Source organism: Sciurus carolinensis, chromosome 4, assembly GCF_902686445.1.
Source record: "Sciurus carolinensis chromosome 4, mSciCar1.2, whole genome shotgun sequence".
Taxonomy (NCBI): domain Eukaryota; kingdom Metazoa; phylum Chordata; class Mammalia; order Rodentia; family Sciuridae; genus Sciurus; species Sciurus carolinensis.
Window position 1 is genome coordinate 153,952,702 of NC_062216.1, and position 72,089 is coordinate 154,024,790.

General features: G+C 40.7%; 1 long non-coding RNA gene across 2 annotated transcripts; it reads right to left on the minus strand.

Moving 5' to 3' along the window:
* Nucleotides 1-14,803: 14,803 nt before the first annotated feature.
* Nucleotides 14,804-32,456, minus strand: LOC124984051 (uncharacterized). Of its 2 annotated transcripts, XR_007108528.1 has the most exons (5): nucleotides 32,187-32,456; nucleotides 29,149-29,221; nucleotides 19,227-19,320; nucleotides 18,765-18,852; nucleotides 14,804-15,331 (listed from the first exon to the last, which is right to left on the minus strand). It is a non-coding gene; the product is annotated as an uncharacterized LOC124984051 (long non-coding RNA). The 2 variants fall into 2 exon arrangements; XR_007108529.1 differs by lacking the exons at nucleotides 18,765-18,852; nucleotides 19,227-19,320.
* Between the last annotated feature and the right edge of the window lie 39,633 nt (nucleotides 32,457-72,089).

A 72,089-nucleotide genomic window follows, 5' to 3' on the forward strand; every position in this document is an offset into this window, starting at 1 on the left:
CCTGGATGCTAGACCTTCTGGATTGATACTTTTGTATCTATTATCTCTTCTCTTATAATTTTCTATTTTTTAAAGCTATGTGTACTGAGGCATATCCCCAAGTTATTTTCTGACATTTCACTATTTGGCCATTTTGTTTTTAAATTTCTTTAAACTTTTTTATTCTCTGTTTTTTTAAAATATAATCTATGATATTGATATAAATCTGGGTTGCTGTCACAACAGGCTCTGTAATGGTTTGGATATGTGGTGTACCCCAAAAGCACATGCAAAAATGTTCAGAGGTGAAATAATTCGATTATAAGAGTTGTAAACTGATCATTGGATTATTCCACTGATCAGTTTAACTGGAAGATAACTGTAGGTAGGTAGAATGTGGCTGGAGGTGTTACTAGGTGTGACTTTGGGGTATGAATTTTGTCCCTTGTAAGAAGAACTCTCTGCTTCTTGTTGCCATGTCCTGAGCTGCTCTCCTCTGAGCTGGCTCTTCTACCACGATGTTCTGCCTCACTTTGGGCCCAGAGCAATTAAAGTCTGCCAACCAAGAGCTGAACCTCTGAAACCATGAGCCAAAACAAAGTTTCCTCCTCTACATTGTTCTTGTCAGTTCTTTTTGTCACAGCAATGAAAAAGATGACTAAAATATACCACCAAATATAGTTACTTAAATAATATCGAACATTATTTCACAGTTATGTAATGGATGGGAAATAGATAGGGTGACTGTTCTACCTGAAGCCACTCAGGAACCCTAGTTCCCGCCATCTTGCCAGCGTGTCAGCTCTTAGGAGGTTGTCCTCCTCTGCATGGTCAACGCTGGGTTATGGCCACAGCCACACAGACTGCTTCCTCTCACATTAATAGTCACATGCCACACTACTTTAAAGGAACCTGGAAAACACATTTGTGTGCTATCAGAACAAGAGTGAAATGGATTTAGGGAGGAAAACTAGAGATCTGTCACACCATCCAGAACGTGTATTATTGATAAGACATCTTCTCAACTTTCTTGAAAAATAAGTAGAATCTTTTTTCTTTCTTTTTTTCTCTCTTCTCTTTTTTCCCCACCTACTCTCATTACTACTACTACTTCTCCTCCTCTTTCTTTCTCTCCTTCCCTCCTTCCTTCATTCCTTTCTGTTTCTTGCCTATTTTCTGAATTACCTCTTTCCCCTGAGATCATGGTTTTTAGAGTGTACTGATCCCTCACTTCATACTGGGACTTTCTCTAAACATGTAGAGAACCTCACTTTTCTGTTCACAGGATTAAGAATGAAGAAAGAGGGCTGTTGAGTGGGTGAAGTGGGTGTGGCTAGAGGACTTACCGGAAGCCTCTTCCTCAGTGTGAGTATGCAAGGCAGTGGCTGTTAGGCCTCCCAAGTGCAAGCATGCTGAGAATGCTAAAGGTTTTTACTCCGAAACAACAACAGCATAGTAGCTATTTTTTCCTCTCTCTGCAGGACCAAACTGCACCCAGAATCCCCATGGCTTACAACAACAAAATTATCACAGTCTACCATGTACCAGCTGATGTCATTTATGTTCTTTTTTTATTGTGGCTGTGGTTTTCACTGAACCACACCCCCAACTCTTTTTATTTTTTAGTTTGGAGAAAAGGTCTTGCTAAGTTGCTTAGAATCTAAGTTGTGGAGGCTGGTTTTGAACTTGTGATCCTCCTGCCTCATCTTCCCGAGCCACTGGGCTGACCGGTGTGCCCCACTGCACCCTGTTTATGTTCTAAGTTCTGAGGAACAGTGGCAGTATTGTGGCAGAGGGAACAGAGACACGGTGAACCGTGTGCTGGCCTGCAAAGCTCTCCTCGGAAATGAAACACTTCCCTGCTTCAAAGTTATTGCCAAAGAAACCACATGACCTTGAGCTAAGTACTAGACTAAGTCATGGGTACCTCAGAGAGAGACACCTCAAGCAGGGTCAGAAATATTTCAATCAGTAATTTATTATCCCAAAGAGTCAAAGATTAGCCCTGTTTCCTTGAATGTAGTGAGGGGAAGGCGACCCTGTCCTGTGCATCACGTCTGCTGGCCCTGCTCAGTCCACTTCTCAGGCCTGCCATCCACTTGCCCTGAGGTTTCTGAGTCAGAAGCTTCCATGAATTGGACCAGAATTCTCTAGAACTTTCCACCCCGTCCCCTTCTCCCCTGCTTCAGGTCAGTATATTTAGGTTACAGCTTTTATTAAACTTTTCTTCATCAGTCTACACCTTTTTATAGTCTCTCTTACAGAAATTGTTGAATCTGTGAACTACTCAGGATTCCCCTTTCTGCTTTCCTTAGAGTCATAGTCTTCAACATTCTTTTACTATGCTATGAGTAGATTTCCAGAAAAGAAAGAAAACTTTTTTGTTTAGTCCATCATCTTAAATGGAAGAAAATACTGAAAGAATTGCTCAAAGAATTGCTAAATTTTGCCTAAGTGTGCTCCCCCCCACACACCTACAAATCATTTTTTTTTTTTTAATTTACAAATTAAGGGGGGGAAAAGATAGGAAATAATTGCAAAAAGTTGGAGTCTTGTTGTTGTTGTTGTTGTTGTTGTTTTCCAGCAATAGTTTTCAATTTTAAACATCATCTATTGACTTTATTTTACAGGGAAAGACAGAGAGAGAGAGAGAGAGAGAGAGAGAGAGAGAGAGAGAGAGAGAGAGAGAGAGAGAAACCTGTCTTTCCTCTTTCTTACAACTCTTAAATTTTACTTGATTTATTATTATATTAGGTTGCTAAGGTTGATCTAAAGTAGGTTTATAGAAAGTACATATCAAGTCCTCTTTTTTTTTTAATGGCAACAGAAGACAAACTGAGACATTATGGAAAGATGTGGACTTCATATTAAGGTTGGTTGAATCCAATGGAGGGATTTCACTGGGGGAGTTACTGATCAGATTAGTGTTACCCTACTTCCAACGACTAACAAAGACAATACCTATGATATTTGAGCAACAAGAAACCAGATGACCAAAGGAAAGAGGCCAACCTGAAAAGGAATTCTGGAGGGATAGCTTAAGTTGTATGTTCCCCCATAACCAGATCTTGGAAAGGATGTGGAATTTCTCTAGAGGAAATGAGCTTAATTTATATTAGGAAAAATTTGAATGTAGAACATTCTTTTCTATGTAAGAATGATCTGCCTAATGTGTTGCTGGCCTCTATCTCTAGAAACTTACAAGAAAGTCTATCATCTCCAGCGTCTTCCATATCTACCTGCCCCAAAGGGTGAGAACAAAATAGAGAACCTTAGGATTTAGTGAGGTCACTCTGAGTTTCAAGTGCTTTGGGTAGCAGGGCTGCATCTCCACTAGTTTAAATAAGACGAGGGACATACTGATTCACATAACTGAAAAGTCAAGAAATAGATCAAACTTTAGGTAGGTTTGGATCCAGAGACTCAAACTGTGTCATCTGAAATTGATTCTTTTCATTCCCTCCCTCTGCTTTCATTTTTGTTGATTAAATTGCTCCAAGAAGCAGTTCCAAACTTACATTCTACCTCTCTAGCAAACTCAGTGAAATGATAATGGCCTCACTCCTAAGAGTACCTACACACTCCTACAATTGATTCCGTATTGGTTTGAGTCAATGGCTCACTCACGAAACAGTCACTCAGACTAGGTAGTCTGAATAGTCCAGCTGGTGATTCCAGAGTCCTATACCCAGCTTCAAAGCTGGAGGGATTGGGTCAATCTCACCTAAATTAAGACTCTGGGCATGATGAAGTGATAGTGGTAGATAATCTCTGAAAGTGTCTTGAGATGTTTTCAGAAAAGAAGGAAGAAATTCTAGCCAGGTCACACAAACAACAAGAATAACCACACACATTCGCACCCGCACAAACACATAAACCCTAACACGTGGATGTCCACTCTACCTTTCGGAGTCTCTTTCAAGTATATATTTAACAATGTTATATTTCAGAATGATGAACCCATTGAAAAGTATTCCTAGGTTCACTAAATTTTACTCCATGACCATTCATGCCTCTTTGTCAATCTTCAAAAATTAGTTTTAAGTTTTCATCTTGCATGTTTTACAGAAAACACTAAGGTATAAAGAAACTAACTTCTTGACTATGGGTCACTCAAATAAAGTATACTTCTGTTTCTGCTCTGGACTGGAAATATCTCTTGGCAGGACAATAATGGGGCTAGCTGACTTGCTCATAAGGGAGAAGAGCCATGCCGTAGCTTATGTCTGAAATAAAAACCTAGTGTACAACTTTCAAACAACAGATTGTCCCCAGCATTGGTGAGCTATGGGCAGTGACAAATGAAGCCTTCTCAGGCTGGCCTCGGGATCTTACTTGTGTTCTGAACTGAACAGAGCTGCAGCTGAGAGTGGCTGAGGCAAAGTGCCCAGTTAATCCTTAATGCTTGTGCCAAGACTGTCAACAAAGGGTGCCATTGTCTTGGCACAGTAGGGCTTTGGGTAGCAGTACGCTAAGAACTGGATGGAGACTACCAACTCATTGACTGAAATGCTTTCTCCCGCCCCCTCTCAGAATGGAAATCAGTGTCTGGCACTTAGCATTCATGAGCCATCCAGCAATACCGATCTCAATGTGCACATGCACGTGAGGAAGAAGAAATGGATAAGCTAGGCTCACTTCGTTTCCAAACCTCAGAGAGGTTGCAGACATCACTGAGAAAAATCGATTCAGCAAAAGCATGGCTCGTCCTGACTGCCCTTTTAATTGTATGCTGAGTTAGTGATGGTGTGTCTGACTTTCCTCATGCATACAAAAAGAAGAAGAGGAAGTAGAAAGAAAAAGAATGGGAATCAAGAACTCCTGAAATTTCCTTGAAAAAAATTTTCAGTCTTGGCACTACTGTGCTGACTCTCTCTTTATTCCTTGCTAAATGATCTCGCTTTCAGAGGTTATTCTCTTGCACAGTTTCAGACAGTTTTCTGTTATTACTTTAATTTTCGGTAAGCTCTTGGCAATTGCCATCAAATTGCTTCGTGGATCAATTCTTCCCTCATAGTCCATTAAATTTTGCTTTTTTTGTCCCAAGTAAAAAGTCACAAACACATTTGGTTATATTTGGTCAGCAGGCCGTAAGTCCTTTTCTCCTCTTCAGAACCTACTGCGACAGAATCACATTAGGATTTCCAAATGCCCTTTCTGTGGCTTTTTGATCGCTGTGTCTTGCTATTATGGAAAGATGTGTTGGAATTCACTGTTGTTATTTGCTTGAATATGTAATCAGGAAGAGGTGTGAGAATATAAGATATAGTTAGACTTGTTTATGTTTAACTGACTTTTTGCACATTTAAGATTTTTAAAATGCCATTGTTAGTTAGTACTCTTTCCTGGGTAAGGTAGTCTTTCTTTGTCTCAGGTGGCTCCGCAGTGTGACTTAGCAGCTCCTCCTGCAAGAAGCTGGATTCTTTTTCTACCCCTAACCTGGGTCTGACCCTGTGACTTGTTTTGACCACGAGCATGAGCCTGTTGCACACATGAACTTCAAGAAGCCACTTGTACACCACCGTTCCGCTTCTTAGAACACACTTCCTCCAGGTGAGCAAGCCCAGCCCCACTGCTGGGAGATGAGAGGCCACCTGGAGGAGAGCCATGGTCCCCTGCCCACAATAAACCCAGCTTGCCTGGTTACTAACTCCAGACACAGATAAGCCAAGTCCAAATTCCTAAGCCTATAGCTAAATAAATGGCTTTTGAAGTGTTTTTATTTATTTATTTTATTTTTACAGACTGCATTTTGATTCATTGTACACAAATGGGGTACATCTTTTAGTTTCTATGGTTGTGCACGATGTAGATTCACACCTTTGTGTAATCATACATGGACTAGGGTAATGATGTCTGTCTCATTCCACCATCTCTCATACTCCCATTCCCTCCTCCCATTTCCCTCTACATAATCTAAAGTTCCTCCATTCTTCTCTCACCTCCTTCCCCTACATCCCAATTAGATATCATCATCCACTTATCAGGGAAAACATTCAACCTATGGTTTTTTTGAGATTGCCTTATTTCACTTAGCATGATATTCTTTAATTCCATCCATTTATCTGCAAGTGCCATAATATTATTATTCTTTATGGCTGAATAATATTTCATTGTATATATATACCACAGTTAAAAAAAAGAAAAGAAGGCAGTAATCAATGGTGATAGCATTGTTACTAAGAGACAGAAAGTAACATATTTGATTATTTTAAAAGGAGGTTTATATTTAGTGGATTAATATCTAATGAGTTCTTACCCAATTTTTTAAAATTGAAATAACAAATCAGTTTACACTATTGATCAGAAATTGGGATATTCTGTGTATGTAAGTGACTTAATGAGAACTAGATGAGGTAACATTTTTGAAAAGCATTGTAAAGTGACTAGAAAGTTGTTTTATTAAATGAGTAAATACACAAATGCATATATACTTCTGTCATAACCTGTGGTGTAAAAGACATGACTGCAACAGACATGAAATCATTTCCATTAGAATTATTCATGTTTTTTCTTATTGCTTGAAAGGTGCTATTGTTAGTTAAATATTTCTTTTGTTAAATATATGATGCAAACTTTAAAAAAAATGGCTATTGTTTCAAGCCAATGAACATGGGGATGGCTTAGTCTCCTCCAAATATTAATTGATATACTTTTTATTAGTTTTGGTGATCCTTGACAGTCTTACCCTATAAATGTCACTTTTTACTTTCTATTCTAAATAGAGAAATCCCTACTTTATGCCTAGTTAGAAATTGAATGAAGATATGTATCTATTGCTGCCGGGGTTCATGACCGGACGGGTACTACTTCTCTGTTAAAAGACTATGAAGGGGATTGGGGGGATAGCTCAGTTGGTAGAGTGCATGCCTTGCAAGCACATAGGCCTTGGGTTTGATCCCCAGCACCAAAAAAAAAAAAAAAAAAAAAAAAAAAAAGACTATGAACAGCTCCCTATTGCCTTCTGAGTAATGCTCAAACTAACTAATTCAACAGTTAAGGCCTCTGGCAATTGAGTTAGATGATCCTTTCAGCCTTATATCTATTTCCTTCCATTTAAAAAATATTTTCCTGGATGACCTGGACTACTCTGTTTTCCCAAACCACGATTCTTTCCCACCTCTTTGTCTCTTTCTTTATACTGTTTCCACTCATGTCTGCATGGTAAAATGTACATGCTGTCGAGGCCGTTTCAAGGATTCCCTCTTTCTTGCTGTTTCTCTAAAATATCCTAAACAAAAGGCATGATTTCTTCTTCCTGTGGAAGGTTAAAAGGCCTTGGCAGCTAACCTAAGGAGTCCCCAAAGACTTGCATCCTGGATTCTCATTGCTTTGTCCTCTGTGATGTTCTGGTGTAGGACACATCACTTATTGGACTTCTTCATCCTCTCCACAGGCCAGAGATTTTGCTGGCCATTTAGTCCTTTTAATTTGCCTGTCTGATCAGTGTTATAAGTTCCAGTTTATATATGAGAAAAATGAAGTTCAAAAACCTGAGTAATTGGCCCAAGGTCCCAGAGTCCTGGATAGCTGACATAATATCGAATGTGTTCTCCCACCTCGTCCTTTGGATCTGCCTCTCAGCCTCCTGTGCAGGACACACAGCAGCTGGCAACTCAGTGACTTGGAGAAAATTTTGTCTGAGTTTTGACCTTACACCTCAGCCAAAGGGGGCATCCTGCCTGAGGGGAGTCAACCAAAGGGGAAGTAACTGCTTAGGAGTGTAACTGGGGGAGAGGTTGCCCTGGGAGTGGGGCTGGTTCCGAACCCTAGAGCTAGGTGGGGACTTGTTTCTTCAACTTCCTTTGCATCATCAAGAATGTTCTGAAATATTCTGTGAGTTATTATTGCCAGACAGTAGCTTACCACCATTAGCAGTTAATAAGCTTCCTGCTGGTTTTTGCTAATTGTCTGAGAACTAATAACTTCCCCCCCTTCTAATCATAATGAATTTTTGTGAGCTTAGTCTAGGTTGTCCATAAGATTGACTATGTGACATCCAAGAGGCTGGTGCTAATTGATCAGATTTCAATATGGCTTCCGCCGTTGGGCCCAGGTACTGCTGGGTGGGTCGACAGCACTGGAGATCTCAACGTGAGAGGAAGAAGCTCGGCTTTGTATGCAGGCGATGCAGGCGAGCCTCTCTCCTTTGCCAGAATATTACCAGGGCTTAATTCATTTGTTCTGAAAGCCATGGATTATTCTCTCACACGTATCAGGCAAATAAGAAAATTTCCCTACATTTGAGTGATTTCCTTCTTAACATGCTAATAAAAGAAGGACTCCAACGGCATCATGTTTTGGTATCCTGGGGAGGTGTAGATAAAGAATCTTTGGATCCTGGTTTTGAATGGTGGGAATGGTGGGGCCTCCTTCAGTCCCCTTGCCTGCAGGGGCCCAGTCTCTGGCAGGCACGGTAACCCTGTTGCTAATCATCTTTCTCTTGGTCCTGCAGTGATCTCTGCATGACAGACAGAACTCATACCCTGGTCTCATGTTAGAAGAGAGAGGAGGCTTGTCCTTGAGCCCAGGCAAGCTTCCTGACTGGACCTGGGTTCCACTGAAGTGTGTCCTGGGATTCTCTCTCAGGCAGAGGTTCAGCCTTGCCATGTTTTGCTGTGACAGAAACAGCTCATGTACCTTTCAGGATGACAGCAGGACTCCATTTCCCCCAAAGAAATGCTGTGCACTGAAGAGGGCTCTGGGCCTTTCCTCCACCAAAGGGCAGTACTTAATTTGGGAAATGGTGATCTGTACCAAGTTCCTTCCCTGTTCTCTTGAAAGTCGACCCTGGGGGAGTCCCCATTCAATCCCGAACAGCAAATACCTGCAGGCTTGGGGAAGACCAGGCAGTATGCTAGGCCCAGAGGAGAAATAGACCTGATTTCTATTTTCCAAAATTGCTTCAAGGGGATGACATAAATACACAACATCAGAGAGTAAAAATCAGACCGGGAGCTAAGGATCATAGAAAACTGCTTCTCATCATGGTTTCCATGCTCTTACTCCATTGGGTTTCATTTACTTCCTCTGTCTGGGCTGCACTTTGTAATTTTCATTCTGAAAATAACAGAGACAACAGCTAACTCATGTTTCTTCAGCACCTGCTTGCTGAACACTGGGTTTCACACTCAACTAATGAATTGCCATTTGTAAAAAAAAAAGCTAGTCCAGGAAGTTCCCGGCGAGACTTCTGCAGTGTCTTACACATAATAGGTGCACAGTAAATATTTAACGGAGTGGAAGAACTAGTTAATACATTGAGGAAGTGTAGCAAAGCCGTTAAGTATGTCAACCTCAAGAACGACAGAGTGGCTCTCTAAAAACACCATGAATTTATTCAGAAATGAGAAGAAGATTGCAATCTGCAGTTTTATGTCTGAGGCATCATGGACATATTATTCAGAGAGGCAAAGGAAGATAAGTGTTTCTTTTTTAAGTAAAATGAGTAAGGTTACATAAGTTGTTTTCAAACAATTATCCTTGGCCATAAGGAACAATAACTAGGGTGATGTCAGTCCAAGTTGGAATAGGTATTTGCTAGACAGATGTCCTCTTGGAAGTTCTCTGTGCAAGACTGTGCTTTTACAGAGAGTCCTCGGGATAGTTCTTTATCTGGCATGTGTGTGAGAATCCCTTTTCTTTGGTCTCCAGACTCTGTTTTAGTAGGGGTTGGCATAAGTGACTCCATGTTTATTCTGACAACTTTCACAAGTGTGTTTTTTTTTAACATGGGCTGCTTGAGTTTGAAGCTCCGCCCTGCCACCTTTTTCTTGTGGTACTTTGGGCAATGTCTTTATTTCTCAAAGTCTCACTGTCCTCATCTGTCAAATTAGGATAATACTACCAACAATAATAAAAACAATGTTCTCTAATCTGAGAATTGCTCTGAGATTAAGCAGTAATCCCAGTTTGGAGGACAGATTGAGCCCTTTACTGAATAATGTTATTAACATTGCTAGGATTGTGAAGATTATTATCGCCAAGCATGCAAAGTGCTTTATCTGCATTTTTCATTTAATGTTAACAATCTACAGTTTGAAACAGGTATGTTCTCCAATGAAAAATCAAGATGTAGAGACACAAAGGAACTTTCCAAAGTCAATAAAAGTCACTGATGTTGGAAGTCTCAGTCCATCGCAAGGTGGAGGGGTGAAGAGGGAAAGTCACTTTACCAATTAAAAAAACACTCTGGAAGTTTATGGAGGGGCTTTTTATTTCAGAACTGACAAAGATAGCATATTCCCACGTAGCTCAGGTGATCAGCAAGTTTGACTGTCCCCACAGCAGGATAATTCAGTTCAGATCTAAGTTCACTGAAATCTGTGGACTGCTAATGTCATTTCCCATCAAATAAAATACAAGTATTCTCATTTTGCTTGTTAATGGAACCCTCCCTTTCTCAGGTCATTCATCTCACCAGGAACCTGCAGCCAGGTTATCATTTAGAATCTCTTCAAGTTCCTCAGAGCCCCATAAATTTGGATTTTCAGTCTCATCAGGTCTCCAAGGGGGAGGGGGACATTGAAACACTAAAATACTAACTCTTTCTGGTTAACTTCCTACCAATCCACGCCAGGCACCTACTCACCCAGCCAGGGTGGGTTTTTTTAGTCTGGAGACAAAAAAATAAAAGGGTTTCTCACACACATGCCTGAGTGGACTGGAGCTGACAAGTAAAATTTTTTCCCACAGGACTTGAATCTGGAATTCCTACAGAAAGTAATAATATTTCCTACAGAACTTGAGTGTGGAATTCAGCCCCTCCTGGGCTCAATGACCTTGACCTTTTCTGCAATTGCTTCGGGTAAAAGAGAATCCAAGGAGGCCCAGCTCCAAGTAGGTCCCCTCCCAAGAGCTATGACATGGCAGCACCCAACAGCAGGTCTCCCAAGAGTTACTCTTTGTTCTTGGACCTACTGTGTGCAGTATGTCTTAGGCACTGATACCATGCCTCCCCTTGGGAAGCCCCCTTTTAGTGTGGGTCTCCTCTTGGCAGCACCCTTCAGTGACAATGACTAGTGATTTCCTACCCTACAGGCCAGGGACTATTCTCCCCTCAAGTGCAGAAGACTCCAAACCTCTCTGGGCTTCTGGAGTCTTAGAGCCCACCCTGATCCTCATCCCAGAAAGCTGCTTTTGCAGAAGAGAGAAGCAGCGCACATTCCAGTCCGCAGAGCTGCCAAAACAGTGACGGCTCCTACTAATAACGATAAAGTAATATTACCAAAAGGTACCATATGTACTCACTTCCCACACACAGGCACTGTCATCATGTGTTTTAACTGTATCGTGCTTGCATGAGGTAGATGCATCAGGACCCATTCAAGACACGAGGAAATTGAAGACAGAGAAGCTCACAGTTAATGTTTGGTGAGCACTGGAACTCAAAGTTGTTCCTTTGAGTTAGAAACCTTTGCCTTTCTCCTCAAACCAGCATTTCCTAAGGTGACAGCCTTTTACACATCCCTTCCATAAAGGAAAGGCAGATAGCGGGGCTGTACCCACTGAGGCACAGTCCCTGAGGTAGCACAGCTGGCTCAGCACGGGTTCTGGCTTCTGGAATGTCATCCTACTTCCCCAAAGTACCTGTCGGGACACTGATAAGAGCTCAGGTTCTGCATCACATCTTTATCCTCTTCTCTGTCAACATGGCTCTCCACCACCTGTGCAAAGCAAATCCCTGGAAATGTCTTTTTCCCTAAGACATGCAAACCAAATTCCCAATTTTGGCTGACCTAAATTCCCTGAAAACCGGTGATGATGAATATGTCTCACACTAAATAAATTGATTTGTGGGTCTCCCAGAAAGCAAGCTGAAGTCAAATCTAATAACCAGCATAAAATTCCAGCTTTGATTATCCATGAGTGGTGTATCCATGGCAAATGCTTGATCCCACATGGGGAAATATATGCAAGAGGGCTTTGAAGTGTATGTAATATTCTACAAATGCCAAGTACGATTATGCTTGTCAATGCTACACTCGCTCTCCCAGCAGGTATAGGCTGAGAAAATACAAATGACTTCAGGACTAGCCTGAGTCAGGTGTATTGGGGATGTAAACTATATGATGTCGGGGCACAGTGTGTCAGGGGAAGAGGTCTCATGCAATGGCCAGGAAACCTGGGTCTGAGCACTGACCCTGCCATTAACAGGCTGGGGAAATGGGCAAACCACTGAGTTTCTCTGATCTTCAATGCACCAATAATATAATCATCATAATAATGATAATCATCATAATAGCAACATATATAAAATATAATTATAACTACTATAGATTGTTTCATACTTACTCCAAGCCATGTGCTTTTCTAAGAGTTTTATATGTAATATCTCATTTATGTCTCACAACAGTCCTCTGTAACATTACTATCCCCATTTTACAGATGCATATATAGAGGCCAAGAGATGTTAACTGACTTACCACAGCAAATATTTGGATCTAGGTGAAATTCTGTTTTGCTACTCATTGCAAAATCAAGTTGAAATTATTTGGGGGTTGTTTGTGCCCTGCTTCTCTTTCACTTTCAACAGAGTTAGCTATGGTTAGATTTAGAATTCCTAAAGGAGGAAGAATCTCATTAAAATCCCAGAGAGAACACACAGACCCCTAATGAGTGACGCAGGCACATGATTGATTATGACATTGTTCTAATATGAGAGCTTTGCTTGACTTTGCTTTAGAAAATGTTTTCAGACTGAGGGCATTGCTACCAAAAACACATCAGGAGAAAAATGGGATATTGTACTTCTCTGTGTTATAGCTATTAATTGAAATTCTTTGTTTTAAACTATAAATTGAAACTTTCTCTTCTAGGTTATAATTTCTTTAAGGAAAGTATTGGATCTCATCCCCAGCACCTGTCACAGGGCTTGGCACACAGTAGAACAGAGTCCAGTGGCAGGATTAGAGGTCACGTGTTTGTAGAATGAATGAATGTTTATATGAATGAATGCCTGGCTCCTTGCTCTTCCAATTTTCTGTTCTTGCCTAGTAGAATTAAATACATCCTTGGTAGAACTAAATGACTGATCTCATTCTTTGCTGCTCACAGTCCAGGAAAACTAGTTCAGTCGTTTGTGTATTGAGTCAACCTTGGTCCTTGTGTTCTCAGTGGTCCTGGGTCTCTGCCTTTCAACTGATAAAATAGTAGTGGACACTTTTTTTCCCTGTGGATACTCAGAATCCATCTTATCTTCTCTCAGAAACATTCGTACTCAGTTCATGTACTTCTGATGAGCTGACACCCCTTTCTTCCCTCTAGCCCTAGGAGTGAACCCAGGTGAACAATCTATGTCTCTCTCCTCCCCTGGTCAGAGTAGCTGCTGACTCCATAGAAGTCGCTCACACTGTACCAGTGAATTGTGGATCTTATGTTGAGCCAATGAGGAAAAAGAAGCTCTTTTTCCAGTGGGAACACAAGCTAGCTCAAAGTAAGCTTGTAGCTATGAGTGGCCATCTTGCTAATATAAGAGAATAACTTGTCTGAGAATGAAGTCCAATTAGAAAGAGTTGTGCCAAGAGATGAAGAGAGAGAGAGAGAGAGAGAGAGAGAGAGAGAGAGAGAGAGAGAGAGAGAGAGAGATTCTTGATGACACATTTTGCATGCTACTGATTGAAGTAAGTCTGCTATTGAACTTTTACCTGTATAGTCCTCCTCCTGGGTGAGGGTATGTGTGTATGTGTGACCTGACCACTAGCTGAAGAGCCCTGAAGCCCCTCCCCATATTTTGAGGGTAGCATGCTTTAAGGTTCTACTCAATTTGCCCGGACTACAGGTACAGACAGCTCTTTTGATCAGTGTCTGACTCAGGCTGATGGTTACATAAAGTTTGTAAGTCTTTGTTCTCCAAATGCGGGGCTGTGTCAGCACTAGCTGGGTCTCACCTGAAGTTGCTGTTTTGACACATCTTAGTGGAAATAAGTAGTTTTCAGGTAAAGATTTAGAGGTATGTCCTTACAGTTAAGAAGCCTTAAGATGGGGTAAAACTGGATTTGATCCCACTGTGACTACTCAGAAGCCACATAATCATAGGCAAATTGATTTTAGCTCCCTGAAACTCAGCTCTTTTGATTGTAAAATGGGGATAAACACGTCCACATTGTAAGGTTGTTTCAGGAATTAGTTGAGATGGACATGTAAAATGGATAGAGCTTGAGAAGACATTGGTAAATGTTCTGCAAATGGTAACTGTATTACATTGTTTTCTTTTTTTGTAAGGCTTACAGACTTCTATTAAAATAGAGAAAGGGATGCTCCTTGTTGTACAATGGGCTTACATCTGGGTGAATCCATTATAAGTTGGAAACAATGTAAGTAAAAATGCATTTAGGACACCTGAACCCACAGAGCAGCAGAGCTTAGAGACTCAATGCCCTATAATCAGGTGTTTCCCCTCGTGATCACGTGACAGACTGGAAGCCACTGGACAGCATTGTAAAGAGTATCACACTGTATTTCCGGTCCAGGAGAAGATCCAAGTTCAAAATTCAAAGTATGCTTTTTACTGAATGCATATAGTTTTCACACCATCAAAAAGTCAAACCTTCATAAGTCAGGGGTAAATGCACACACACACACACACACACACACACACACACATACACATACATGCTCTCTACTTCCCCTCAAAACTGTGTACTGACTGCTGGATGAAAAGCAGACACTAAGCGCATTTGGAAAGAAAACACTCCCTTAAAAAATGCCCCCTATCATCATTACTAAGAACTTCAGAAACTGGAGATCAGGCATATATTGTTGTATTATGTTGACTTCAGAAAGAAAACAAAACACCCCGAGGTTTTTGTTTTTGTGTTTTAATTGAGAGCAGTTGGGCAGAACAATAAAAATCTTACAATTTATAAAGCACCAAATAATTTACATGAATACAAAGAAATATGGAAAACCATTTTAGATTTCATTAAAAAGGATTAGAGAAATATGGTAGGACTTCTTGATATGAAACCAACTAAATCAAATATCACAAGTAAACAAATATGTGGAAGGTTTTATTACAATAATTTATTTACACATATGCAATATTGTACTGTGAATTTTTTAAAAGGCAGACATAATGTACAAGGAGATAAAAGCTGTCTCTGGTGTACTTTTTTTGGAATGGATAAAACAAAGATATAAATGGGATGGAAAAAAAAAAATATGTGGTATAAAAGAACACAAAGGAGAAAATAATACAATGCTATCTAAAGAAGCAATGTTTCTAAAGACATGAAGATCCTTAGAGGAAAAACGAATGATTGACAGAGATGGTAAACTTCAGATTAAGGAACTGAAGTCCAAGTTGCTTGCTGAGATCCTGGAACTTGCTTGGGAGGAAACTCTCTCGGACCTGCAGAAGAGGAAAGTAGAATGAAAAAAAAAAAAAAAATGAAATCCAGGTTTGAAAAATGGCAAAGGAGTAATGAAAGAGAAGCCCACCTAAGGGAGACCATTAGGCACACCAGGTGACGTATGGAGAAGCCACTGGAATGACAATGGAGAAAATCCAAAAACAGGCACGAGAAAAATAGGGTAGAGAGAATACGATGGAAAAGGAGCCAGGGAAGAACAGAGGGTTTAACAAGCAGGCAGTGGTGTAAGGACAGGAGAGAGAATCTTTGAGTTAGTCTAGCATTTCCCGAAGATTCTTTTCAGCAGGACACAAAATCAATAGGGTGGTTGTAGGCACTCTGCAGAAAGAAAGAAGGGTCTATGGGCTTCTTCCTGCAAGTTTTGGAGTCTTTTTATGTGATGTTAGGTAAATATCTAAAAGAGGAGTAGAAGAATAAGCAATGTAGCTCTGTGTGTGTGTGGCGGGGGGGGTGTGTGCATGCGTATGTGTGTATGTGTGTGTGTGAGATTGAGAAAGAGAGAGAGAGAGAGAGAGGACTCTTATCAGAGTTTTCATCTATCATTCAAGGAGAACTCAGGAATCAAACATACTGAAGAGATGAAATTTCACCCTGCCTACATTGTGGTCCCTGAGAAAATGTTTCCCATTGACTATAATGTGATCAAGGGACGACAGAATAGATCCTTTATCTTTCTGGTGCTCTAAGAACCAAAATGTTCAGTACAGCTCCTGATTCCCACTTTGGCATATGAGGCCTAGCTGTTCTCTTCTCTCTCTCTTCCTTCCTTCCTCCCTCCCTTCCTTCCTTCCTTCCATCCTTCCTTCCTTCCTTCCTTCCTTCCTTCCTTCCTTCCTTCCTTCCTTCTTTCCTTTCTCTCTCTCTCTCTCTCTCTCCCCCTTTTTTCTTTCTTTCATCTCATGGGTACTGGGGATTGAACCCCGAGTTCTTTACCACTGAGCTACATTCCCAGCACTTTTTATTTTTGAAACAAGGTCTCACTAAATTTCCCAGGCTGTCCTCAAATGTGTCATCCTCCACCCTCGGCCTCCTGGGTAGCTGGGCTAAGCCTTCTCAGTGCTCTACCCCATCCACACTGAGTCCTTCCCTTGTCGATATGTATCTCTTTGTATTTGAACTCCTCTATATGACAGCATTTGCTCTAGTAAACACTTATTTATTAATAAATTTCAACAAATATATCTAAATGAAGGTCTCCTGATTTGCCACCACCACCAACAGACATCTTCCTTCTTGCATCCCAGAGTTAGATTTTTTCCCAAGTAATTAATTGCACTGAGGGAGAAAATAAAAGAAGGAAAAGTGGCCAACCTCCTCAGATCCCCACTGATTAAGAGATGAAGGCCTTACAATTGGGTTTCCCATTTTAAATAGAGGTTTAATGCCATCTCCTTTGTCTTTGGCCCTCTCCCCCGTCCCTTTAAATGTCACATCTGTTTGCCACTCTTGATATGTTTTTCATAGGTCAAGCTGTTTCCCCAGCTCAGCTGAGGAGGATGAAGTCTTGGGCACTAAGGATTCAGCATCTTTATAGATGTTGAATATGCTCAATATTGGAAAGAACTCTTATCCAAAAAATGTCTTTATAGAAGGGTATGTGAAATACTTTAATCCCAGAAATTCAGTTCCAAGAAATATTTTGAATACCATCCACAGAGCTTCCTTTAAGTGATTTCGCTAAGAAGGAAGACTACTAACTGGTTAGTAAAAAAAAAAACTCTTCTCAATAGTTGTGTGACCGTTATGTGATCATTATTGCTATACTTTCCTCTTGGGCTTAAATGTCCATCAGGCATGCACATCTTGGGCTGCAGATGCTGGTGGGAGATCAATCTAGATTATGGGATGGAAGACTGAGAGGCAATCCTGCTTAGCCGCCAGATGTGTATTGCTAGATTCATGCAATGCCTGATGTCAAGTGTGCATTTCAGTAGCAAAGTTATACTTGAATCCTTTCCTACTCCCCCTTAAAACTTGTAATTGGTGTGTTGTGTTTAAATCATAGTCTAAGTTTTGTTTGCTCAGTTAACTCTCCCAGGATATCTATTTCGAACAGAAATAGCAAGAATAGGGGGCGAGTGTTTTGCCTAGAGAATTAATCTAAGAACCCAAACAGAATCCTTTCCAGAGGCAAGAAAATTGACAGAAAATGATGGGTGAGACACAGCCTGCTGTCAGAGTAATCATCTTTAGTTGTGGGAAGGAGGGGTTGGAGGGTGAGAATGAGCACCATTAAATAAAACAGGTATCATGGAGGACGCGTTTCTGGGAGCACATTTTGATGGAGATGCCTCATCAACCGCCAAATCTCTCGGCAGCTTTGCAAGGATCATTCCGCAAATGGCCATTGCGGTCTGGATTTCATCGTTTCACATTTGCACCTTGCAGCTTTTAAGGGCCATTAGAACCTAAATACTGCCCCATCAAAGCTCAACCTGAAAGGGGTTATTGCCAGCAGCCAGAGAGCTCGTGGAATCTCAGCCTTCGACAGTTCTTAATAGGTAAATACTTTTGCTTATGGGAGAAATGATGATCTGGAAATGTCGATGCTCTAAGACTCCGAGTCCCTGGGCAGTTGGCAATTTGACATTGACTCCCCTAACAGTGTTATGATAGCATCGCTGTCCCGAGGGGTGGGCTTGAATATCAGAGAGCCCGTCTTTTGAAAATTTTGCATAATGTGAGACATTAAAATTAAGGCTGGTGTTTACTGTTCAGTTCTTACAGAGATATTCCCAGATTCACAGCAAGATATTATTTCCCTTGGAAATGCTTTCTGTCCCTGCCAGTTACTGAATGCAATCAGATGGCTTTGCGTGGGCTAGCATACCAATTAGAGGCCTTGCCCGGGTTACGTGTGATGTATTCTCTTCTAAACTCAATGGTTTGTAGGCAAATAAACACGTACAGAGAGGAGAAAGCCCAATTCCCATAAAAACCTTGAAACTCTTTCTGTTCTTAAAATTACGTGTATACATATACTCAAGGTGGGAAGTAAAATAGCCATAAAGCATGGCAAATAAAAGAAGATTAATGAGGGAAAGAATCTGACAAAAATATTTAATTAGAATGCAATGGCCTGGCCCTATTATCTTGTATTATTATACATCTTGTCATTAACCAAATCTGCAGCTAAACTGTGGGCATTTGTCTTCATTATGTAGTAAAACGGTATAATGAGCAGGTTCCAAACAACGAATAAATGCCCCGAATGAATACCAGGTTGGAGAACGAGAGGCATTTCCATTTCAATTCAGTGGGGTAGCTCGAGCTCAGCCTTGCTTTGAAAGGTGAAGCAAGGGGAATATTTCTGTATTGCAAACGTGGGTGGATACCTAAAGTGAAGGTGACTTATTGTGTGACATCCTACAAACTTGAAATCCATGAGCCTGGTCTCTGCTATAAACTCACCACAAGACCTTTTTGGGATTATAGTTTCCTCGTCTGTCAGACATGATGAATCTCTATCTTGTTGCAGGTCCCTTCCGGTGCTAATATTCTGTGTTCAAGAAAATGATATGAATTGTTAATTCCTGTTTGGGGTCTAGTTTAACTAATACGCAGAAGTCATTTTTCATTTATTCATTTGTTCATTCACTGAGAATTTACTGAATGTCAACAGAATGTCAGACGTAAGTATTAATGGTCCAGAGATAAAAATTCTGCCCTTAAGCTAGTTCTGTAGTTCCGAATTCTAGCTATACATTAAATCAACTGAGGAAACATTTTAAAACCCTAATGCCTGGCCCCTGGCCCCAGAGATTGTAATTAAATCAGTTTGCGATAGGGATTTGCATTAGTCCATGTTCTGTTGCTGTAGTGGAATATCCGTGGCTGGGTACTTTATAAAGAGAACAGGCTCATTTAGCTCACAGTTTCAGAGGTCCAAAGGTGCCAGCATCAGTTGACTCAGTGAAGGGTTCTTGGCAGATGGCATCGTGGCATAAGTGCACGCAAGAGGCAGAAACTGCATGATGAGACAGGAAGCCAGAGAGACCAGAGAGGGGTCAGGACTGTTTTCTTATAATAACCCTCCCTTGAGAACTAACCAGGGTCCCACGAGAATAACATCAATTCCTTCGGACCTCAGTGACCTAAGTGATTCCCAATAGGCCCCACCTGTTAAAGGTCCCACTACCTCTTGTCACACTAGAGAACAAGCTTCCAAACATAAACCCTTGGGACACAGCCCACATCAAAACCACAGCAGCCTCCATTCTGAGGCAGAGCCTGACTTGAGAAACTCCAAGTCGAGCAAAAGATGCCACGATACCATGACTTTAAATGTGGTTTCCCTAGGGAAACGCCTTCCACCCGATAAGAGAACAGACAGTGCACACACGAAGCTCTTCTGTGGGAGGTAGTCCCTGCGATCAGCTTCAGAGTCCAGCTGGCTGAGAGGGAGAAGAAAGTTTTCCAGGACCAGAGAGCAGCTCGCACAGGTGCAGAGACATGAGCCAGCATGGAAAAGTCCAGACTCTCAAGACGCTCTTTGGCTAGAGCAAACAGAAAAGCCTTTGGAGATGAAGTTTAGGAATAAAACACTTTGGCAGAGACAGCCCCCAATATCCCTGAGCTTTGCAAGAGCCGGGACAATGGCCGCCCAACTGGCAATCACATCCCCCCGTTCCCTGTTGTGGGACTAGGTTCTGGTCAGTAGGAACCCACTCTGGTGAATAGGAACAATGAGCAACTTCTAAGTCTTAACCTCAGCAGAACACTGCCTGCCTCCTCTCCTCTTTTTCCTGCTCCCATGAGCTGAAGCATAAAATGGTGCTGGTGGGTCAATTTCAACCACGCTGATGAGCAGTATCAGAGGAAATGAGATCAATGGAACCGAAGAAACTCCTCCCAGAATGATACCTGGACCACCCAGCGGCTTCACTTAAACCCCAAGAAAAAAGCAGCTTTTACCTTGTTCAAGCAACGCAGTACAAGCTGTGCTCTCATTAATATACCGCTCGGTTATTTTCTTGAGAAGAAAAAAGTCACTACTTTTAGAGGGCTGGCTTTTATGAATATCTGCTTTTGTGAAGTTCTGTCATGGAAAGTACAACATGGATTTTTTACCAACTCCTGATTGAGGAAGAAATTCTCTGAATGATAATTCTTCAGGACCTACCTACCCCTTGCTCTCAATATCCCTGGCTCTCATTTTGTCTTCCATGTTCCTGTATCCCTAAATGTCCCGAGATTATAGATGAGCATTCTTAATTCAGTAACAAAGTCAACCTCCTGATGATGAAGGCTCAGCTGTAATTCCAAACACTCTGTATTGTTGGAAGAAAGTTGGAATTAGCCTTTTGTTTTATATGTGGGGATATGGTTCTAGTGTGCAATTCCCAGCCTCTAGGGTAGTACAAGCGCTCAGACATTTTATTGGGTTTTGATTGAGAATATTTGCAGGAGCAATTTCCAAGGGGAACATTTAGGTGATATGCCTCAGGAGGCTACAGAGCTAGCTGCAGTCTCAGGTCCCCAGGGGAAGGAAACCACCAGTGGAAACATGGCTATTACTGGGGAAATAGATCTTTCTGACAGGACATAAATCAGGAGCTCTGACCAGTCACAGCCAAGAAAACGCCTTGGTTGCCCTATGAGATCAGAAGTGTTAATCCTAATAGCATCAGCACAGCATAGCAAAGAAAACTGGTTTACATGCTGAAGACCACCCTCCTGCTTCACTCTGTGTCTTTCAGAGACCCCCTGCAAACACTGGCCAACGGTGAAGTCACTCTTGTCTGTGGTGGGACCTGTCTTCTTGGTTGATGATGACTCCTCCCTCGTTTCTCCTGGGCTGAGCGTCCTCTTTTGATCTTGCTCCTGAGGCTCTGTCTAGGTAGGGAGCTCTGTCCCTACCAGCCGGAGGCCCCTGTTCTCCCAAGTCTCCCTGGCTGTTGCCTGGGTTCCTGTTCCCCATCGTCTCTCATCTGGAGGACTACATCAGTCATCTCCTACTGGTCTTCTTTTGGTTCTCTTCACTCTGACCTCACATCTGATAACACTTCTCCCCTGCTCAAGCCCAAAATGTCTTTCCTTTGCTGATGAGCTCCTTATTAGACCAGGGCTTCCAACTTCTTTCTAGCTTCCTTTGTTTCACTCCTGGTTCTTCTTCCCTTAGCTTGGCAGCAGCATGGCTTCCCATTGCCTGGGCAGCTCCATTTTCCCTGGAGGTAGTGAGGGGGAGACACTGTTGCCCGTTAAGTTGTGTCTGAATCAACTTTCACACATTATAAGATTCTAGGAAGCATTAGTAAGTCTTCTCCCATTACACATTACACACACACACACACACACACACACACACACACCCTTCCTTCCTAAGAACCACAAAACATCATTTTAAACATCCAGGTCACCAATAATAAGGAAGTATTCACTGGGGCAAGGGAGTATCAAAAACCAAGATGGAAAAGGAAGAGAAGAGTAGGAGGAAAGGGGGAGGAGGAAAAGAAAGAGGAAGAGAAGAAAGACAATGGTCTAAAGGACAATTGAAGAGCTCCAAATCAACCTTTTGAAACTTCAAATACTTCATGTTTTTTTCAAGAGCTGGTCCTGGCCGTGGACACCTGAGTCCTGTAGCCAGTGGTTTGGGTGGTTGTGACCTGTTGATCAAGGATTAGCAAGAGCTCTAACATTGGTAATAACTCATGTGCAAAACCCTCCAAGAAGGTGGGATGCTTGGTCACCAGTTCTCTTTCTCTGAATCTCCTGAGCAATGAGAAAGCAAGATATTAAAATGCAAAAGCACTGCATTGACAATAAGAAAAATTCAATCACAGCTTCCTTATTTACTACCTGGTGCCCCTGGATAAGTCATTGTGGAAAAGGTGGGGACACAAGCACCTACTTAACCAGGCTGCCAAGCACCAATATGAAACAAACCAGATGTGACCACCTGATACTTTCCTTCATCTCCTCTGAGTATTAATCCTGTCCACATCAACGAAGGGTAGAAGGACTATTTTTCTCTCTCACAGGGCTGTGAGAATCCGTCATTAGATAATATACATTAAAAGACCATTCCGCATGGTAAGCGCTGTATAATGGCATCAAGACATTTTTTGTTGCTGCTACTGCTTTGTTAATTACTGTTATGATTCTTGCAATGATTATTTATGGGGGCCTGAAACGTAACACTCTGCTTTTAAAATGTTAATGATCCTTAGTATAAGAAATGCAGATACCAGGCTGTGCACCTCACTCCTGGGGACTGATAAACCCACATTGGAGAGAAGGAAGAAAACCAGTGTCAGAGGAAAGCTCGGCCACCCCCTAGGAAGGGGAGTGAAGAGAGACTGAGCGTGTGCCCGTAGTCACTGGCTCTCAGGGTGATAGGTGGATGCTCGGAACTGCTTTGCTAAAGCAGAGTGTTGGGAAATTGCAATGTGGAGGCAAGCTTATAGGGCGATGGTCACTAGCTGAAGAATTCCTACCCTTACCTCAAAACTCAGCTCCAACATCACATGTTCAGAAGGGTTTGACTTCCACTCCTCTCTGCCCCACAACGCCCATGCTCATTTCTTTTAGTGAAGCTATAAAATTGTATTGTACTCCATCCATTCACCCATTTATCCATCCCTCTGTCTATCCATTCACCCATCCAGCCATTGTTGAGAGGTATCTATTCCCTCTGTCTCTTGGGCCAAGCACTAAACTGGGTGCTAAAGGCATAGCAACTGATTCATTCATCAGTTTCCTCTACTAGACACAGTTCTGTGACCTTTTAAAAAATTCATGTCTGTGTCCTTGGGGCTTAGCCCTGGGCCTAGTACATAATAGTCACTCAGGAGACTGTACCGTGAGGTGTTTGATGAGGTGGCATGTCCCGCACAAGTTCCTTAAACCCTAAATTTCATTTTCTTCATCTGTCATGATACCCCTAACAACTACTGCAGGGACAAAAACGAGGTAGTCACAGAAGCAGGTGGTGAGTGCTGCAGAATGATATCTGTGATCACAAGGAACAAATTACGTAGGCTTCCAGGGCCAGGCATAGGTGACTCTTGTGTCACGATGGGGGAGGGGTTGTCCCTTTCCTCTTTTCTGTCACCTCCCCCTATTTCTTCCCCCCGACCATGTTCACATACAGCGGCAGCTTCTGGAAGCCTCTTGCCCATGGGCTTCACAGTACCAGGTGTCATCTGTCCAATTCTGAGCAACTTTGTCCCCCATTTTGTTCTGACATCAAGGAGTTGCAGATTCCCAAGGGGCAAAACTCATATCCGAGCACAAAACGGTTCACTTCAGAAGCAATACCGAAACTGTCTGGCCACGAACAATGTCCTTTTCTCCAGGATTAATGCTTCCTTTTCATAACTGCTGATCAAATTAAGACTACGATGTGAGAAAGCCGGGTGGCAGAAAGGAGTCTGCAGAGTACAGAGAATTCCTTTTCCCCTCCCTCCACTGCCAACCACATAAGGCTGGAAGCTAAAATAAAATTAAAGGGAAAGAGAAAAGAGAGAGACCAAACAGATTAGGTGCTGGTATGCAGTCGAGAAAATCTGTTTAACTGAAGTTTTTTTTTTTTTTTTTTTTTTTTTTTAAGCTCTGTGGTTGTTCCTATTATTGAATTTAAAAATTCATCTCCTCAGATAAAATCCACTTTGTCACTCTGGTGCCCTCCATCCTGCCTCTAAGCCATCATAATGCTGGGTCAATGATCTCTGAAGTGTGTCTCCTACTTCCACATCAGAATCAGCAGGATGCTCAGCTAGTGACTGTCACAAGTTCAGGGTCACCAGGAAGAAACTTAGGAGCATGGGCTTTGGGTCAATGAAAAATGGGCTCCAATCCTTTTTATTTATGGGAATTTGGGCAAGGTTTTAAAATTCTCTGAGCTTGTTTTCCCATCTTTCAAATGGGTACAAGAACTTCTACCTCACGATGTAATTATGAGAATTGTGCAAAATACATGTCTTAATCCATTCTGTGTCACTATAACAAAATGCCTGAGACTGGGTAATCTATAAAGAAAACAAATTTATCTTTGCTCACAAGTGAAGTGGTTGGGAAGTCCAAGATCAACTGAATTCGTCCTTTTGGTTTCTGATGAGGGCTTCATGCTCTGTTATACCATGGAGTAGAAGTGAAAAAGGGACCACAGGTAGGTGGAAAGAAAGGAGCACGTGAGTGTGACAGGGCTTACTTTGTACCCACCCACTCTCTACAGTGGTATCTACAACATTCACATGAGGACTAATCCAGTTTCAAGAGAACCAACCCAATCCCCTGAAAAAGACATTAATCCATTAGTCTCAGACCCAATTACCTCTTCAAGGTCTCACATTCCGATACCTTGACATTGGCAATCAAATTTCAACATGAGTTTTAGCAGGAAAAGTCACATTCAAACCATTATAAAACTTTGCAAAGTGCATATTTCCCAGCACACACTAGGTGCCTCACACACTGATAGATCTTTTGTTCTGGAAACCTAAAGTATGGTGCTTTTTTTTTTTTTTTGGATTCCCTTTAAAATGAAAATACTCATGAAAAGAGTAAATGAACTATTATCAGTTATTGAGCCTTGAATGGGTTTCAGTCTGTGTGTGTGTTTCTGAATAAACACAGTCTTTTATAAGGAAGATGGAGAAGCAAATGGGATGTGCTGGTTCAGGAGTAGCCATGGGATCCTTGAGAGAAGGTATCCCAGGAGTGTGGAACAATCCAGACAAGAAGGTAAGGAGTTCCGTGCCATTTTACCTCTTTAAAAGCTTGCTAAAGCGGATATTTCTCTCCCTCCTCCCTCTTTCTCTCTCTCTCCCCTACTCCTACTCTCTCCTTCCTCTTACCTCTTTTCCTTCTTTCCTTTTGTCCTTTTTTAAAATTTTGATGGCGCAAATGATGTCAGTACTCATGTGCAAAGAAATAAATGAGAGGAAAAAAAAAGTGACCAGTTTCTTAAGCAAGGCTGAAACCTGCTGTGGGGTTCCTGGGTACAGTAGCTGTGAGCAGCACCAAGGCTCTGCTCTTTTCTCCTTCTTGACCCATTAAGCAGCTTTCAAGTGCTATAGACAGAAACACACACACACACACACACACACACACACACACACACACACGATTCCATTTATGGATGGTCCCCAGTGGCTCAATTTACAGGTTTTCAACTTTGCCATGGTGCAAAAACAATACGCATTCAATAGAAACCGTACTTCGAATTTCCTGGGCTGGCAAGGCAGACACTGCTCAATGCTCTTTTGGGATGCGGAGCAGCAGCCCTGAGCTGAGACTCCCAGTGCACCCCACAGTCTTGAGAAAACAACCTGTACCCTCCAGTGGGTTTTGTTGCTAATCAAGGATGGTCAGTAGGGAGCTGTGTCAACTTATGGTATTTTCACCTTACAAGGGTCAATCAGAATGCAACCCCAACATAGATCCAGGAGCATCTCTTACTGAGTTCTCGCCATATTCCAGGTACCAAGTACCTCATGCACCTTGTAGTTAAAAGTTTCAAAATACATGTATAAATTAAGTTCATTGCAATTAAAAATTTTTAGAAATCTAATTGGAACAACAATACAAGAAGAAGAATGTATTTAGTTATGGAACCAGAAAGTCCAGAGCTGCCACAAGATCTGGGGACTCATGTTCTTCTCTCCATCTCCCCTCTCTGTTTTTCTTGGTTAGGTCTGTGCACTAGTTTGGTTGCACTCTGTTTGGTTGCATGCCCAAGGGATGTGGCACTCTCATGGTCCAGGTGCAGACCACATATTCTTTGCAAGGGACAGAGGTGGGGTTATTCCCCAATCCTCACTCCCTGAGAGTGGAAAGTGTGATCCTCCAAAGACAAAGTTCTGTAACCGAAAGAGTCAAGGGGGTGCCCCGACTTGCAACAATTAGAGAGGCTCACTAGGAATGATATATTGTTATTTTTGCTTCACAAATTGAGGGTCAAAGAGATTAAGTGACATGCTCAAGGTCACAGAGCTGGTAAACGTCAGAGCCAGGACTTGAACCAGTTATTCAGTGCTGTGTTCTGCAAACTGAACCTCAACATCAATGAAGCAGGCATTCTGGGCAAGTACTAGAAGGTCTCTGGATTGAGAAAACTCATCATTCTAAAACAGCCATATTAAATGAATATTTCTCACCCTGCAATAGCTTAAACCTATCTCTCACTTAAACCTACCCTCTGAACAGGTAATGTCCTATCGGTACTTTGTGACAGGTGGCGATCGTATATAAACAAATCCTATTAGTAAATTTGGGGCAATAATATTTATCTGCTTCCAGCATTAAAAAGAAAAAAAAAAAAAGAAGAAGCCAAAAAAAAAAAAAATTCTTTCTCAGCCATGTCAGCCTTGTCAAACTGAAAAGTGTGGAAATCTAAGTGTGGCAGTCAGGGGTTCACGGAGGAGATGGATTTTTTTTTTAATTTATTTCTACATTTGTGTTAAGGTCAGTGTATTCATTTCACAGTAGGGAAGGATGAATTTTGACATTTTTATAAGGGTGATTGATTGGTTTGTGTCCATTTGTGAGACTGTACATGGCAAGAGGCCATGGCTAATGGAAGAGGGGAGGGAAGGAAAAACAACAAAAAATGACTATTTTTCTTGGAAACCTGCCTATCACCATTTTGGAAGCTACCCAGAAATGATGAGCATGGACACAGATCTGAGCAGAAGATAGAAACGTGTTTGACACACATTAATTAAAGTACAAAGGGGGAGGCTATTGACAGAAATTGCATTTGAATTACATATCCTAGCTGTCCTGGGAGAGAGTTCCCGTCTCCCGGGAGGTCCCTGTCCCTTGTGATACTGGGGAGAAAGCATTACCAAAGAACAAAATCCCACGAAAGGTCAAGGTGCTGGACCCTCTGCCTGGAACCCTCTTGGCCATTCTTCACAGGCTCCACTTAAAGCTCAGCTTAAACATACCTTCCTATTTGGTGGGAGAAGTTTTGTGAGCTCCCAGACTAACTCCAAATCCCCGGACCCTTTGGCCTCCATATGGTGATAATCCGAGCTTGTAATTGTATGTTTTGGAACTTCCAGGCTAGATGTTAAGCTTGATGAGGCTAAGGGGCAAAGCATATCTGCTTATCACTTTATTTCATTTGCGAAGTATAGGGCGTAATATTTATAGTAGACACTATTAAATATTTGTTAAATGATTAATGAGTGAATGACTTTTTACCTTTTGAGTTGCGACATAAACACTGATTCCTTCCTTTCTTTCCAAGGATGTGAGCAGGCAATTTAAATTGCTGTACTTAAAGATTATTGATAGGGAACCAAAAATATTTAACTGGAAAGCAATTTCCCTTAAAAACAGACTACTGCTCTTTGGTCAGTCCCTCACCCTCTTTTCTGATATCACTGAATTTTTAACCACAGGGCAGCTTCCTATGGACTCCAGGCAGGACTGCTTCTTCTTATGAGTCCACGTGCATTAGCTTTTGTTTTAGAATCTCTGGACATCAGCTCTGGTCACCCCAACTTCTCAAAGCTGACCACTCTAATGGTGGAAATCCCAGGCTTGAGTATTCCCTGGCTGCTCAGATATTTCCTTGAGAAAAATTCCATAATTCCTTGGGTTCCACAGGCAGTTCCCCAATACTTAATGAGTTGCATTACCCACGGATTCAATGTGGTTGAATATTTTACTTTCTGTTTGGGATTTAGCTTGCACAATCTTGTGCAGGGACAAAAAATATTAATTTATAGATGCTGTCAACGTGACCTCACACCACTCTCCCCTACTGGTGAATCTGGCCTTATGGATCTGTTTTTCCCCTTCCTCTGTTCTAATCATTCTCTGGAGTGGTTCCTTGGGTTCCCAAGTGGCAGAATCTGAAGGGTAAGGTGAAATACAAAACTCAAAATTCAAAAGGTGGTTTATGGCAGCAAAATAGGCCTAAATCAAAGTGTATTTGTCAGAGGCAATGAGCGGGGAGGAGGGATAGAGTCTGATGCCTAGGGAATGTATTATTACTTTCATCTCTGCCTTACAGTGTGGGATGCGGATGCCACGAGAGATGAAATAGTGGAAAATTCCTGGAAATTGCAAGATATCGGGAAAGCCGATCACAACTAAGCGCGCCAACAACCCTTTCTGTGAATGATGTATGGCAGTCTACCTCGTAGTTTTCAAGAGATAATGAGATCTTTTGAAATTCGGTTGGATTAGTCTTCTCTGCTTGGAGGTCTACAAGCAGTTCAGGAACCTAACAAATAGACCAGGGCCCAAAGCTTTCTTGCAACTTTCCATGTGCATCACCAATTAAGTGCTGTTTCTCCGTGGCTTAATTCAGGACCCTTCTTAGGGATCTTCTTCCATACCTTATCACCCCTTACCCACGTCCTTCCTTCTGACTTCTCACATGTCAACCAATTCGACATTCTCTTCTGTACTCCCCTGACCAAGGAGGAATCTACATTCAAAGAACCTAGTCAGTGTACCTTCTCCTTCTCCTTGTGAAAACAATTAATAATTTGCGAGTCAAGTCCTACTCAAAAGGATAGCCAAGGGGGCTGCATCTGACATGGACCCTAGGAAATAGATTGGAAAGTGTATGGTCTTGTTCTTAATGTCTGCTTTGAAGGAAACTTGTGGGTTTGCCTCAATAACCCTTTACAGTGCATTGAATCCAGAATTAAAGACAGGCAGGTAGGATAGATAGGTGAACTAGGTGAAATCAAGAAAATGGAGGCCAGTTTGGATCCTGGAAGTGGGAGGCAGCCCCTGGGAGTTTGGAATGTCAGTTTCTCCAGAGTGCTTTGATTACCAAGATTACCTATCTTACCCCTCCCAAAAGACTGAAGACAGGGCTGCTACCTACCTGGATCACTCCATTTGCACCTTCCACCCTTCTGCTTTCCATCTTTTGGCCATCCCACCAGCATCTCCTGGGCCTAGTCAGGTAGGTAAGAAGGAGAAAGATAAGGGGGATGGCGTGTAGAGAGCAGGAGAACAAAGGGTACTTTAGTCTATAAAAGGGGCAGGACACTCCCACATCTGGGGATACCAGAATACCAGCCATGGCTTCCTTCTCTTTCTGGGGAAGACTGTGTTACAGCTTTTAAATAAAATGTGCTCCATATGCTTGCATCAGCTTGCTTCTCTAATGTTCAGACTTCAACATTTGGGGAAGCTGAACTCGTCACCGATAACCAGTGGTATCACTATTGTCCCTAATGGAAGGTGAACTTCTGGGTCTGGCTTTCTAGCCATCCTAAACCATCACTTAGAGCAAAGTGTGTTCCTAGCCCAGTGCACAACATGCCTTGTGCCCTTTTCTAAATTTGCCCTTTTCAGAATTCAAATGATAGCAAATTGCACATATATTTTTCAAAGGCCTAACCCATTCCTGTCTTTTCTTAAATGACCTAATTATTTATGCTTTTAAATGGACAAAAAATTGTGGACATTTATGGTATGCAACATGAAGTTTGGATATACATATACTTTGTGGAATGGCTAAGTCAAGTTCATTAGCACATGCATTCGCTCAAAGATCTTATTTTATGGTGAGAATACTGCTTAAAATCTACTGTCTTAGCAATTTTCAATACTACAGTACTGTAGTCACCATGACCATAGTGACCATGTTTTACATCAGATCTCTTGAACTCATTCATCCTGACTTATCTGAGATTTTGTATGTTAACTCACATTTCCCTCTCCCTCCTTCTCCCTGGTAACCACCATTCTAGTCTCTGCTTCTATGAGTTCAACTTTTACAGATTCCATATATAAGTGAGATTATGAAGTATTTATCTTTCTGTGCCTGGTCTATTTCACTTAACATTATGCTTTTCAAGTTCATCCATTGTTGCCCCAAATGACAGAATTTCCTTCTTTTTAAAGACTGAATAGAAGTCCACTGTATACATATCCACCCCTCTCCTGTTGGACGCTTAGGTTGATACTGTATCTTGGTTATTGTGAATAAGGGGAATCCCACTTCTCTCTTCTTCAAAGCCTTAGTTCTTCCTCCTTTTTGAAATCTGTTTACTCCTTTCTTCCTTTTATACGAGTGGACTTAACCATTCCACCCACTTCCCAGAAGCCCTGATACCAGTAAAGAGGAAGAGAAACTAGCAGAGAAGCTTTTCTTTCCAAGACTCAGCAACTAGCATGTGATTTGACATATAGCGGATGCCCAATAAATATTTATTGAATGAATGGTTCTGCTCTGAAGATTCCTGGAACTGTGTTCTCACAGGATCAGGTGGGATGGAGGATTTAGCTATCAAATTAACCCACTTATAAATTGTTCAACAGTACTGAATAGAGGGTTATTCATTCAGACAATAAGGATTCTGCCTAGGCCGCAGGGCAAGATCTGAGGCCCAATATTATCTTCATGCCTCTTTCAGATGAATAAAGAAGGAAGGTTTGGAAGATCAAAGCCTTTGGTTTAAATCCTGTCACCAGTCACATTTTACCTACGTGACTTTAGGGAAATATTCAACCTCACCGACCCTTATCTTCTCCATCTGAAAAATGAGGATAACAATGCCTTCCTCCCACAGTTTTTATGAGAGGGGATGAGATAAGGTACAGGTTGTGGCAGCAATATGGCAAACATGCGATAAATGCTTACTGCTGGAACTGGTCAATTCACTCAAGATTCTATCCTAGCACATTAGAAGTTTTGAGTAAAGTTACCATAGATTAATTTTAGGAAGAAACACATTAAATTTGAAAAGCAATTATCCTAGGAATGTTGCTCTCACCTCCCTCTGTAAGATCTATTTTATGTGGAAAGAGTCTCACTATCAGAAAATTCAGGCTCACTTTACCTAGACAGGGACTAATTTCCTGTGTAGAAAACAACTTCGAATAATCCTCTACCTAATAGCTCCTCATATGCTTGGAAGCCATTAGTGGACATAAATCTCCAGAAAGTAAAATTACCATTTCATTTAACATGTTTGTTGTGTTCCTAGGCAGAATGGAAATAGGTCTACAGTCACAACTCTTAGCATCCAAGCCATTGCCCATAGAGGAAAACCATCACTAATTAGCACCTTTGTGCGGAACTGTGGAAGGGCTGCTGCTGTTTTTTGTTTTGTTTTGTTTTCTGCTTTCATCCCTTTGGCAAACATCCCTGGAAAGCTAGTCATAAATGCTAATGAAATTGCAATTTCTGTTGAAAGACAGGTCCTAGAATATTTAAAAGCTCAAAAACACTTTTCTGAGTGGTGCATTGTCATGTATATTAATACTCTTTTGAAACCTACTCTTTAGAATAAGCTAATATCAACTTAAAGACCACCCATCAGAAAAAAAAAAAAAAAAAAAGCTTAATTCTGACTTTCTCAGTGTCGGGAAGGCAACTCAGACTCACTCCCTGGTGGGGGTATAAAGGATATTTCCTCTGTCCTTCCAGGTTTGAGGTACCTTGGTGATAAGAACTACATAAATACATAGCTGGAGGCATGTGACCTGTCAGTCTTTCAAGAGGGACAGATAGATAGACAGCAATGGAAAAAAAAAAAAAAAAAAAGCAGTACGATGATTTCACATGGTGCACTTTCTTAAAACTTTGACCTTAATAGGGTAAAATAACCACCAGAAACAATACCAAGCACTGGGAACAAGCAATACCAGAATGGCAACCTTTATATTCATCTTCCAAAGGAGCAAGTCAGTGCAGGCCACATAGCCCACCTCGTAGAGTGCCTGCCTCGCATGCTGGAGGCCCGGGTTCGAGTCCCCAGCACTGTGGGATTGTGGAAGAAATGAAACCAAAGAAACAAGTCAACATACCTTTTGACTTCTAGCAAAAATGTCAAGGGCCTCATTGGCCCGAAGTTACACACTCAACCCAAGACCCCATTCCAGGACAACGGAAGGGGAAGAGATACCTACCAGAGGTGGCAAATGACAAGAAAACTGGCTGTGCAGTCCCCGAAGAGTGACTTGATCTTGGTTGCTTCTTAAATATTGTCATTCCCGCTTACCTCTCTGTGTTAATTTTTAGGCTGTTCTTTCTCCCAACCCAGTTCCCTCACTGTCTCTGTGACCACACACTAGTGCCTGATGTTTCACTGGAGTCTCAGTTCTTGACAGTGTTTCCCATCACAGTGTGAAAATTTTCTATTTTCCCAGGCCCTTGAGATCGGCTCTGTCTTTTGTGAGAAGGAGGCTTTTAAAAGACAGCTGAAGTGGATAAGAGAGGCGGCGGGGCTGGCCAAGAAGGAGCTGCGCATGAGCTGCCAACCGCGGCATTAGCCCTGTTCCAACTCGGCTCTGGAATAGCTTGTTTGGAGGGGTTTGGCTTAAGCCTATGGAAATAAAAAGACTTTTCAATTCTACCTGTCCCTGGGTTGGGCTGGAGTTATCACTCAGAGAGCACAGGGGGCCCCAGCCAAGAGAAAAACCAGCTAAACTCATTTTCATTGCAGAAGCAAAGCCCCACAGCTCAACACTTTTAACAAGGTCAGACAAATGCATCCCTTCCTTTCCTGGTCCTCTGCTGTTTTCTTGGTTTATTTATATATTCAATAACACCATCGGCAGCGATTTGAACTCCTCTCTCCCTGAAACATCGATGCCAGGGTAGACTTCTGAACAAGAGATTCAGCACATCAGTCAAACAGATTGTTGCCCAGGTTAAGTAAGGAGAATGTTGTCATGTGTAATACAAGAGAAAACTATTCTGCAAAATCAATATCCCCTTAAACACAAATTACTCTAATTAGGTTGGGAGAGTAGAAGGACTGCTCTGTGACCAAGGGAACAAGCTTATTGCAATACTTATTTATTTTTAAAAAATAATCTTTCTTTTGGCAGGTCAAGACATTTTGGAAACTTTTTCTTATACCCCTGAGCTGAGTTCTTCTTACTCCTCTGCTTTTGGGACTGCGGCAGAAGGGCTAATATATCATAAGAAGACTGTTAAAGGTGTCCTAGGAATTGGAAATGGGCATTCATATGAGCTCAGACTGGCCTTTGAAGTCAGCTATGAGATAATATGGAGGGTGTGCAGATTGGGGGTGTTCGTCACATGATTCTGGAGGAAACGATGCATGGAAGGAACATTGGTATTATTTTGGCTTAGGCTGAAAAAAAAATTAATCTTCATTTCATCATGCCAAAGACACCAAATAAACACAAATGCCTCTATCAGAAGCATTACTTTCTCCACAATATTACTTTTTCAAATAAAATCTTTGTTTTTGTAGAGACATAATTCCACATAGAGAGATCTTTGAGTTTTGCTATGGGTAAAAAGCAATCTAATCTATGTAACTAAAAAATGCAAAAGGATACACATAACAGAAGATCTACTCTCACTCACAAAGAAAAACCTAATGAAAATGATATGAACGTTACCGCATTTATTTCAGCAGTATTTGTAACTCTGTTCTCCAGTGGGGGCAATGAATGTGCTTTTAGTTCTAGCCATAACTTACTTAAACATTAAATGTCTCCAAAATCCAAAGGGAAATAATGCACAACAACCCCTTGGCATAATGGCTCAGCTGATGGAATGAAATATTAGCCTGACTGCATCTTGTGGAAACAGAAAAGGCTGCAGCGTGGATGTTAAGAGTGCCAGGCATTTGATCTTGGCTCTGAATAGCGTTAAGAAGAGCAAGAAAGGGATCAGAGATGGGAAGAAGGCTAAAGGCTGTAGGCACATATTTATACTGGAAGGTGGCTAGGGTAGCAATTTCTGAGATGGCCCCTAATTATCCCCACCTCCTGGTTTTCATGCCTTTGTGTTATCTCCTCCCCTTGAGTATAGTGACTCAGTTCTAATGAATAGAACATGGCAGAAAGCACAGGATGTCACTTCCAAGATTAGTTTACAAAGAAGTGGTGACTTCTGTCCCGGTTGCACTCTCTCTGATATTTCCTGCTTGCTCATTTTGATGAAGCCAGCTGCCATGTTGGGAGCTACCTACGGAGAGGCTCCAGTGGCAGGAGCTGAGTGGCCTCCAGCCAACATCCAAGGAGGAACTGAATCCTGCCAAGAACCACGTGAGGGAGCTTGGAAGTAACTCTCTCCCCAGTAGAGAGCCTTGAGGTGACTACAGCTCAGACCGACACTTTGATTGCCGCCTGCGAGTGATCCTGAGCCAGAGGACCCAGCCAAGCCCGCACCTGGACTCCTGACTCACAGGCACTGTGAGATAATATATGCTGTTGTTCAAAGCCACCGAGTTTGGGGGTAATTTTTCACACAGCTATAGATAATGAATACAGTGGAGAACTGAAAGTTCTGTCAAATCATGCGTCACTTCTGGAATGGCTCAAGCTCAATAGAACATTCTTGTCTTTAAAGGAAAACAACAGCAATCCTGCATATGGAAGGGCACATAGACAAGAGTGAGACAAGTCTGCACATCAGCAAACAGGTCAAGGCCAGGTTAAGAACGGAGAATGTTGTCAACTGCATAATCCAAGAGAAAGCCATTATGTAAAATCAGTATCTCCTTAAATACAAATTACTGGTTAGGGGTGGATTAGAAAGTTAAAAATGGAATGTGGAGAGAAATCAAAGTTTGCAGAAAAATCTAGATGGTGGAATAGAAGGGAGGTCATATCCAAGATGCCCCTCCTCTTAGAATTATAGTCCTGAAACAAAAGTCAACATAAATGTTGCTAATTGGCCTCTGCTACCTGATAATCAGTGATGACCAGCTGAGGAGTTGTTATCTCAGGACAAAGCAGGCTGGGAGAGCCAGGCATGGCACACTAGAAGCAAAATGCTATACTTGAGACTTGTGTCACTTACAGAAGCATGTTCTGCAAATTTTCTTTTTTTCCTTAAAGGGCCAGATACTAAATAGTTTGAGTTTTGTGGGACATATGGTCTCTGCTTTTGTCAGACAACCCTAAATTGACTGAGCTTGTCTGTGTTCCAATAGGACTTCATTTGCAGAAATAGGCTGCTGGCCAGAAGTGGCCTGAAATATATAGTTTGCCAACCACTGCTAGAGAAAAAGGTATCCTCCTGTGGTATAACAAATCAAAAACAAACAAACAAATAAAGTCTCAGAACGAGGGCCATAATTAGTGCTATTAAGTCAACAAGTCCATATAATTAAAGTGAAGAGTACAGAATCAGGATCAGGCGGGATGGCCTGGAGAGCAGCTCTGTCTGATGTTTTGTAGAACTCCTTAGTCACAGTTCAGATAAGCAAGAAAAGATGGGGGAATATGGAGATGAAGGAGGTCTTAAAGAGAATACATGAAGCGCTGGAAAGAAGGAGAAAGGACTAACTTGGATCAGAGGAAAACAGCTTATGACCAAGCAAACTGTATTGGGCTAATTAATGTTAAGTACCCTTCTTCGTAGACAGAAGGGGACAGGATTTTGGCTAGATGCTGCCTCAAAGCAAAATGGTCCTTGCACAGCAATGTGCATCTGGACTCTTCTGCAGTAGACAGCGATTTCTCCTATGTCTCCACTCACCTCTACCCTGGAGTTCAGCCCCCTTGCCAGAACTATGTTTATTGATATTCTCCATGGTTAATTTGTTTCTGAATTTCTTCGTAGAATTCAAAAGAGCAGTTTGATTTGGGAGATTCCATTTATACTCAAAGAATAAGATTGTAATTCATCTTTTATGCTTTTCTGCCTGGCATGACAAATGAAATTCAAATTGTCATTTTTTGTTCAGAAACAAACACCATCTTGAAACTGTTTATTCTTATTGTTTAAAATAATTCTGATTTTAGATGGGTCTTCTATCTTGGGAAAACAATACATATTTAAGAAATTAAAAATCAGATTATTTTTTCCCATTGAAAGAATTTTCTTTCAGGCAGAACTCTTTTGTCAAAAATTAGCATCTCTCAACGCTTTCTTTAATATTTCTTTCAGATAGTGCTAGATGGGATGTTAAGTCATTGGCCAAAATTAGGGTCATAGTTCCAACTCTGCCACTTATTTGCCTGTGTAATCTTGGGAAAGTACTTAATTTTATTTTGCTCTATTTTATTTTATTTATTTTCTCTCTCATCTTCAAGGAGAAAAAGATACATTAATTTCTGCTCTGGTTCTCTAATAAGATGTTGAAAGAATCTGATGAGCTAATATGTGCGAATATATGCTATAAATTTTAAAATTTTGTAAGTAGTGGTATTATTATTCATCAAGCACATATTTTTATTCTATACCAGGTTCTGTGTAATGGATAAGGGAAACAAAAATGAATAGGACCAGTCTCTTCTTTCCTTAGTTCATTTTGTAGAGTTATAACAAAATACCTGAAGTTAGCTACTTTATAAAGAAAAGATATTTGTTTAGCCACAATTCTGGAGGTTCAAGAGCTCAGCACCAACCTCTGCTTGGCTCATCAAGGATGGCATCACAATGGCAGTAGCTCCTGTGAGATTGGGTGGGTCAGATGCAAACGAGGAACTCAGGGAAGGTACCAGTCTCCCTTATAACAACCCATCCTCAAACAACTAATCTACTCTCTGGGCCCAGCATCAATCTCTTCTGTAGGTGGAACTCGCAAGATCTAACTACCTTCCACTTAGACCACGACTTAAAGATTTCACCACCTCAACACCACCACATGGGACCAAGCTGCTATCACACTCAAACCATATCCAAACCATAGCATCTCCAAAAGTTACTTACACCAAAGAGTTCATAATTTTTACACCTAATACTTTTGGGTGGTGTGATGGTTAATTTGAATTGTCAACTTGATTGGATTAAGAGATACCTATGATTAAGATGCTTCTGGGTGTGTCTAGGAATGATTGGTATGTAGGATAGTGAACTGAAGTGGAGACCCTCCCTAAGCGTGGGCAGCACTGCCCAAAAGGATGGTGGCTTGGATGGAATAAAAGTCAGAAGAACAAGGAAGCAGATGCAGATGCAAGTTCAACTCTTCTTGAATGGGTTCTTAATCACTGCTTCGATCATCTGAGGATATTGAACTCTCGCTTCTTCACTCTTCCAAAGTGGACTCTGCCAGTGATTCTCCAGGTAGTTTCCAGAAACCTTGGTCTTAAACTAGGGTAGCACTGTTGATACTTCTTGTTCTGGGGCTTCTGCCTCTTAGACTGTGCAGCTGCTGTTTCTTCCAGCTCTCCAGCTGCAGATGGCCATTGTGGGCTATCCAGCTTCTAATCACGTATGCCAATAATAAACCCCCTTTTATAATCATACTTCCTGTTGATTCTTTTCCTCTAGAGAACCCTGACTAATCTTGTATTTTATTTAGAGACAGGGTCTCACTGAGTTGCTTAGTGCCTTGCTTTTGCTGAGGCTGGTTTTGAATTCATGAGCCTCCTGCCTCAGCCTCCCAAGTTGTTGGGATTACAGGCATGCACCACCATGTCCGACCTAATACTTTTATAGCACTAACTTTGTAAGTACTCTGTGTGTTTTATTTAACTTCTATAGTATAAATAAGTACAATCCTTACTCCTATTTTAAGATAAGAATATTGACAAAAAAAGAAGTTAATTCCCAAATTCACACATCTAATAAGTGGCTGAGCCAGGATTACAAATAAGGTGTTTGATTCCACAATCCACGTGCTTCACCATTATGCTATGTTTAATATTAGAACTATAAATACTTAAATAGAAGTAACAAGAAGGTCATTACTGATGTCAAAAAGTAAATAATCAGGAAGAAAATAAAGTAGAAATGTCAGAAGAAATAAATATTACCCTAATTAATATTTCTCTAATTAATATTCATTAAAATATATATAAATAAAGCCTCTGCCTATTATCATAAATATACTTTTTGTAAAAATATGTATGTTTTCCAAAGCAACATAAAATTGAGTAAGACAATCTTTTTCCTATTGTATTTTTATAAATCTTTTTTATCATTGGTTTAGTAAGAGACAGATTCTTATATCTTTGTCTATATTCACTTTGTCATGATATGCTGTTTTGGTTAAAGAAAATCCTACCTCACACAGACACATCACTGGAAAATGACAGGCCTTTAATTGCTTTTTCAGGCTTTTCCAGATAATTGTAGATATTTTTCTTTGGTACTATATCAAACTCAAAAAGTGGTGGTTTCTTAATGGTTAGTTGCAATGCAGAAACCATATCAATAAACTCTTTGTGCTCAATCACATTAACATTCATAGGTCCATCTTGTACTTTAAATTAGCGTTTAATCCATGCAAGACTTTGGAACATCACGCATTGGTCATTTGGAAAATATTAGTTCACTGAGATATACAGATCTTCCAAATGTTGACACATTTCATTATGCAATACGAAATTTTCAATTTTATGAAGATTGCCTTCATCTTGTCAGAAAATTCATTAACACTTGGGAGGTTTTCAATCTCATGCTGGCCCATACCAGTTTTCCAAAATTCCAGTTTTTTCTTGGAAGTTCAACAAAAATATAGTTGGTGCTTCCTTGAAATGGCAGGCTCACTTCGGGTGACCAACTTTTTCAGTCTGCCCAAAACTGAGTGGCTGCTGGAAAACTGTTACAGGTTCAGTGCTAAGACCAGGAAAGTCCTTGAGTCATTCATTTTTTAGAAAATATCCACCAAGTACCTAAGTTGAAGTAACTATCTTATCTGTCAGTCATCCTTTTAAGTTAAAATGGTGTTTCATGATAAAAATAACTAGTTCAACTGGCACCTCAGATCTTCAGATTGCTCTTCCCTCAGATAACTGTCCTTCATTGATATGCGAGTTAGGCTATATAGGTATTTACCATTAAGTCACACAGAATATTAAAAAGACTGGTACTCAAGGGTCAATGTTTAATAAAGATATTAATTCTTAGTACTTCATCATAAGAATTCTTAAGTGAAACATTTGTCTTATTTTTAAATATAAGAGTGTGACTGGGAAGCATATTGTAACCCAAGTAGTTTGGTGCTACTTCCTTGATTCATGCTTAGAGGACACACCTTTGGGTCAAATGTCACTTTTGGGGCAAATGTCAGCACTGTTCAAAAAAGAAAGGAAAATAATGCCTTATTATATTATTAAAATAGTTTTGACCTCATGTACCTGCTCTCCCCAAGGGTCTGTGAATCATATTGAGAAGCCCTGTCCTGGGGCATAAGTCTTCCTGGAAGCTCTCTCTGAGTCAGAATTGGTTCCAATATTTGTCTCCTTGTGAACCCAGAATTACCATACTCTTTTCCTCCTACTTTCCCAGTGTTGGGACAGTGTTTCCTTTCAAATTCACAAAGCACACAGACTGAATATACCCTCATTTTGGCAAAGGAATGATGACTTTCTGCCTACACATTTACCTAAATTTACTTTCAATGAGTCTTCTATCTTCAACCTTCTACAAGAATTCACCTGCTATGATTCTGTGATATTCCAGCAGCCTCCTTCTAAAAAGGAGTGAACACAAAACACAATTTCATCTCTGCTGACCATTACCTTGCTGCATATTTCAATACCCTTTAATTTACAAATAACTGTAATCAAGGAAGAAGACTAATATTGAATAAAAGAAGAATAAAACAATTTCAAATGAATGAAAGTACTTATTTTGTTATGTTACCACAGATACTAACAGATTTCATTTGGGGCTGTTAACACATACTTAATATTTGAGATTGATACTTCCAGTAAGAAATTTCAGTAGGAATTATAGAAACAAAAATGACCTCTGGTAACCTTGAGGTCTCTGCATGAAAACAAGACTGTGTAACAGAAAGACTCTGAGCCACTTTTCCTCAAGTCTTAGCGCTGCCCAGGGCTCTCTATCTGTCAGAACATCTGCCATAGGCTGATGAAGAATGAAATAAATGTAGTACAATAGTGACATTTTGCTACACTTAGAATTCAAAATAGCTTTTCTTTTTCTTTTTCTTTTTTCTTTTTTTAATAGAAAAGGATAGATGAAAAGAAGTCTGAGACCAGATTGACAAGTAGATGTTTTCCCTAGAGACATACATTGCTCTTCTTTGGAGTCAGAAACAGAAGCCAAAATTAATTTGTCTGCATAGGTATACTTTCTGTTTGTGTGGCATTTTACAGTGTATTAAACATTTGACACATAGCCTCTTATTCTCTTCACAGCACTTACAAAGCAAATTTCTATTTTTGTCTGTTTTTCTCTCCATTTGCCCAAGGGAAATGATTTGCCCAAGGTCAAACTTCGGTAAGTGTCCAAACCGTATCTGTGGACCCAGAGTGTGCCAGGTTCCATTTGATAGGCAGTTGTGGCTTCACAGAAACCACAGAGGAAAAAGTGGAAGTTGAAAAGTTAAGCATGATAGATCAAAATCCCTTGTTTATCTCTGCTTGCTTTTTTGTGCTACAATGTCGGCGACACAGCAACTTTCCCTTCCTTCCCTCTGCCTGGTATTCCAGAGGCTCATTTCCCAGAATCCCCTGCCAGAGTGTTTCTAGGTTTTGAAGTGGTGCTAAGTATAAAGTAGAAGAGAGGAAGATGTGATTTTCCTGTTCCCTTGATAAGAATGTGCAGAGGTGCAGCCCCAGTGAATCTGAGATCTGTAGATGTCTCCAAGGGTGTTTGCAGTTTTGCACCTGATCTAGTGTCCTAGGCATTACTGACACAGCTGGTCCCTGTAACTTTCTGACTCTAACAACTAATGGTGAACCTAAGAACAAGCAGAGGTCTAACTTAGCTTTGAAATTTCAGCCCTTACAGTGTCCTAAACATTCATAGACCCTAACTTAAATTCTTTCCTGCTTGAAATACCTTGGGTGGCTTATCATTTTCTGCAAAGTAGTGACTGATACATTTCTTAACACCACTAAAATGACATGAAGGCTAGAAAAGATGCAAAAAATCTTTAAGGATGAAATGTGAGTTAAACAACAGTGAGGAGATCAACATACTGTTGGTTAATATAATTCAGATGAGTAAGTGGTAACTGATATATCAGAAGTAGAAAACTGAAAATTGATGTATATAGCAGGGAAATGCTTCCAAGAGGAAAGCTGATTCACACTGTACTGCTGATTTCTCAAAAGTTTGAAGAATAGAAGACCCCAGGTAATTCTGAAGTTGGTAACACAGGATGAGTTAGAAATAGGGGAACTGTTTGAAAGCATGTAAGAATAGTTTAGGAATTGGCAAACTTTGTCTGTAAAGGGTCAAATCTTAGTCTGCTCAAGTTTCTATAACAAAATATCATAAACTTAGTGATTTATAAATGACAGAAATTTATTTTTCACAAGTCAAAAGTCTGGAAAGTCCAAGATCAAGGCCATGGCAGATTTGGTATCTTGTGATAGCCCTCTTCTCAGTGTAAACTCACATGTTGGAAAAGCAACAAGGAAGCTCTTCTGGGACCTCTTATAAAAGGCAGCCCTGCCATTCAGGAGGATTCTGCCTCATGATATAATCATGCCTCAAAGACCTCATATCCTCATACTATCACATTGGTGATTTAGTTTTCAACATGAGTTTTATGGGAGCACAAACATTTAGATCTTGGGTGGCCAGATGGTAAATACTTTAGGCATTGAGCATCCTACAATCTGTCAAAACCAATCAACTCTGTTATTTCTATATGAAAGAGGCCATAGACAATACTTAAATGAATAGGCATAACTGTGCTTCAATAAAACTTTATTTATAAAACAAGTAGCAAGTCAGGTTGGACCCATAGAACAGAGTTTGCCCACCCCATTTGGACCATTAGGACGTTTCATTAGAGCGCACAGTTCTCCCTGTGCAGCAAAAGACAAGAAGTCTACTCTCTAGGAAGATTGAAATAAAGAGATTCTATAGTTGAGGAAGTCAGAGAGAGTTGGACAGTGATTAGAGGGTAAAAATTCTACAGAAAATAGAAGATACATGCAAACCTGCCAACTAAGCCATGGGTCCTATAGAGAGCTTATGTAGTCTGACTGTTGAACAGGATCATTTTGAAAATATAGAGCCAAATAACAAAAGAAATACTAAGGAAAAAAATAATTAAAAGTGATTACCTTACAGGAATCAAAATCACAAGTATGATGTTCAACAACTTTTTAGGTTTGCAATAAGAATTTGACTTTTAAAAACATTAAATTAAGAAAAAAAATCTTAGAGGAATTCAAGGTATTTCACACATGTTTCATGAGCCCATGAAGTCAGCTGGTCAGGTATACTACCCTGACTTTCCAAATGAGGAAGGTGAAGGTGAAACCCTGAAGTTGAACAACAGAGGAGAAGGTAGTGCATTGGAGAAGGTAAGTATAATGGGTCGAGTTAGTAAAAGCTGAAGGAATTATCAGTGAATTAGCTGAAGGTATTGGTGGAAACTCACAAATATAGAAAACATGATGAAATATTTAAATTTCTCTGACCATAAGTCAGAGCCAAGAACATTGCTGGATACCAACAGCTCCAACTGTGTTGAAGATCTTGGCGAAGTTGGAGCAATGCTGGCATTACTCCTAGTTGCTCCAGCTATATTTAATAATAAAATGAAAAGCTGAAAATTCAATTAAAAATAATTAGGTACAGAGTAACATGCAGTCTACTTAACTCCATCTTGGAGGAAGTATTGAAATGAAATTTGCAGAGTTGAGGTAGATGTATTGTAGGCCACTGATGAGATCTGAGGAGAGGGGCTGAGCTGGGCTATATATAAATGTGAGCTGGTTACTGCTATTTCCATCTCTTTCTGATATCTCTGAAGTAGGTATACGTTGGTGAGTCTTCAGTGCCTCACTTGTTGCACCTGGAGACATCACTTCAAGGAAGGACTCTAGTAGGTAGATGACAGAACTCATAATTCACAGTCCATATCCTCTGAAAATGTACTTGGATTACTAGGAATTATCACAAGGACCTTTCCAAATTACTCTGCCCCCGCTTTTTTTGTTGCTATCAAGAAGGATCAAATCTACTCAAACAGGTAGATAGGAGGAAGGAGGAGCTAACAAAAGATCAATTCTTGGATATCACATCTGCTTCTCATTAGTTGAGGACACTAAACAACTTCCTTGGAAACTCTTCTTGTGTTAAAAAATGTTTGGTGGTGATGATGGTTAATTTTATATGTCAACTTGACAAGGTCAAGGAGTACCCTTGTACTGAGTTAAACATTATTTGAGGTGTTTCTGTGAGGGTATTTCTGGATGAGATTAACATTTGAATTGTTAGATTTAGGAGATTCCCCTTCCTTGCCCAGCCTGTTGAAGGCCAGAATAGAACAAAATGGCTAAGCCAGGCATGCCTGTAATCCCAGCAGCTCAGGAGGCTGAGGTGGAGGGTTGCATGTTCAAAGTCAGCCTCAGCAACTTACCAAGACCCTAAGCAAGTTAGCGAGACTGTCTCAAAAATAAAAAATAACAAGCGCTGGGGATATGGCTCAGTGGTGTAGCAACCCTGATTCAATCCCCATGCCCCTGTCCCTCAAAAGAGAAAAGAATAAAATGGCTAAGGAAAAATTTGTTCTCTCTTTGCTTGATTTTCTTCAAGCTGAGGCAATAGTCATCTCCTGATTTGGGACTTGGACTTGGGCTGAAACTTACACTTTCTCTCCATTATTTCCATCTTGCCAACTGCAGACCTTGAACTTAGCTTCCCAAATCCTGTATTCCAATTCATTATAGTAAATATTGACACCTATGCATTTTTCTTTGGGTTCTGTTTCTTTGCTAAACTCTGATGAATACAAGGTAATTCTTTTGTCATTTGAGTTTCTGTAAGAGGTTTTATTTAGTCTAGTACAACAATCATGAAGTATATGCACACACAAAAATAGGTCTTATTCCATTTGTTTGGAAAACAAGCACACGTGCATGCACACACACACACACACACACACACACACACACACACACAAACAGTCCTGAAATATGAATGTTGATTATCCCTTGAGAAAAGTCACCAGAAAATTATAGATTAAGATACAAACTTTGAGGTCAGATAGAAGCCATTCCTTAGGTATTAGTTGTAGGAATTGGGACCAATTATCTAATCTGAAACTATCAATTTCCTCCTCTACAGAATGGGGTTAATGCATCTTTATCAAAGCTCTGTTTGAAGATAAAATGTGATAACAAAGATAATCTCTTGTTCTATAAATGGTGGTATTATGATTAGAGGTTAAAAGATTTCCAGAAGTGACTTAATTGGTTAGTAGGAGTGGGGTCCCATTCTAAGCCCCCTGACAGTTCAACTCAGAACCTCCCACTTTATCAACACTCTTGTGACTTGAGAACCATCCCCTGGTATCGCTGCATGAGAAGGATTTCTCTGGTATTGCTTGAAAGTGAAGGCCTACTTTCCCTTACAACCTTCTTTAAATGCATACTTTTAATGATGGAAGGGAACCTTCATTTGGCATGAACAGTCCCTATCTTTCCTCTGCTAGCCACTGAAATAAGATTATCCCCTAAAGAGAGCTTGTGAGCTTATGTCTTGGGCTCCTTTTAATTAAAGCTCTGAATAGCTAATGACCAGCTGCTGGGGGTGAGGATGAGGTTGTGGGCATGGTATGTGGAAGTCCCTATGGAATAAGATGCCAGTGGCGACATAAACCATTGAATTCCAGGCTTACAAGATCATTATTCAAAATTGTCCAAAATGATTTCTTAGACTGGCAGTGAGATAAAAGTTGAATTATAGTACTATATTGTAAAAAGATAATTTTATTTTTTATAAAATCACTGCAAAGACATGAGGAAAGATAAAAGCCATTTAAAATGCTTCCACAGTTTTCAAAGCACGCATCTACCCACAGGTGAGACATTGAGGGTCTTTTTCTTTTTTCTTTTAGATTGAACCCAGGGGTGCTTTACCACTTATTCAACACTGGAACACTGACCCAATCTACCCTTTCTTGCATCAGGGTAGACACATTACACATTACTAACACAATAATATATATTGTTGTTGTAATATTGTATTAATAATATAAATTCGTTCTTTATGAAATTATTTGCATTGAACACACATCTACCAAATGTCCTCATTTGTCTGAGGCAACCACGGGCACTTATTTTCAAATAGGAATTGCCTTTCAAGGCTTCATAACCCCAGAAACTTGAACTTCCACAAAGCAGTGACACACCAAGATAATTTGTTTCTAGATAAAACCCCAAATCTGTCATCTTGTTCAGAGTATTGCACATTTCCTGGAATGTAGGACACAGCTTACCATTGCTCTATGCAGTTATCCCAACTGTGGATTTGATATTCTGATACATTGAAGCTGAATCTTGCCACTGTTCTACTGCTGATTACAGGAGTCCCGGTGGAGCCTCACCTGTGGGCAGGTGGGCACTTTGATGACTGCGGATACATTTTTAATGGTGATTCTTTTCTCATGTATTTGTACTTATTTTGTCAATAATGAATTCCCCTTTTATATCATAATATAAAATATCCGGATCTGAAGTTCTTTTTTAGGGAGAGGCAGGAACAGGCAATGCTCACAAATACCTTTGGACTCTCCATCCACACAATGAACATACACACACTTGTACACACAGATACACACACATGCACACACACACACACACACACACAAATGTGTGTTGAATTGGAAGGAATCCGTGTTCCCTGGTAAAGAATCATTGATTTTGCTAACAGGTTGAAAACAGCACAAGGTATAATATGTTTAGGGGGTGCATTTGTCTAGTTTTCATTGCTACAGAAAAATCCAAAACTGGGTAATGTACAAAGAAAACAGATTTATTTTGCTCACAGTTTTGGAGGCTCAAAGTCCAAGATCGGGCAGCTCCACACGTTCAACCATTGGCAAGGGCTTTCCTGGGTACATCAGACCCTGGCAAATGACATCATGGTGGGACAGCATGTGAGAGGGAGATCTCATGAGAAGACAGGAAGCCAGAGAGCCATTTGGGAGGTAGGTCTACTCTTAATAACAATCCTCTAAACTGAGTCCCACAAGAACTACATCGATTCTGTCTGAGGCCAGTACTATTGGAAGACCTAGTTATCTCCCACTAGGCTCCACCTTTTAAAGGTCCCCTACCTGTCATCACCACCCTGAGGACCAAGCTTCCAGCACATGAATGGGAGGAAAAACTCAAATAATACTTGACAGGTAAGGATAGGGGGAAGGAGGAACTAACACATTGATAGGCTTTTGCAATTTAAAATCAGTTCTTGGACATCTGTTATGGTTTGGATGCGATGTGTCCCCAGAACCTCATGTGTAAGACAATGCAAGAACATTCAGAGGTGAAATGATTGGGTTATGACATCCTTAACCCAGTCAGTGAATCAATCTCCAGATGGGGATTAACTGAGTGGAAACTGAAGACAGGTAAGGTGTGGCTGGAGGAGGTGGGCACTGAGGGTGTACCTTTGGGGTATATATTTTGTATCTGGTGAGCAGTGTCTCTGCTCTCTGATCATCATGTGAGCCTCTTCCCTTTGCCACACTCTTCTGCCATGATGTTCTACCTCACCTTGAGCCCTGAGGAATGGAGCCTGCTGTCTATACACTAAGACCTCTGAAACTGTGAGTCCCCAAATAAACTTTTCCTACTCTAAAATTATTCTTGCCAGGTCTTTAAGTCACAGCAGTGAAAAAGCTGACTAAAGCAACTTCTCAGCCATCTTTTGTCAGTTGATGACATTGGACAAGTAACTTAGAGCATCAACTTTCTCTTGTTTTACAACCTATTTGTGGACTGTGATGGTTAATTTTATATGTCAACTTTACTGAGCTATGGGATGCCCAGGTAGCTGGTTCAACATTAGCCATAGACTGAGGATGGAAGGAAGAATCCTGGGAAAGATGAACAAACCCTGAGACATATTTTCATGGTCACCTTCTGAAGAGTGCATTAAAAATTTTAGATTTAGGTAGCAAAAAGGAAGGAAGGTAAGAAAAGAAGGAAGGATGAGAGAAAGTAGAAGGAAAGGAGAAAGAATGGAGGAAGAGGGGTAGAGCAAATGAGGACAGTGGGTAGACAAATAATCAGAGAGGTTCAACAAATTTACACTGATTATCACCTCTGTAGAAGGCAGGAAGCTGGGGACAAGGGTACAGATGACCTAGACATGATTTTTATTCTAGAGGGATTCACATCATAGGAAAGGGATCATTTAGCTCTATAGCAGAGTGCACAAACCACAGTGGGACACTCAGGACAGATTTCCAAGCAGAGGAGGTATCTGCACTGGGTCTTGCAGGGTCACTGTGGTACAGAAGGTCAGGAGCTCTCCAACTTAGACCTCTTGCCTGCCTCAGGTTTTGCACTGTGAGCACAACTGGAACTGTTGGACAGATGCAAAGAGATCATTGGTTTTAGATGAGGACTAAAGGGGAAAAGACTTGTGCAGGGTCTGCGTTCTCCAAGGACTTAGAATTGAGGGCTGAGACTATTATCAGCACTGGTCAATAGAAACCAAAGAAAAAGACGGGGGAGCTTCAGGCAGGTAGGGCAGAAGCACACAGGGCAGCCTGAGCAGCTGGGAGGGTTCAGGCAGCATCAAGAGCAGGAACTCGCAGCTGAACCCAGCCATGGCAACACACCTGGCTCCACGCTCACACACCGGGCTTTCCCGCCAGTGGGAACCCCAGAAATTTAGATGGGCGGATTTCCTTCCTCACCTCTTCTTCCCATTTTCTCAGCATTACCACTTTTGTGAATAAAGATTGTTATTTTTGTCTGTTTGTTTTTGTTTTTGCTTAGTCCCTAGCAGAAACGTAGGCAGGCTCCAAGAAAATCCTTGGAACCTGGCCTGTTTCTGGTTAGATGGCGAAGGGAATTGCTCATCTTTTTAAAAATACAATTAGGATGTTTTTACATTTTTCCAAAAAGTCAATTTCAGTAGCCGCCTCCATCTTCTAAAGTGTTTTATCATAAGCAATGTTCTCGTCTCCACCTAGAAGATAGGGTTGAACCCTTGATCTATCAGAAGGACAATGAAGGAAGAAGGAATGTGAACTAGTCCTTCAAGGACCACCCATGTTTGTTCTAGGTATGGATTCACTGATATGTCACTTCTCAAATATGTATTTTAGGACTTAGACTATGTCAGTCACAGTCCTAGGCACTGAGGACAGAGCAGAGGGAAGAAATACAGGTAGAGGTCCCTGTCTTCATAGAGCTTGCATTCTACTTGGGAGGGATACATGAGTTACAGATAATAAATTAGATACAGTCATGCACTGCAAAACCATCAGACCCCATACACAACAGTGGACCCGTAAGATGACATCACCTAGTGACACATTACCATCTACACTCGGTGGTACTCACACAATGAGATGACCTAAGGATGCAGCTCTCATGTATGGCTTGGATGTGAGGTGTCCCCCAAAAACCTGTGTGTGAAGCAATGCAAGAAGGTTTAGAGGAGAAACGATTGGTCTAGGAGACCCTTAACCCAATCAGAGAATTAATATTCTGATGGGATTATTTTAATGGTACTCGAAGGCAGGTAGAGTGTGGCTGGAGGAGGTGGGTCACTGGGGGCGTGCCTGGGTGGGGTACATCTGGTGGGCGGAGTTTAGTCTGTCTGCTCTCTGATCATCATGTGAGTTCCTTCCTTCCGCCATACTCCTCGGCCAACATGCTCAGCCTCACCTCGAGCCAGGTGCTCCAGACAGCTGCTTCTGGACCGAGACCTCTGAAACCAACTGTGAGCCCTAAATAAACGTTTCCTCCTGGAATATTGTTCTGGTCGAGTCCTTTGGCCACAGCAGCAAAAAAACTGTCTAAAACGTCTCAGAACTCATCCTCATTGATGAGCAACCCTGGACTGCAGGCATTACGTCAGCTGGTGTGTGCCTAGGGGGAAAATGAAGCAAAGGTGGGACGGGAATGCGAAGGTGGGAGAGGCGGGCAACTTAAAAACTGGCAGTTAGGAGAGGTCAACCTGGGAAAGAGGCCTCTGAGCACCTGGCAGATACTCTCCGGAACAGACTTGCATGCTCTTGGCATCAGATCTGCTATTTTGCTGCCGCCATTATTTCGTCTCCCCTACACCACTTAACAACCAGATTGTTAGCCCACCAACCTCCTAGTCAGTCATTGATCCAGACTGTTAGCCCACAAAATTCCACTACTTAAGAATGGCTCTGCCGTCATATCTCTCTCTCTCTCTCTCTCTCTCTCTCTCTCTCTCTCTCTCTCTATCACTCTCATTCTCTCACACTGTGGGCAGACACTCTGCTTAATAAAATCTCTTGCTTGAGTTCCCACAACCGGGGTGGTTTTCCTGGGTGCTTTCACATGCATCTGTCTACACAGCCCTGTCCTTAGGAAGAATTTTCCTGGGGGAGTTTTTATTTTGTTTATTTGTTTGTTTGTTTATTTATTGGTGGTAATACATATATGACCCAAAACTTGTCATTCAGCTATTTCAAAGTGCACAATTCAGTACCACTAATGACATTCCCAGTGTTGGGCAACTATTACTACTGTCTCTTCTCTCAATGTTTTCATCATGGCAAATAGAAACTCTATAACCATTAGTGAGAACTCCCAGTCTCTCCTCTCCCCTGTCCTTAGTAACCTCATATCTGTCTCTGTGAAGTTGCCTCTTCCAGAGTTCATATAGAAGTGTGATCACACAATATTTCTCCTTTTATATTTGTCTTATTTCACTTAAGGTAATGTTTTCAAGGTTCATCTGTATTGCAGCATGCATTGGTCCTTCACTCCTTTTTTTAAAGATGAATAATATTCCCTTGTAAGCATATCCCACTCAGTTTATCCATTCATCTGTTGATGGACGTTTGAGTTATTTCCATGTTTTAACTATTGTGAATAATACTGTAGTGAATATTGCTATATCAGTACCTGTTTAAATTGTGGCTTTCAATTCTTCTGGTTATGTAAGAAGGCGTGGAGTTGCTGATTCATATGATCATTCTGTGTTAGTTTTATGAGGAACCAAGTTTTCCACAGTGACTGCACCATTGTACTTTCACACTAGCAATGGATTCATGTAAAGCAAGGATTTCATTCTAATTTGTCCACATCCTCACCAATACTTGGTACTTATTTTAAGGGATAGCCTCATAGGTATGAAATAGTATTTTATTGTGACTCTGATTTGTGTTTCCTTAATGAGTAAGAATGTTGATAGTATTTTTATATGCTTGTTGGCCATTTGGGTGTCTTCTTTGGAGAAATGCCCATTCAAGTCTATATTAGTGCATTTTCTGAGACTACGAACACAATATCACATCTCGCCTGCATCACCAACTTTCTGAGTTATTCTATTTATATTTACTAAAATGAAATGCCTAAGATAAACTGTCTTATAAAAGAAAGAGGTCTATTTTGGCTCATGGTTCTGGAGCTACATTTAGTAAATGTATCCTTGCTGGCAGAGTCCCATGGTGGCACAGGGCAACACTTGGAATAGACAAAGAACACACCTGTGCATGTGTGTCTCTTGCGTCCTGGGATTGAACCCAGGGGAGCTTTACCACTGAACTATATTCTTAGCCCTTTTTATTGGGTCTTACTATGTTGTCCAGTGAACTCAAGACCTTCCTGCCTCAGCCTCCTGAGTTGCTGGGATTACAGGCCTTTACTATTACACCTGGTTCTCTCCCTTTTAAAACAAGGCACCCCAATTAAATCATGGGGCTTCACCCACATGACCTTATCTAATCCTAATCACCCACTAGTGGTCCCTCTGAGCACCATGGTTGGATTAGGTTTCCACCCTCTTAATGTCTCCCAGTGAGGATTGAATTTCAACGCATAAACTCTTAGGGGACACACTCAAACTACACAAAGTTTTTCAACCATTTTTTAACTGGGTTGTTTGTCTTCAGATTGTTGACTTTTAGGAGTTCTTTACACATTCCATATATTTAACTCTTACCAGATACATGATCTACAAATATTTTCTGTTGGGAGAAGTCTTTTTAATGAAAAACAGATTGTAAAAGGTTAAGGAGTGAGGCAAAATTTAAAAAGTGAAAGGAACAGTATGTTAGTCAACTTTTTACTGTTGGGACCAAAACACCCAATAAGAGCAATTTAGGAGAGGAACAGTTGATTTCGGACTTAGAGTTTCAGAGGTTCAGCCGGGGGTGGAAGGGTGTGGTGGAGTTCTACTCTGCTCTAGGAGGCCAAGAAACAGAGTCAGGTAGGGTCCCAGGAAAAATGTACCCTTCCGGCCACACCCCCAGGGACCTCCCTCCCCCAGCCACATCCTCACCTGCCTAGAGTTACCATCCAGTCAGTCCATTCAAACTAAGATGAACTGATTAGTTTACAGCTCTCACAATCCAATCATTTCACCTCCAAATGTTCTTGAAGTAACAGGAGCTTTGGAGGGGCACCACATATTTAAATCTTCACAAGGATCTCTCCTAGACTCTCTGACAAATTAGTGAACCAAAGCCAGTCAGTAATGAAAATTTATTTTATAAAACTGAGGGATATTTAGAAGATGGAAAGGAAGGAAGGATATAGTGAAAAGTGATAGATTCAGAGTGGGTAATTTAAATGGGTAGTGTTATGGTTTAGATGTGAGGTGTCCCCCAAAATCTCAGGTGTGAAACAATGCATGAAAACTTAGAGGTGAGATGATTGGGTTAGGAAAGCCTTAATCTAATCAGGGCATGAATCCCCTGAAAGGGATTAACTGGGTGGTAACTGTAGGCAGGTGGGGTGTGGCTGGAAGAGGTGGGTCCCTGAGGGTGTGCCTTTGGGGTTTACATTTTTTGAACTGAGTTTAAGTCTCTCCCTGCTTCCTGATGTAATGTCCTGAGCTGCTTTCCTCCATCACACCCTTCACCATGATGTTTACCTCAGGGCTAAGGTGTGTAGTTAGCTGTCAGTGATGGTAGGGAATGACCTCGTCTTCTTGGTTTGAGAAGGAAAGTGATGAAGCAGGGCTCCTGTCCTCAGCCACCCTTGTGAATGTGCGAAGACAATTTAAAAAATCAGACTAGTGAGTGTTTTGAATTTATAATTTCTCCTTCATAAACTCAATACCTTATTAAACCGTTATTTATCTTCAAAAACAGCCTCAAAGGAAGACTTGAAGCCTGGGCCTACTCATTACAAGCATGCAAATGTCTTCTAAAAGCCCAATGTTCTGCACCACCCGTATCCAGGTCAAAATATTTCACAAAGAACTTCTTCCTGCTGCTCTTGCTAATTATGCTGTCTTGGAACTTTTATTTTGCTAAACCTACAACATATGCATTTGTTCATAGCGGTGTTTGGAGGGACACCACATATTCAAATCATGCTATGCCAGATTTGAATATCCACGTTTTCTGAGATCCAGAATAAAATGACCTGTACCAGCTGCTTCTACAAAACCAGTCTTGAATTACCTTTGCAAAGAAATATTTGATGACCAAGAAAACTGAGAAATGCCCCACCTTTTCTTCCCATGCTTGCAGTTTAAATTCTCATTACCATATTAAAAGACCTAAGAAGTCCTTTAACTTGGTTAACCCAGATTTAAAAAAATAAAAACTCACTTGAGCATAGACTACTGATAGCACGCACCTCTTAACTTCCTCAGGACCAGAATTCAAAAAAGTGCATTTTGAAAAATGCTGACCAGGATGGAAAATTCCTTCTCTGGGGTGTTCATCCTCTTGTTAGTTTCATCTTGCAAATCTCTGAAGAAAACCTGATTCATCTTGGCGACTGTTTATCTTGCCCCAATACAGCACCTTTTCTCTCTGCCTTTCTCTCAGAAGCATTTAGAATGGCGTTTCACAAATGGCATTCTAAAGAATGAAGCCTCCTAATAAAAAGCTGAAATACAGTGAAATACACACACACGTGCATGTCTGTGCACACACACGTATGTGTACATGTTTATGCGTATCACTGCTGTTAGTATTGGCTTGATTTCTTTCTACTCTTCCCATCTCTGACACCCTATGTCAGTTTTATGGGCACTTTTCCATTACATGGGGTTTTCAAACAGAGATAGCTCATTGGGGTGTGGAAATGTGCCCCAGGGGTGTAGAAGGCTGCAAATTGAGCCCCATATGAACACACAGGCTGACAGCAAGGTGGAGTGGCAGCCAGCTTCCAGACAGTCTGCAAGTGCTCACAGAGAAAGGGGCAGTTGGTTGTAATAAGCTGGTTTGATAAGCCTATAACGTCTTACCTGCTGCTGCGATCCTGGGCCCCCACTGTAATCATTATGAAGCGATTCCATAAACATTATTACCATGTATTAAACATATGTGATAGCGTCGGATAGCAGACACCGAAATAAAAACAGACGGTTAACAAGCACAAATGTCTTTGTGTTTGACAAAGCAGAGCACAGAACCTCTTTCAGCAGTGCCTTTCTTTTCGAAAGGTGCCAGCAAGTCTCAACATATGATTCACATCACATAAACAATGAGACGAGGGGCGATACACCAGAAAAAGAAACGACACAATATGAATTCAAAGTCCAGTTGGGAACATATTGAGTTTCTTTTCCTCAGTCTAGAATCAGAATGATGTGGTTTAAGTGTAGAAATCAGAGTTTCGCATAAGAAGGAAGACACTTGATGGGAAAAGGCAATCTAGTGGAGATATTTGGGGGGCCCGGGAGAAATTAGACCAAGAATCAGGTCAACATGAAATGGCAGATATCTCATTAGTGGACATAGGTAGTCCTGATGTCTGCAGTAGCAGAATCCCGAGGGGGTCAAGATAAAGAGAAGGGACGATGAGTGTCATCTCACTAAGGGGAAAAAAAGTAATCTATCGTAAAATATAGAAAACAATGGGAGATCAGACGATGGGAACTTGAGAAGATTTGTCATGCGGGAAAGAGAAGTTTCCATGATTCACAAATGAGTCACCACCCTCCCCTCCCTTAGACGTGGCCACCACAGCTAACTGATGGTCATGCTTTCCTGGTGTGAGCTTGAAAGTTCTCAGGCATGCTCAACTTGGGCACTCCTGGTGGTTATTTGGAGTCCACTAGAGTTGGCAGACCTGATGCTTCCTACCCACCATCCCTGAATTTAATCTTTCCTGAAATAATCAGTGAGGTCAAAAACTCTGGGTTGAGTTGCACCATACAGGTAATAGGATTGGATACAAGAAAGATCCTGATTTCCTCCCTTCCCCCAAGCCCAAGCAGAACAGAATATGAAATACTGCCCAATTGTACAAAACCCAGCTGGGGTACACAATAAGTCATAAAAGAGAAAGAGGATAACTGTGGCAGATAAAGGGTTTTAATGACCAATTGAATCTCCAAATCAGAAGCTAAATTAAATAAAAGCAGGGCTGATGGAAAGCCGTTTGATTTGAGTAGTAAGAGGTTTTCAAGTAGCTCTCTGAGTGCTGTCTGTGGGCTGTGTCTCGCTCAGGAGTCCAGGTGGGAGAGGTGCTGCATTGGATGCATCTGCAGCCAGGCTGATTGAGTTCTATCCCCAGGGAACAGAGGCCAAAAATACAAGTGAGGAAATTGGCTCATGCTTAGGCAGAAGTTGATGATTGAGGAAGGATTTTTTAATAATAGGAATCTCAAAACTATGCTTAAAACTCGACGGAAAGAACCCAAGAGACCAAAGGTCTATTTCATAATAGCAACAGAAAGAGATGGAAAAAAATCCCAAAGAGAAAACCTGCAGGGGCATAGCTGAGCGACAAGAAGTCAGAGGAAATTAATAAGAGGCCAGACACGGCCCTTGCAAACCAAAGACTCCAAGTGGTAGCAGAAAAATTGCAAACTTTCAGAAAGTCGGGAATGGTGCAGAGAACCAGTGAAAATTAGGGCAAGTGAATTTAAATTGAGCTTTTCGAAGTGAGGAACGTATACAGCATTTTAGATTAAAACAGGGCTACAGCTAGGGAGTCTGAGTCACTCACCTTCACTGGCTTTGCCAGGTCATGCTCTCTTATCTGTAGTTTCTACTTTAACCCTAAAATCTGTTTTCTATTCTGCTAATCCCTGTGTACTGCCACCCTCTTCCATGCAATTCAGAAAGAGAGGAGGCACACAGTGGAATGGATCAGAGGTAGCCGTAGACAGCTCTGAATCGTTAACGCCAATGCTTACATGCTATGTACAACCACTATTTCTTCGCTTGTTAAGTGGGAATAATAATTCATCTCTCAAATGCCATTATGAGAACAAAATAAGAAAAGATATATACAGAAATCATCTGGCAGTGTGCCTCATACTGATAGATTCTCAATAAAACTAGCTACTAATAAAAAGCCAAAGAATTCCATTCTATAGTTCTTCTATAGACTGATGTCCTAAATATTTTCTTTGGTTGGTTTTCTCAGCCTTGACAAAACACAAGTTGAACAATTTCTGCTTCTGGACATGAGAGAATAACAATTCAGACTCATCTTCTCACAGTAAAAAATTAGAAGAGAATGAAACACATTAACAGCTGCTTTCAGATGCTGGACCATAGACCATATAGGACCATGATCCTTAATAGAGAAAAGCAACAGCAGCGAGTCCTAAGATTGCCCTGGCTCTTTTTCTAAAGGCAATTTCTGGGTAAATGTGCAGTGAAGAGGAACTCACACAGAGCCCTGCAGAGCCTCAGAGTTGACAGCAGAGATCAAAGTTTGGGGAAGCTGAGGCAGCTAGAATTTTCAGGGCAGAGTAGCAGAAAAAAATGAGGCCACAGTGAAAGAAGTCCTAAAATCAACTTAGAGGTCAATTTGGTATTCAGTAAAATGCTGATCTGTACCTGAATAAATAAGATGAAACTCCATGAAATCAAGCAAAGAAAAACCTCAGAGAGAGAACAATTCCAGGAAGTTATAAACTCAAGTCTCCAGAGTTCACATGACACTGGGAATTATTTACAGTTCCAGAGCCAGAGTGGAGGGACCACATCGAACACACATGGGGTGTTCAGGAAAGACCTCAGGACAGGCACAAATTACAGTTAGGAACAGAGTAGCACACTTGCTATTAAAAACAACATCAGCAAGCTGGCCCGGTGGCACACACCCGTAATCACAGCAACTTGGGAGGCGGAGGCAGGAGGATCATGAGTTCAAAGCCAGCCTGAGGACAAGCAAGGTGCTAAGCAACTCAGTGAGACCCTATCCCTAAATAAAATACAGAATAGGACTGGGGATGTGGCTCAGTGGTCCAGGGCCCCTGAGTTCAATCTCTGGTACCAAAAAAAAAAAAAAAAAAAAAAAATCAACAACAAAGAAAATGTAAAACCAAGTCTCAAAAGGATCAAAGTGATCCATAAGCAATTGCCTGCCTACTAACAGGTGTTAATGGTACAGGAAAACACACACACACACAAATCAGGCAAAACCAAACAAAAACACCTCGAAGTTGTAAAATTTTAATGTGTACCACTCAGCAACAGCAAAAAATACTAACCATGCAAAGAAGCAGTTTTATAAACATGAGGGGAAGAAAAATGAGTCAATGTAGGTAGATCTAAGCATGATGGAGGTGATAAATGAACAGAAAAGAATGTTAATATACTCACAATCTTCAAGAATATGAAGGAAAAATCTGAGTGTAACTAGGCTAGAAATCAGAATTATGAAAAGGACAAAATCCAATTTGTAGAAATAAAATATACACTATAAAAATTTTAAACATTATTGGATACATTTGCAGTCATTAGATACTATGAAAAAAGAGCAAGACACTTAAGAACATGAAAACAAAAACTATCCAACAATTAAGTACACAGAGTCAAAAAGACTGGAAAGAAGGAATTTAAAAGAAAATATTAAGGAGTCTAACATACATATAATTGGAGTCAAGTGAAAGCTTTGGTGGCATAGGAAATATTCTGGAAGAAAAAGGGATCAGGAATGTTCCAAATTTGTTAAAAATTATAAACCTACACACAGCTCCAAGAAACTCAAGACACTGTAAGCAGGAAGAAAGGAAGGCAGGGAATCCACCAGCCCCAGGAAGACTCATTATAATTGAAATGCTGAAAAACAGATGAAGAGAATATTGTGAAAGTCCTAGAATAAACAATTGGAATATTGAATTTAAAAGTACCACACCATTTAGAATATCATCATAAATATTCATAGCAGTTTTATACAAAAGAGTAAAAAATGAGAAATAATGTCCATAAACAAGTGAAGACATTTTTTTTTAAATGCAGTACATCCATACAATGGAAGGTACTCAGCAGGAAAAAAAAAAAAAAATATATATATATATATATATATATATATATATATATATATATTATTTTTTTGTATATTTTTAGCTTTTTTTTTTTTTTTTTTTGGTAATGGGGAATGAACCCAGGGATGATTTACCACTGAGATACATCCCCACCTCTTTATATTTTATTTTGAAACAGGATCTCACTAAGTTGTCCAGGCTGGCTTCAAACTTGCAATCCTCTTGTCTCAACCTCCCAAGTCATTGGGAATACAGGCATGTCCTATCAAGTCCAGCAAAAAAAAAAAAAAATTATTTATAAAACATGGGTGAATCTCAAATATACTTATGGTGAAAGAACGAAGCTAAATGCATAAGAATCTATACTATTTGATTCAATCTTAGAATCTATACTATTTGTTTCAATTTAATATATAGTGAATGAAAACAGATCAATGATTGCCTGGGCCTGGGATTTGGGTGTAGATACTGAATGGGAACACATAATCATTACATTTTTGGGTTAGTAAAAATAGTCTTTATTTTGACTGTGTCTGTAGTTACAATAGAAATATTTATCGAAGCTAATGGAACTGTTTCATTAAAACAGATACATGTTATGTTCTGTAAATGCTGCCTCAATAATGTTATCTAAAAAGTAAGTTGAACTGAGCATGGTGGTGCACACCTATAATCCCAGCAGCTCAGGAGGATGAGACGGAGGATCTCAAGTTCAAAGTCAGACTCAGCAATTTAGTGAGTCCCTCAGCAACTTAGTGAGACTCTGTCTCAAAATTAAAAAAATAAAAAGGGATAAGGATGTAGTTCTGTGGTAAAGCACCCCTGGTTCAATCCCAGTATCCAAAACAAACAAACAAACAAAGTAAGTTGGATTTGTCATTCTTTCCTTATTTAATCTCAGTCCCTATCACTCTCCATTGCCTCATGTCAAGTCCACTTCATTCAATTACAAGGTCGGCATTGAGATGGGCAAAGCGAAGTGAGTAGAGGTCAACATTTAAGGAGGCATTTCCTCTCAGTGTCACTCTGGACCCTGCCTATGACGTCACCTGTTGAGAGCATTTCTTTGTGACTCTCGACTTAACACCTTGTGGTCTTACTTGCTTCCTCACCCTTTTCCTGCAGCTCCCCACAGGAATGGACTCTCTGTGCATCGACTTGCCATCTCTACAACTTCGAGCCATGTCAGCGACCTTACTCCTCTGAACATCTTTCACGATAATACTCATCAACTGTGTTCGTGGTTTGGTTTTCTGTCCATCCCACCTACTGCTGTGGTGGCAATCGTTTTTATCTTCCCGTGGGTTTCTGTCTCTTCTTTCAAACCTGGTTTCTACCCTAAGTACCAGAGACTATGGTTTAGACAACAGAAATTTGGTTTTTGAATGATTATGGAGGCTGGAAATCTGAGATCAAGGTATGAGCAGGGCTGGTTTCTTCTGAGCATCTCTCTTGGGCTTGGAGATGGCTATCCTCCCCTTGTATCTTTGCATGCTCCTGTTCCTGCATGTCTCTTTGTCATAATCTCCTCATTTTATGAGGATACCAGTCATGTTGGATTAGGATTCACCCTGATAACCTCATTTTACTTAACTACCTCTTTAAAGATTTCACTTCTGTATACAGTCACTTTTGCACCCTGCTGAGGGCAGGACTTGCCTATATTAAATTTGAGGGAGACACAATTCCACCCATAATAATGACCAGGGTCTTGGTGTGCCTTTGTTCTATATTACCCCCAATACAAACCCTACTCAGCTTCAAAGTCCAGATCACCTATTATCTCTCTCTTGAAGTTTTTCCCTACTAGCAAAGTAGATAGGCTCGCTATTCAGAACCCCTATGACATTTGGTTTGTACCTCTGTCAATATGTGAATCGTAGTTATTTTGCATTAGAGTTACCAGTGAGCTTTTCTTTCTTCTGCAGCCAGGGAACGTGTTGTTTTGATCATTGTAATTCCTGTAACTACCAGTAATATGGCACCAATAGACACTTGTGGTCGAATGTGTTTACAGAGCTTGACCTTCAAGATAGGACTTCAGGAATTCAGGACCTTCTCACTTTCTGATCTACTTCATTTGTTCATGTACAGCATCGATTCTGGATCAAGTCCATCTTGTTAAGTGAATAGTTTATACTTTTAGAGTTAGACTTTGTGCGAAGGCATAAAGAATATTGGAAGGTGGGGTGAGAAAGAAGGTGAGAAGGGATATAAATAATTATTGAGGAGATAACTGCAGGATATGACTTTTAAAAACTTTTTCATTAATGTACTGCTCAATACAATGCTTTGAGGTAGACTATACTTTCCACATTTTAGAGAAAAGAAACCTGAAGCTCAGAGACACTAAGTGACTTGCAGTTCGTGATAATAGTAGCATAACCAGAATTCTAATGCAGGCTCATCACGTCCTGAGCACTTGACCTCTGACCTCCTTCCATGCTGCCCTGTCAATTTGCAGTTTGGGTAGATGCTGTGGTTAAGATCATAGGTGTCTCCCCAAAGTTCATGTGTGAGACAATGCAAGAACATTCAGAGATGAAATGATTACATTTTGACAGCCTTAACCCAATTAGTGAATTAATCCACTGATGGGGATTAACTAAGTGGTAACTGAAGGTGTGACTGGAGGATGTGGGTCATTGGGGTGTGCCTTTATATATTTTGTGCCTGGCAGTAGAACCTCTCTCTGCTTTCTGATCATCATGTGAATAGCTTTCCTCTGCCCCACTCTTCCGCCATATTATTCTGTCTTACCGCAAAGCCCAGGGAATGGAGCCTGCTGTCATGGACTGAGACCTCTGAAACTATGAGCCCCCAAACGAACTTTTTCTTCTCTAAAATTGTTCTTACCAGGTCTTTTAATCATAGCAGTGGAAAAGCTGACTAAAACAGTAGACTTGATAATAGAAGTAGTATATGGTGCTTTTATGGGGGAAGCACACCTCTAAGTACGTTATATAATTCTTCACTTAATCCTAACAACTCAGTTAGGCAGATCTCACATTATCACCATTTGTATCATCATTATTATCATCATTTATAATCACGGAGGCATAGAGATGTTAAAGCTAAGGTTAAAGAGTTGCTGCCCTTCCCCACTCCATTGTACTTCCTGTCTTGCTAGTTGCCAACTTCCTGGGTCTTCCAGCTCCCGGAGGGTGAGCATTGCCATTTGGAATTCCTGCTCATCAGCTGTTGGATTAGCATCCACACCCTGGGTAAGCCAGGCACAGATGCATGAATCAGTCCTTACCCAGCTTCTTTTCTCCTCAAACTTCTCATAGTTCAGGTAACTATTAAAAGAACAGTCATTAGACTCCTGCTTTTCACCCTTTGGAAAACACATTTCCCTGTCCACATGCCGGCACACATCCCATCTCAGCCCAAGCTGGGATGACAATTGGGTTTTATTTTTCTTAGGAAAGGTGAGTTTCACACGTCCAGTTCATCTCTATAGGTTGCCTTTTTGTTTTGTTTTTATTTTTACTTTTTTCAAGAAAATATAAATTGGGAAGTTGTCCAAACGCTATTATCAATTATTTACCCTGCTTCCGTGCAAACATTTTCCCTAGCTTCTACTAAAAGACAGAGGACATGTTGCCGACTGTTTTACCTGTGGTAACTCCCTTCTGCTCATTACTTTTGAAGAAGCAAACTGAATTTTGTCAGGAAGCAATGTGCACTGTGTTCTGAGGACCACGTCCTTCCTTCAGGTTTCCATGGGTGGACAGGGTGGATTTTTTCCCCTTTACTCACTTTGCCTCTGTGGAGATGAAATAATTTATCTAATTGGTCTATTTGGGGAGACTTCTGGGCCAATTGTGCTCTTCTTTTATATTGTCTCAAACTGTCTTCAGGGCTTCAAAAGGGAACTAACCTCAAACTTGCATGGTTGCTTTATAGTTCGAAACACACCTTCCCCACAGGATTTCAAGCAGACTCTGTACTTAAAAATTATGTAAACAGTATAAACTTGCTTGGAGGAAGTTCTGTTAGGTTTAAGCAATTCCATAGCAGGAATCAGTGGTAAAGGGTGCAGTAGTATAAAACCAAAATGTCTGTTCACAAGACATGGTGTGTCATGGAATAAATGGAGGCCAATATACTGAACATAGCTCACCCTACATGAAAGTACCACTCAATCCTAGTAACCAAGACCCAAGGGGAAATGGGAATTGAGATATTCTAAATATACTTGATGAAAATTCAAAGCACTAGAATAAAACCAGTGACTAGAATTGCCATCATCTAATTTTCTAAACATTGCTAGAAAGGTAGGAAGACCTGGAGAGACCTTCTCTAAGAAAGAAGCCAATACAAAGACAAATGCTTTTTCTCACACTCATGGTAAATGCAAAGTACCCAAAGTAGGTTCTCATGGGAACATTTATGCTAACTATGTTTAAGTTCATGGACTGTCACTTCAGAACAGTGGCATCTACTGATTGGCTTGCCTGCAAAGCTGAAATTCTTCTCAGAGGCCATTAAGTTTCTGGAACCATCTTTGTCAACACTAATTCAGATAAGGCACATGGTCTGCTAAGTGTTGAGTGTTTCTTTTTTGTTTGAGCTCTGTACAACTTGAGAAAAGGTGAAGTAGAGAAGTAAAATACTGGCAGAGATGAAGATGGAATGACGAGGCAGGTTTGGAAGCCAAGTGGACTTTGGACTCCTGAACTACAGAATGAGACAGACACACCTGCTAGTCACACCAATGCTGGAGCCAGCATGTCTCCTCTCTCTGAAGGAACAATGAGGAAACCAAGGCAAAGGTATATGTTTTCTGCAGGCAGCTCCCTCAAAAGAAAGAAGGGTGAACCAGAATGAGCATACCTAGGTATTCTTCTGCAGTGTGAAAGGTGGAGAAGCCAGAGAATTCTGTTCCTTATGGAAACCAAGAGTGGGAGAAAATGATACTTCCATCTAGCAGAATCCAAAGCAGATATTCCCTTTATTTTCCATTTCAGATCAGTCTTTATTTTGCAGTTATTTATACCAAGGGATTCAGTTCTTATACTTTAGATTTTGTATTTTTGCCACTCTGGTAAATACATGGTACAGTGGTTAAGTTTAGCGAGTCCTTACATTTGCACCAGTAACAAAAGGACCATAGTAAGAATCGGTCTTACTTTTCCAGTCATGGCTGGCCTCAAATGATACATACGTCATTTTCTGTTAACATTTCTGTGGAGACCATTACAATTTCTTGTGTCAGAAAAGAAGAAAAAAACTTTCTCCTATAAATCAGTTGGGTAACAAAATTTTTAAAAATGGCCTTCAACTCCATGGATATGAGCAAAGAAGCAAACTTCAGTTTTCCCTCAGGCAACAAGGAGGGGGATTTCCAAATCATTTTGTTGTCACTCTTGTTCATCTGTATCACCTAGCTTTTTCCATATCAGTCCCTCCTTCCAAAATCATGTGTTATTATAGATTTTCAATCCCACAAGATCCCTCTACAACCATAGACTTATCATTGTTTTATTTTTTACTGTGCATATTGGTAAGTTAATTAGATAAAATAACTATATATATATATATATTTTTTTTAAATGCAACTGACATGGTGGGCTTAACCTCAGTCTATAGAACTGTGAAAACAATGACCCTGTTCCTTTCCATTGGAGTGATGGGCCAGTGACAGAAGTGATCATCAGCCGATATCCCATCAGGATTCCTTAGTTATTACATATGACACCTGCCATAGTCTTTGCTGCACTGATGTGCTAATATTGAAAGGTTAACCAATTTTATTGCTTAAATTTTACTTCTAAGTTAATTTTTTTCAGGTGTGTTCCATCAAGGGATTTGGGGGAGAATTAATGCATAAAAGTTTGAATTTCAGAGAACATGCCAACATGCTCAAGTTATGGAAGACTTTGAAAGAATTTTTCTTAAAAAACATTTTTTTTTCACAAGACATCAACTCTCAGTAAATGTTTATCTTTAATTTTAACCTGAAACTAAGTTTGAGAAATTCCAGTCCACATGGATTTTGTTTTCACAAAACTCATCAAAAAGGCTTTACAGAATACTGCCTCTGATCAAAATGATGATGAAATTGCTACTTCAGCTTTGAGAAAGTTTGGAGTGCTTTATTTATTGTGACCCCATTTACTGACAAATCTCCAGTTGGTTGAAATCCAATTTAAATAGATGCAGAAATTTGTATACTTTCCAAATGGAGAGAGAGAGTGGTGTGGGGAAGGAAGTGCTGGATCTACATCATGAGCTCTCTTGGGTCTCCAGCTTGCTGTCTGCAGATCTTGGAACTTCTCAGCCTCCATAATCATATGAGCCAACTCCTCGTAATAAGTTTATAATAACCATATGTAGACACATATGTGATATAGGCATGTATGTATCTCCTATTGGTTCCATTTCTCTGGAAAACCCTGACTAATATCAAGACCAGACCTGGCATTCTGGTTTACAGGCTCTGCAGATTCTGTCTCAGTTCTTCATTGAGCTTCTCCCCGACACCCTTCTTTCTCATTTGTGCATAAAATTCCAGTCCTATTGCCTCTTGATGGTGGACTTATTCTTATGCCTCTAGAAAAGGGGCCAACAAACTTTTCCTATAAATGACCAGATGGTAAATATTTCTTTAGACTTTACAGTCCAAATAGTCTCTGTTGCAAAGATTCTCCTTTACTCTTGAGTCACAGAAGCCATAGACAACACACAAATGTATGATGTGTCTGGGTGACAAAAGGAGACTATGGAGGCTAGGGGCAATTGGTGGGAGTGCAGATTCAGGTGGGCCTTGGTTTGCCAGCCCCTACTCTGTGCCTTCATCCATCCTGTCCATTCCCTCTGGTGGGATACCGGTCTCCTGCCCATTCACCTGGAAAATCTACTTTTGGCCGTTATTTTCCAGTCCTAGCTTGGATGCCACTTCTTTCTGGAACCTTCCCTTATGCCAACTCTGGGTCACATGTCCCCTCCCTGTGAGCCTTCCAGGTATCCTGTACTTTCTCCACTATGGGCTCTCCACATTATAATTGCCAATTTCCATATTTATATCCCTTTTTAGGCTGTAAGTTCCACAGAGAGGCACCAAGTTTGCCTTATTATCATTTCATATCCAGTATTAGTACCTAGTAGGTGCTCATTAGGTGGTAGCACTTATTGCTATTTTCATTACAGTATGATTGTATTAAGTGGGCCATTGTGGTGAGCCAGAGCAACCAGCCACTCACCTATCAGAAAAGTCATACTGATAAACTCACAGAGAAATAACTTTCCCAAGTCAGGGTTGACTTAGTGTCTGGGTGGAAGCAATTTTAACTAATAAGAAGGTACAATAACTTAGATCCTGTATTGGTGGTTCTCACCCTTCATGTCCATTGAATCTCCTGGGAGAGCTGTAAAAATTATTGATGCCCAGATTCTACCTGCAGAAAGTATCATTTAATTGTGATATAGTGGGACCTGGATATGGGAGCTTTACAATCTCCCTATGCATGCTAGATTCCTAGGCTGCTACAACACATTTCCAGAAACTGGGTGGCTTAAAACAACAGAAATGTATTCCCTCATAGTTCTGGAAGCCCAGTTGTTGACAGTATTACTCTAGAGCTCGAGGGGAGAATCCTTCCTTGCGGCTTCCATGTTCTAATGCCTACCATCATTCTTTGTTGTTCTTTGGTGGCCACATCATTCCACTCTCTGCCTCCACTTTCATATCACCTTCTCTGTGTGTCTTCTATAAGGACATTTGTTACTGGGCTTAGGGCTCACCTGGAGAATTCATAATAATCTTATCTCAAGACCTTAGTGATAACTGCAAAGACCTTTTTACCCAACAAGGTAAGATTCACAGTATCCTGGAATTAGGACATGGACTTATCCTTGGGGACCCTATTCAAACCAACACACTAGGTAATTATGATTTATAAACTGTCCCTAAGTAATATGCACATGATTGTGGGTGGGCCTGACTTATCTGTGCCCAAGAGTGTGTGAGGTGTGTGAGAACTGATCACTTCTTTTGCCAAGTGAGAAGGTTCATTTGGGAGCCTCCCTTTTCCTGCCAAAAGAGGAACAAAGGTAACACATGGGTGAGGAGGAAATGCCAGGCCAGTAAGCTGGAGGAGAGGAAATGTCCCTCTGTCCTCTGTCCTCCACTACTCCGTCCTTCAGAAGTATTTTCCTCTCTGTATGAGAATGTAATATCCATTTTTTCTTGATGAAAATATTCTTTCTTGGACTAAGCATCTCTAGTCTTAATCATTTCATATTGTTCCGAAGACAAGCAGCCTTTCATTTGGGCCAGAGTAACATGAAACCATGGGAAGGTTTTTGGTATGCGCCATTGGATGTTTGAGACCTTCATAATCATGCTATGGCAGTCTGCTCCTTCTCAGACTCTGCGAGAGTAGAGAGTAAGACGTGTCCCTATATTTTAGTGAAACCAGAGCTGCCTTACATTGATTTTGAATCCTTAAAAGCTAGAGGGTAATAACAGCCCTTTCCTGCCTCTCTGTTTGCTGTTTAGTTTTCAAAAGTCATTTTGCTTCGGCTTTTAACGGAAATAAATTTGAATATTTAACAGCGATGATTCTATTCTGCCAGGAGGCACTGAGGTTGGGGTGGAATGCTCAGTTAGGTTTTGGCTTCTCTTCTCTGCCATCTTTTGGAAACTAAACAACATTAGAAGTAATTGCAGGACACGCAGTACTTTCATGGCAGGCCTTCAGCAACCTCCTCAAAGGGAAACGTCTAGTTCTTATGTGTAATAAGATAATAATGTGATTTTTGAAAGAGGCGGCAGCATGATTATGGATTTTATCTTGCCTTTAAAAAAATAAACACGCAACATTAGAACCAGCAAAAAAAATTATATATCTGTATATATAAATATAAAAAAACTCTCTATACATTTATACACATGCACACACACACACACACACACACACACACACATATATATATATATATATATATATATATATATATATATATATATTTCCTTAAATGAAGGGCATAGAAAGCTGCTGGGTTCTGTTTAGATGAGAAGAAGTTGGGACGCACACTCATTAATGCCTCCAGCTTTCTGGGATGTGGGCTAATACCCCCTGCCGGCTGGCACCAACTCTCTTCTACTCTTTCATTAGGGGGGAAAGAAAACACTCATTCCACTCATTTTAGCCTTATTGCCTCATTCTTATTCTAATCCCTAAATAAAAAGGGCAAACTCCTTTCTGCTGAGTCAAGACTTTTTATAATTTGGAGAAAAAAATCCCCCCCCCTTCCAATTTGGATAAGATGATGAGCAATCCTGATAGACTCATTTAGGTAACTTTTCAGGTGTTCTCACTGAAATGAGAATTGCCAAAGAAATGCAGAAAAGGCTAGTACTTATCGGAAATGCAAATGTGGCATTTGTTCAGCTTCGTGTGAATAGCCTGGCCCAGGCAGCAACAGACGAGACAATGAGAACGAAGTCATAGTTCCAGAAATGCACCCTTCCTTTCAACTAATATGACATTCTTTTTAAAAAAAAAAGGAAGAGAGAGAGAGAAAGAAAGAAAAAGGGGGAAATATATGTGGTTTTGCTTCAGTTACCAACACAAAAATACCAATTTGGTATGGGTTTTGTTTTAACTCAGAAAATCTGTTCTTGTGTAAAGTATTGTCAGAACAAAGTGGCAATAAAGAAATTTTATACCCTCCCTGCCTTCATTATGGCTGGGTTTTAACAGCAACGGAACACGGGTCAAGCAATGTTGGTAGTGACAGTGGTGTTATTCTCCACTGAGGGCCACGGCGGAACAGCCGTGTTTATTGCCCATCATTTTTCAATGAGTTTATGCCATCGTTTAGGAGAAGAATAAAATAACTCTGTAGCAGGCATGCATGTAAATAAATTAAGCATTGAGAGTTGTAATCATCTTTCTTTGAGAAGGTACTAAATAGTTGCAATAAGGGAAATGGACAAGAAATGGCAATGAAATTGCAGTTCCAGTCAAGAGAGCAGACAAACTCTAGGCGAGAGGGGAGGGGACAGGAGAGTGCAGCTGTCTTTTGGGTGTGTTCTGGACTACGAAATCACACTAGGCAAATAATGCATGAGCCCCTGTCCCTTCCTAAGTGGAAGTATCTATTATTGATGAATGAACAACAGTGAGTGAACTCTGGAGCCAGATTTTACCATTTCCTTCCTTTAAGACTTCAGGGCTCCTAGAATCATAGCAAACCCCAAACCCTGGGTCTTACACTACCTCTCTCCACAATGACCACTTTAATTATGGAGAAGATCTTTTTAAATATTAAGATTAATTCAGAATAAAAGGGGGGTTTTGATGAAAAGAGGTGGATTTTTCTCCCTTCTTCTTTTGAAAGGAAACAGAGACTATGCGTAGGGAACCTTTTCTTCATTTTTTACTAGAGTCACGGTGAAACCACAGAGGTGTGGTTTTTCCAGTATCTTCACCAAAGTAAAAAATGTAAATAAATAAGTCAATAAATAAAATATTATACTCCTCCAACTTTTTCTGATTTTTAATTGAATAGGGGTCAGTTTGACCTCCTTGGATATGTTCTTTAGGTAGGAGATATAGTTACCCTATCATCTTTATTTGTGATGCATGTGAGCCAGTTTATTGGTGGACAGACCTCAATGCAGAGGAGACAGTGTGGGTCTCCAGTATCACCAGACCTGACTCAAGTCTTGGTTCTGCCACTAACATGCTGGTTGACTGTAGATCAAGTTTCTTACCTTTTTGAGCATATTTTATTCCTCATAGGTAAAGTAAACATATAGTCACATCATGTAAATCCCTCAGTACAAGGTCTAGCATATAGTACTTGCACAGTTAATGGATGTTGAAACTGTCAATTATGCAATTCAGAAAACCATACAGTCAATACGCTATACTTGGCAGAGTGTGGGCTGATGTACAGCTAATGTTTATTCTATGTCATCATGTTTATTTCTTTGAACACTCCAAGTATTTCACATAATTGCTATTTTGTAGTGGGATAAAAGTGAAGCTCAGGGAATACACAGACTGCTCAGAGACTACCTAACTACTCCCTGCTGGGGCTGGGATTTGGATCCAAGACTCCTAATCCTAGGCAAGGGCTTCTTTCCCCTCACCGTGTCCTCACCCACATATGTCAGTCAATCAGGAGTTCTGAACTCAGGATATGAAACATGAAGCCTCCTCTATGACTGTGTCATATGATTTACTCAGTAATTTATAATATTAGTCAGAATTCTTGAGACACAACTGAGAGAAACCCAAATTGTTCTGGTTCATGACAAAAGGAGGAATCTATTAACCAATCAGAAAGTTCAAGAGAGACTGGATCTAGGCAGAGGAAATTCAGAGATTCAAACAAGTTCAGAGGCTCTTGGCTATGTTTCATCTCTCACTCGACTGTTGGCTTTGTCACCGTCAGGTTCTCCTTCTTCGCCAGTCAGTGACAATAAGGTGCCAGCATTTCCCCGCAAATAAATTCAGTGGAAAGAAAGATCCTCTCTTCCCAACAGTAATCCAAAGTTAAGTTCCATTCAGTAATTTGGGTCTAATGTCCATCCCTGAACCAATTGCTCTCCCCAGAATAACTGACCAGAGCTGGGTCACATAATTACCCCTGGAATTAGGGGTCTAGTTGGTTTGCCCAAATAGCAAAAACGGAAAAGTAGAGGCAAGTTCCTGGGGAAGACTTTGGAATTAATGTGAGTGAACCAAATTGTTGTTGTGCGGGGAAAGGAACCCAGAGAATCGAGTCTTTGGCCTACCAGCTATGTGACCTCAAGTCAAGCAAGTGCCTTTAAGAATTAGGCCTTTGGCGCCAGATACACCGCGTGAATTCCTACTCTTCCAGTTTCAGCTCTGCAATTTCGAGCACAATGTTATCTCTGTATGCTTCAATTTTTTCATCTGTAAAATGGCTGTTATGGTTTAGCAGTGAGGTGTCCCCCAAATCTTATGTGTGAGACAATGCAAGAAAGCTTCGAGGTGAAATGACTGGGTTATGAGAGCTTTAACATAATCAGTGCACAAATCCCCTGACTGGTTAACTGGGTGGTAACCGTAGGCAGGTAGGGTGTGGCTGGAGGAGCTGGGTCACCAGGGGCATGCCTCTGGGGCACATATTTTGTCCCTGGTAAGCAGAACTTTCTCTGCTTCTTGGTGTGATGCCTGAGCTGCTTTGCTCTTTCACCTGGTGTCCCGAGGAATGGAGCCTACCATCTATGGACTGAGACCTCTGAAACTGTGAGCACCAAATAAACTATTTCTTCTCTAAAATTGTTCTTGTCAGGTCTTTTGGTCACAGCTGCAGAAAAGCTGACTAAAACAATGGCACCAGTCACAGAGTTTGGAGGGAGACTAAATGGGTCAAACCGTGTACAGAGAGTGCTGAAGAAATGCTGGGCACTTAGTCATCTTGTGGTTCATTACATGTTGCTGTTGGCTACCTCTTTACGATTATTACGCCTTGGTTTCCTCGGATTTAACAGAGGACTTTGTCTTCCTTGATCAATGCACAGAATGAAAAAGAATATACACAGGACACATCGAAAAATGTGAAGCACTCTATGATCGCTTTGTAGCATTGGCAGAGCTGCTACACTGGCAGGATCAGATGCCCTTTACCCACTGTCACCTTTAAAGTGACATTGATGGCATCCTGCTATGTTTCTCTTTTCCCAGTAAGTTGCTCTAGCACAAATTTACCAGTGAGTACTTGGCCTGTACTCTGAATGAAAAAGGGGAGCCATTGGGTGTGTTGGGCAGATCATTTTGCCCCTTTGCTCAAACTTCTAGTGGCTTCCTGTCTTACCAGAATAAAAGCAAAGTTCTCGCCAGGGCCTAAGACCCTACGTAATCTGACCCCTAATGTCTTTCTCTGCCATCTCATTACCTCACATTCTCCTCCCTCTCTTACTGGCTGTCTTCATGCAGGTCTCCTTGTTCATTCTAGAACGTGAACATGCTAGATCTATTACTGCCTCAGGGCCTTTGCATGTACCATCGCCTGTTCCTGACCCACTTCCTCACATCAGTTTGAGAAGATGTCACCTTCTCTGAAAAGCCTTTTCTAATCCATCTGACATAACGGACACTCCTTCTGTTGCTCTCTGCCCACTCTACCCGGCCAGTTTTTATAAGCACTCACCTTCACTTGATACTTTATGTGTTTACTTATTCTTTTATTTATGATCTGTTTCCTCTAAGTAGAATAAAAGCTTCTTAAAGAAAGAATCTTTTGCTGTTTTGTTTACAGTTGAGCCTACAGATCCTAGGAGAGTTGGCCGTAATACTAGATATTCAATATTTTCAGAACGAACAAATAAAGGATATAAAAAGGCCTACTGAAAAACTTTTGGACACAATCAGTACTTGGTAAATATTATTTTAAAAATATATTACCAGCTCAGTCTTCAGTGATATTTTGTCAGTAATTACTGACAAATTTACTAGAGATATTATGCAGCCATTGCTCTCCTAGTATTTAATCAACTGATTTTGAAACTTCAGTCTATTTACAAAAATCTGCACAGGAAAGTTCATGCCAACATTCCAGTATTTATAATTGTCCCTAAATCAAAGGAATTAGAATGTCCTTCATTCTAAAAATAAATAAATAAATAAAAACAATACTAATGATACTAATAATTAACAAATAAACTTTGGTATGCCATACGCTGGAATATTATCTAGCAATAAAAAGAAATGAGCTATCAAGCTATGAAAAGACTGGGTGAATCTTAAATACACATTGCTAAGTGAAAAAGCCAGTCTAAGACTAAATATTGAATGATTCCGATGATATGACATATAAATGCCTAATAACAATTTTAAAAAATGAGTGTTTGGCAGGGATTTGGGGTAGAGGGAAGAGAGGATTGAATAGACGAAGCACAGGGGACTTTTAGGGAGGTGTAACCGTTCTGAAGGATACCATTACCCGGATGTATGACATCGTGCACTTATCAAAACCCATTGAATTTTACAGCTTGAGGAGTGAACTCCACGTATGCAAATAAAAAATATCATTTAGGAGCCTGAGGATACTAAGATGGAGTGCAGAATGACATAACCATGCTACTTTATTCCAAATGTAGGAAGTAACCTCACGGAAGGGCATGGGGGTAAAGGTACTGACCCAAGAAATTTCAAAAATGAGTGGAGTCTATAACTGAAAGCAAAAGGATCTGTGCTTAAGCATGTTTTATAGCTGGTAAAGTTGTATCCCACTGGATTTATGTGTTAAAATTTCTGGTACTGCTATCCATGTGTGCTGAAATTGAACAATTCAGTAAATGGATGGCAGATGGCAGGAGCCAGATTTCTCACCATTAGAGTAGGCGTTTACATAAAAGCAGGGAGAGGTTAGAATGATTGATGTTGTAGTAGATTTGAATAGTAGATGTCAGTACAAACTTTCATTTAGCTTTATAGACCCAAATGTTTACCTATAGAAATACAGACACAGATACAGATACAGACATTTGCTGATCTTTGCTGAGAGGGCTTTGGGGCAGTAACACTCCAGTAGTGTGAGGATACTTAGTGTCCAGATGTTGGTTTTTAATATCATTCTCCAATGAAAAGGAAAAGGACACCACCTTAGCCCATTTGTGCTATTATTAAAAACAAACAAACAAACCAAACACCTCAGATTGGGTAGTTCATAAACAATAGAAATGTTTTCCTTACAGTTCTGGAGGCTGGGAAGTCCAAGATCCATGCCAATGTTGGTACCTGTTGAGAGCTGCTCTCTGCTTCCAAGATGGTGCCCGTTACTATATTCTCACATGACCAAAGGGATAAGGGCAAGAGAGT